Source organism: Ranitomeya variabilis, chromosome 5 (genome assembly GCF_051348905.1).
Source record: "Ranitomeya variabilis isolate aRanVar5 chromosome 5, aRanVar5.hap1, whole genome shotgun sequence".
In the NCBI taxonomy this organism is placed as follows: domain Eukaryota; kingdom Metazoa; phylum Chordata; class Amphibia; order Anura; family Dendrobatidae; genus Ranitomeya; species Ranitomeya variabilis.
The window spans coordinates 47,878,164-47,949,187 of NC_135236.1; the positions used below are offsets into that span (position 1 = coordinate 47,878,164).

Sequence of the window (71,024 nt, forward strand, 5' to 3'; positions counted from 1 at the left end):
AATAATGTTTGTAATTGGGTTTCATTATAAACTTTGCACCTATAGCCTCTGTTTCCCTGCACTGTTTTCCTCTGTGGCCACAAATGAACTGAAAGGAGCACAGAAAAGGTGAGTAACAAACTCTCTATCAGATTAGCTCACTGACAGATTCTCAGTTAAATCCCTCTGCAGCTGGCAGTAGGGTTGAGCGACCTTTACTTTTATAGGATCGGGTTTTTCAAAAGTCGGGTCGAGTGAAATCGGCCGATCCTATAAAAAAGTCGGGGTCGAGGTCGGCCGAAACTCGAAACCCAATGCAGTGCATTGGGTTTCCAATGGTTCCCAGGGTCTGAAGGAGCGGAAACTCTCCTTCAGGCCCTGGGATCCATATTTAAGTGTAAAATAAAGAATTAAAATAAAAAATATCGCTATACTTACCCTCCGACGGGCCCTGGTACTAACCGGGAACCTTCCTTCCTTAGAATCAGCCTTCCAGGACCTCGCGGTGACGTCGCGGCTTGTGATTGGTCGCGCGACCAATCACAAGCCGCGACGTCACCGTGACGTCACCGAAGGTCCTGGAAGGGCTGATTCTTAGGAAGGAAGGCTGCCGGAAAGAAGCAGGGCGTGTCCGAGGGTGAGTATATACCTAATAGGAATATACTCACCCTCGGCTTCGTTCCGGCAGCCTTCCTTCCTAAGAATCAGCCCTTCCAGGACCTTCGGTGACGTCGCGGCTTGTGATTGGTCGCGCGAGCGGTCACATGAGCGGCCGCGCGACCAATCACAAGCCGCGACGTCACAGCGACGTCACCGCAAGGTCCTGGAAGGCTGATTCTAAGGAAGAAAGTTTCCCGGTTAGTACCAGGGCCCGTCAGAGGGTAAGTATAGCGATATTTTTTATTTTAATTCTTTATTTTACACTTAAATCTGAATTCCGATACCAATTCCCGATATCTTAAACATATCGGGAATCGGTATCGGAATTCCGATTCCAGATTCAGAAGATCGCCGACTTCATGGCCGACCCCACACAGGGGTCGGGTCGGGTTTCATGAAACCCGACTTTGCCAAAAGTCGGCGACTTCTGAAAATTGCAGACCCGTTTCGCTCAACCCTAGCTGGCAGTATAGCAGCTATAGAATGTCAACAGTGTAAAAGTGATTTTAGCCCCAAATACACTGCTCAAAAAATAAAGGTAACGCTTAAACAACACAATGTAACTCCAAGTCAATCACACATCTGTGAAATCAACCTGTCCAGTTATGAAGCAACACTGATTGTGAATCAATTTCTCCTGGTGTTCTGCAAATGGAACAGACAACAGGTAGCAATGATCGGCAAATAGCAAGACAAGCCCTATAAAGGAGTGTTTCTGAAGGGGGTGACCACAGACCATTTCTCTGTGCTCATCCTTTTTGGCTGTTGTTTTGGTCACTTTTGGATTTTGTCATTGATCCCACTCTTATAGGTACAGTAGAATAAGGCGGTGTGTACAACCCACAGAGGTTGCTCAGGTAGTGCTCATCCAGGATGGCTCATCAATGTGAGCTGTGTAAGAAGGCTAGCTGTGTCTGTCAGCGTAGTGGCCAGAGCATGGAGCAGATACCAGAAAACATGGAGAGGGCTGTAGGAGGGCAACAACCCAGCAGCAGGATCATTACATCCTCCTTGGTGCAAGGAGGAGCACTGCCAGAGCCCTGCAAATTGACCTCCAGATATCCACTAACATCCATGTGTCTGCTGAAACTATGAGAAACAGACTCCATGAGTGCCCAACCTCCACAGAAGGGGGTTGTGCTCACAGCCCAACACCGTGCAGGACGCTTGGCATTTGCCACAGAACACCAGGATTGGCCAATTCACCACTGGCGCCCTGTGCTCTTCATAGATGAAAGCAGGTTCACACTGAGCACATGTGACAGACGTGACAGAGTCTGGAGACGCTGTGCAGAGTGATCTGCCTGCAACATCCTTCAGCATGACCGGTTTGGCAGTGGGTCAGTAATGGTGTGGGATGGCATTTCTTTGGAGGGCCGCACAGCCCTCCATGTGCTCGCCAGAGGTAGCCTGACTGCCATTAGGTACTGAGATGAGATCCCAGACCCCTTGTGAGACCATATGCTGGTGCGGTTGGCCCTGGGTTCCTCCTAATGCAGGACAATGCCAGACCTCATGTGGCTGGAGTGTGTCAGCAGTTCCTGCAAGATGAAGCCATTGAAGCCATGGACTGGCCCGCCCGTTCCCCAGACCTGATTCCAATCAAGCACATCTGGGACATCATGTCTCGCTCCATCCACCAACGTCACGTTGCACCACAGACTGTCCAGGAGTTGGCTGATGCTTTAGTCCAGGTCTGGGAGAAGATCCCTCAGGATAACATCCACCGTCTCATCAGGAGCATGCCCAGGCATTGTAGGGAGATCATACAGGCACGTGGAGGCCACACACTACTGAGCATCATTTCCTTGTCTTGAGGCATTTCCACTGAAGTTGGATCAGCCTGTAGCTTCATTTTCCACTTTGATTTTGAGCATCATTCCAACTCCAGACCTCCATGGGATATTAGTTGTGATTTACGTTGATCATTTTTAGGTTTTATTGTTCTCAACACATTCTATGAAATGAATAAAGATCTGCAGCCGGAATATTTAGCCACATGTAAACATTCCCTTAAATTGTGCGGTTTTTATGCCATTAGTGGACTCACAGCTGCAAGTGATTGGCCGCATGTAGGGCCGTTAGGCTATGTGCACACTTTGCGGGGTCCTCTGTGGGTTCTCCCGCAGCGGATTTGATAAATCTGCAGGGCAAAACCGCTGCGGTTATCCCTGCAGATTTATCGCGGTTTGTTTTGCGGTTTCCGCTGCGGGTTTACTCCTATACTATTGATGCTGCATATGCAGCATCAATAGTAATGTTAAAAATAATAAAAAATGGTTATATACTCACCCTCTGACGTCCCGATCTCCTCGGCGCTGCACGCGGCGGTCTGGTTCCAAAGATGCTGTGCGAGAAGGACCTTCGTGACGTCATGGTCATGTGACCGCGACGTCATCGCAGGCCCTGCTCGCACAGCAATCCTGAGACCGGACGGCCGCGTGCAGCGCTGAGAGGTGAGTATATCATTTTTTATTTTAATTCTCTTTTTTTACACAAATATGGTTCCCAGGGCCTGGAGGAGAGTCTCCTCTCCTCCACCCCGGGTACCATCTGCACATTATCCGCTTACTTCCTGCATCGTGGGCACAGCCCCATGCGGGAAGTAAGCGGTTCAATGATTCTGCACAAAGAAGTGACATGCTGCGGAATGTAAGGCCATGTTCACATTTTGCGGTTTTTATCGCAGAACCGCTGCGATTTTGATGCTGCGGGTCCGCAGCAGTTTCCATTGCGTTTACATTTACATGTAAACCCTATGGAAACCGCAAACCGCTGTGCACATGCTGCAGGAAAAACCGCGCAGAAACGCAGCGATTTACAACCCGCAGCATGTCACTTCTTTGTGCAGAATCGCTGCGATTCTGCACCCATAGGAATGCATTGAACCGCTTACTTCCCGCATGGGGCTGTGCCCACGTTGCGGGAAGTAAGCGGATAATGTGCGGGTGGTACCCGGGGTGGAGGAGAGGAGACTCTCCTCCAGGCCCTGGGAACCATATTTGTGTGTAAAAAAAAGAATTAAAATAAAAAATCATGTTATACTCACCTCTCAGCGCTGCACGCGGCCGGCCGGTCAGAGTTGCTGTGTGAGCAGGACCTGCGGTGACGTCGCGGTCACATGACTGTGATGACGCCCGGGTCACATGACCGTGACGTCACGAAGGGTCCTTCTCGCACATCATCTTTGGAACCGGAGCGCCGCGTGCAGCGCCGAGGAGATCGGGACGTCAGAGGGTGAGTATATAAACTTTTTTTTTATTTTAACATTACTATTGATGCTGCATATTGCTGCATATGCAGCATCAATAGTATAGGCGGAAACCCGCAGCGGAAACTGCGGAACAAACCGCGATAAATCTGCAGGGATAACCGCAGCGGTTTTGCCCTGCAGATTTATCAAATCCGCTGCGGGAGAACTCGCAGAGGTCACCCGCAAAGTGTGAACTGTTGTGAACTGTGTTTCTGGGCTCCCTCTGGTGGTCACTAACGGTATTGTGTTAGGCATGTCTTGTTGCAGGCCTGAGCTCCAGCTGTGTCGTTAAGCAGCGGGTGTTCCCTATTTAAGTCTCCTCTGGACTCAGTCTCTTGCCTGGCATCGTTGTATCCAGACCTATATGGTCTCCTCCGGATTCCTTTCAGTCTGTCTCATGCAAGAAAAGCTAAGTCTGTTTTGTACAATTTGGATCGTTTGCATTATTCAGTGTTTTTGTCCAGCTTGCTTTACATTTGATTTTCTGACTCGCTGGAAGCTCTAGGGGGCTGATATTCTCCCTTCACACCGTCAGTCGGTGTGGGGGTTCTTGAATGTTCAGCGTGGATGTTTTTGTAGGGTTTTCTGCTAACCGCATAGTCCACTATCTATTTTCTGCTATTTAGACTATTGGGCCTCACTTTGCTGAATCTAGTTCATCTCTACGTTTGTGCTTTCCTCTTGCCTCACCGTTATTATTTGTTGGGGGCTTTCTATATCTTTGGGGTTCAATTTCTCTAGAGGCAAGTGAGGTCTTATTTTTTCTCTCTAGGGGTAGTCAGTTCTCCGGCTGGCTCGAGACGTCTAGAACCAACGTAGGCACGTTCACCGGCTACTTTTAGTTGTTTGTGTAGGATCAGGTATGCGGTTAGCCCAGTTTCCACCTCCCTAGAGCAGTATTTATATTTTTGCTATCTTGCCGGAATATCAGAGATCCTCTGCCATTGGGATCATAATAGAATGCCAGGCCCAAAAGAAAATGTTTAATGCATCGCAGAAGCGGGATTAAAAAGAAGTTCTGAGTTTGTTTTTTTTGTTTTTGCTGCAGTTTGCCTAGCTTCTTCCATCCCCTTTTTCTCTGAGTGGCTGAAACTCTGCTGCAGATATGAATGTCCAGACTCTGACTTCTAGTGTGGAAGATTGTTATTTCCTTCTTGCGCGGCGACCCTCAGGATTGGGCCTTCTCTCTGGCGCCAGGAGATCCTGCATTGGTGAATGTTGATGCATTTTTTCTGGCACTTGGTTTGCTTTATGAGGAGCCTAATCTTGAAAATCAGGCTGAAAAAATGTTGCTGGCTATCTCTCAGGGTCAGGACGAAGCTGAGGTATATTGCCAAAAATTTCGGAAATGGTCCGTGCTTACTCACTGGAATGAGTGTGCACTGGCCGCAAATTTCAGAAATGGTCTTTCTGAAGCCATTAAAGATGTGATGGTGGGGTCTCCTATCCCTACAGGTCTGAATGATTCAATGGCTCTGGCCATTCAAATTGATCGACGTTTGCGGGAGCGCAAATCTGTTAATCCTTTGGCGGTGCTGTCTGAACGGTCACCTGATTCTATGCAATGTGACAGAATTTTGACCAGAGCCGAGCGACAAAATCATAGACGTCAAAATGGGTTGTGTTTCTACTGTGGTGATTCAACACATGTTATCTCAGCATGCTCTAAACGTTTAAAAAAAGAAGTTAATCCTGTCGCCATTGGTACTTTTCAGCCTAAGTTTATTTTGTCAGTGACTTTAATTTGTTCATTATCTTCTTACTCAGTTATGGCTTTTGTGGATTCTGGTGCTGCTTTAAGTCTGATGGATTTGTCGTTTGCCAAGCGCTGCGGTTTTGTCCTGGAGCCTTTGGAAAATCCTATTCCTCTTAGAGGAATTGATTCTACGCCATTGGCAGAGAATAAACCTCAGTATTGGACGCAAGTGACCATGTGCATGACTCCTGTACATCAGGAGGTGATTCGTTTTTTGGTACTGCATAAAATGCATGATGTTGTCGTTTTGGGTCTGCCATGGTTACAGGCCCATAATCCAGTTTTAGATTGGAAAGCTATGACTGTGTCTAGTTGGGGGTGTCAGGGGATTCATGGCGATTCTCCATTGGTGTCTATTGCTTCTTCTACTCCTTCTGAGATCCCTGAGTTTTTGTCAGACTTTCAGGATGTATTTAATGAGGCCAGGTCCAGTGCCCTTCCTCCTCATAGGGACTGTGATTGTGCTATAGATTTGATTCCTGGTAGTAAATTTCCTAAGGGACGACTCTTTAATTTATCTGTGCCAGAGCATGCCGCGATGCGGAGTTATATAAAGGAGTCTTTGGAGAAGGGACATATTCGCCCATCCTCGTCCCCTCTTGGTGCAGGATTCTTTTTTGTGGGCAAGAAAGACGGGTCTCTGAGACCTTGTATTGATTATCGTCTTCTGAATAAGATCACGGTTAAATTTCAGTATCCTTTGCCATTGTTGTCTGATTTGTTTGCTCGGATTAAGGGATCCAGTTGGTTCACCAAGATAGATCTTCGTGGTGCGTATAACCTTGTGCGCATAAAGCAGGGAAATGAATGGAAAACGGCATTTAATACGCCCGAGGGTCATTTTGAGTACCTGGTGATGCCTTTCGGATTATCTAATGCTCCTTCTGTGTTTCAGTCCTTCATGCATGACATCTTCCGGAAATATCTGGATAAATTTATGATTATTTATCTGGATGATATTTTGGTTTTTTCTGATGATTGGGAGTCCCATGTGAACCAGGTCAGGATGGTGTTTCAGGTTCTGCGGGAGAATGCTCTATTTGTGAAGGGCTCAAAATGTATCTTTGGGGTACAGAAGGTTTCTTTTTTGGGTTTTATTTTTTTCCCTTCTAATGTGGAGATGGACCCAGTCAAGGTCCGTGCCATTCATGACTGGACTCAGCCCACGTCTGTTAAGAGCCTGCAGAAGTTCTTGGGCTTTGCTAATTTTTACCGTCGTTTTATCGCTAATTTCTCCAGCGTGGTTAAACCTTTGACGGATATGACTAAGAAGGGTTCTGATGTTGCGAACTGGTCTCCTGCGGCCGTGGAGGCCTTTCGGGAGCTGAAGCGTCGGTTTACTTCAGCGCCAGTCTTGTGCCAGCCGGATGTCTCTCTTCCCTTCCAGGTCGAGGTTGATGCTTCTGAGATTGGTGCAGGGGCTGTTTTGTCGCAAAAAAGTTCTGATGGCTCCGTGATTAAGCCATGCGCCTTCTTTTCAAGGAAATTTTCGCCTGCTGAGCGGAACTACGATGTTGGTAATCGGGAGTTGTTGGCTATGAAGTGGGCATTTGAGGAGTGGCGACATTGGCTCGAGGGAGCTAGACATCGTGTGGTGGTCTTGACTGATCATAAAAATCTGATTTACCTCGAGTCTGCCAAGCGCCTGAATCCTAGACAGGCTCGTTGGTCGTTGTTTTTCTCCCGTTTTGACTTCGTGGTTTCGTACCTGCCTGGTTCGAAGAACGTGAAGGCTGATGCACTTTCTAGGAGTTTTGTGCCTGACTCTCCGAGAGTCTCGGAGCCGGCTGGTATTCTCAGAGAGGGAGTGATTTTGTCTGCCATTTCCCCAGATTTGCGACGAGGGCTGCAAAAATTTCAGGCTGATAGGCCTGATCGTTGTCCACCGGAGAGATTGTTTGTCCCTGATGGATGGACCAGCAGAGTCATTTCTGAGGTTCATTCTTCGGTGTTGGCGGGACATCCTGGGATTTTCGGTACCAGAGATTTGGTGGCTAGGTCCTTTTGGTGGCCTTCCTTGTCGCGAGATGTGCGTTCTTTTGTGCAGTCCTGTGGGATTTGTGCTCGGGCTAAGCCTTGCTGTTCTCGTGCCAGCGGGTTGCTTTTGCCCTTGCCTATCCCAAAGAGGCCTTGGACGCACATTTCCATGGATTTCATTTCGGATCTTCCGGTATCTCGGAAGATGTCTGTCATCTAGGTGGTGTGCGATCGTTTTTCTAAAATGGTCCATTTGGTGCCCTTGCCTAAGTGGCCTTCCTCCTCTGATTTGGTCCCTTTGTTCTTTCAGAATGTGGTTCGTTTGCATGGCATCCCTGAGAATATTGTATCTGACAGAGGATCCCAGTTTGTGTCCAGATTCTGGCGATCCTTTTGTGCTAAGATGGGTATTGATTTGTCTTTTTCGTCGGCTTTTCATCCTCAGACTAATGGCCAGACCGAGCGAACTAATCAGACGTTGGAGACTTACTTGAGATGTTTTGTTTCTGCTGATCAGGACGACTGGGTTACCTTTTTGCCACTGGCCGAGTTTGCCCTTAATAATCGGGCTAGTTCTGCCACCTTGGTTTCACCCTTTTTCTGCAACTCTGGTTTTCATCCTCGTTTCTCCTCGGGCCAGGTTGAACCTTCTGACTGTCCTGGGGTTGATTCTGTGGTGGATAGGTTGCAGCGGATTTGGAACCATGTGGTGGACAATTTGAAATTGTCACAAGACAAGGCCCAGCGTTTTGCCAACCGCCGCCGCGGTGTGGGTCCCCGACTTCGTGTTGGGGATTTGGTTTGGTTGTCTTCTCGGCATGTTCCTTTGAAAGTCTCCTCTCCTAAGTTCAAGCCTCGCTTTATCGGTCCTTATAAGATTTTGGAAATCCTTAACCCGGTGTCTTTTCGCTTGGACCTTCCAGCGTCATTTGCTATTCATAATGTGTTCCATAGGTCCTTGTTGCGGCGGTACGTGGTGCCTATGGTTCCTGCTGTTGAGCCTCCTGCCCCGGTTTTGGTTGAGGGCGAGTTGGAGTACGTGGTGGAGAAGATTCTGGATTCTCGTATCTCTAGACGGAAACTCCAATATTTAGTTAAATGGAAAGGCTATGGTCAGGAGGATAATTCCTGGGTTGTCGCCTCTGATGTTCATGCGGCTGATTTGGTTCATGCCTTTCACGCTGCTCATCCTGATCGCCCTGGGGGTCTTGGTGAGGGTTCGGTGACCCCTCCTCAAGGGGGGGGTACTGTTGTGAACTGTGTTTCTGGGCTCCCTCTGGTGGTCACTAACGGTATTGTGTTAGGCATGTCTTGTTGCAGGCCTGAGCTCCAGCTGTGTCGTTAAGCAGCGGGTGTTCCCTATTTAAGTCTCCTCTGGACTCAGTCTCTTGCCTGGCATCGTTGTATCCAGACCTATATGGTCTCCTCCGGATTCCTTTCAGTCTGCCTCATGCAAGAAAAGCTAAGTCTGTTTTGTACAATTTGGATCGTTTGCATTATTCAGTGTTTTTGTCCAGCTTGCTTTACATTTGATTTTCTGACTCGCTGGAAGCTCTAGGGGGCTGATATTCTCCCTCCACACCGTCAGTCGGTGTGGGGGTTCTTGAATGTTCAGCGTGGATGTTTTTGTAGGGTTTTCTGCTAACCGCATAGTCCACTATCTATTTTCTGCTATTTAGACTATTGGGCCTCACTTTGCTGAATCTAGTTCATCTCTACGTTTGTGCTTTCCTCTTGCCTCACCGTTATTATTTGTTGGGGGCTTTCTATATCTTTGGGGTTCAATTTCTCTAGAGGCAAGTGAGGTCTTATTTTTTCTCTCTAGGGGTAGTTAGTTCTCCGGCTGGCTCGAGACGTCTAGAACCAACGTAGGCACGTTCACCGGCTACTTTTAGTTGTTTGTGTAGGATCAGGTATGCGGTTAGCCCAGTTTCCACCTCCCTAGAGCAGTATTTATATTTTTGCTATCTTGCCGGAATATCAGAGATCCTCTGCCATTGGGATCATAATAGTGAACATGGCCTAAACCGCTGCGTTTCTGCGAAGCGCGCCGCGGCAAATTTTAGGCCACGCCTCTGACCACACCCATTCATAATTAGTCACACCCATATCCACGTCCCAACCACACCCATTTAGCACTGCCGATCACACTGTTTCATATACAATAGTTATAATTATAAACAAAAAAATATGGCCACACAGTGCTCCATACTGTATAATGAACACACATGACGCTCCATACTGTATAATGACCACATGCATACTGTATAATGGCCGCACATGATGCTCCATACTGTATAATGACCGCACATGATGCTCCATATTGTATAATGACCGCACATGATGCTCCATACTGTATACTGGCTGCACATGATGCTCCATATTGTATAATGAACGCACATGATGCTCCATACTGTATAATGACCGCACATGATGCTCCATACTGTATAATGGCCACACATGATGCTCCATACTGTATAATGACCGCACATGATGCTCCATACTGTATAATGACCGCACATGATGCTCCATACTGTATAATGACCGCACATGATGCTCCATACTGTATAATGACCGCACATGACGCTCCATACTGTATAATGAACACACATGACGCTCCATACTGTATAATGACCGCATGCATACTGTATAATGGCCGCACATGATGCTCCATACTGTATAATGACCGCACATGTTGCTCCATAGTGTATAATGAACGCACATGATGCTCCATACTGTATACTGGCCGCACATGATGCTCCATACTGTATAATGACCGCACATGATGCTTCATACTGTATAATGACTGCACATGATGCTCCATACTGTATAATGGCCGCACATGTTGCTCCATACTGTATAATGACTGCACATGATGCTTCATACTGTATAATGACCGCACATGATGCTCCATACTGTATAATGAACGCACATGATGCTCCATACTGTATACTGGCCGCACATGATGCTCCATACTGTATAATGACCGCACATGATGCTCCATACTGTATAATGACCGCACATGATGCTTCATACTGTATAATGACTGCACATGATGCTCCATACTGTATAATGGCCGCACATGATGCTCCATACTGTATAATGACCGCACATGATGCTCCATACTGTATAATGACCGCACATGATGCCCCATACTGTATAATGGCCACACATGACGCTCCATACTGTATAATAACCGCATGCATACTGTATAATGGCCGCACATGATGCTCCATCTATATATATAATTGTCTAAGGGTTTTTCCGTCTGTCTGTCTGTCCTGGAAATCCCACATCTCTGATTGGTTGAGGCCGCCAGGCCTCGACCAATCAGCGACGGGCACAGCATGGCGACGATGATGTCATAAAGGTTGCCTCGACCAATCAGCGACGGGCACAGTCTGCCACGAATTCGCCTCGACCAATCAGCGACGGGCACAGTATCGACGTAGATGTCATAATGGTTGCCATGGCGACGTTGATGTCATAAAGGTTGCCTCGACCAATCAGCGATGGGCACAGTCTGCCGCGAATTCTGGAATCATCATTGTCCATATACTACGGGGACATGCATATTCTAGAATACCCGATGCGTTAGAATCGGGCCACAATCTAGTACTGTATAATGACCGCATGCATACTGTATAATGACCGCACATGATGCTCCATACTGTATAATGGCCGCACATGATGCTCCATACTGTATAATGGCCGCACATGATGCTCCATACTGTATAATGACCGCACATGATGCTCCATACTGTATAATGACCGCATGCATACTGTATAATGGCCGCACATGATGCTCCATACTGTATAATGAACGCACATGATGCTCCATACTGTATAATGACCGCACATGATGCTCCATATTGTATAATGACCGCACATGATGCTCCATACTGTATACTGGCTGCACATGATGCTCCATATTGTATAATGAACGCACATGATGCTCCATACTGTATAATGGCCGCACATGATGCTCCATACTGTATAATGAACGCACATGATGCTCCATACTGTATAATGGCCGCACATGATGCTCCATACTGTATAATGACCGCACATGATGCTCCATACTGTATAATGACCGCACATGATGCTGCATACTGTATAATGACCACACATGATGCTCCATACTGTATAATGACCGCACATGATGCTGCATACTGTATAATGACCACACATGATGCTCCATACTGTATAATGACCGCACATGATGCTCCATACTGTATAATGACCGCACATGATGCTCCATACTGTATACTAGCTGCACATGATGCTTCATACTGTATAATGACTGCACATGATGCTCCATACTGTATAATGACCGCACATGATGCTCCATACTGTATAATGACCGCACATGATGCTCCATACTGTATAATGACCGCACATGATGCTCCATACTGTATAATGGCCACAGTTCTCCATACTGTATAATGACATACAGGCACGCAGCTCACACACACGCACACAGCTCACACACACGGCTCACACACGCACGCAGCTCACACACATGCAGCATCACACATACACACGCAGCATCACAAACGCAGCTCACAAACACATGCAGCTTTGACACAAATGCATCACACACGCAGCCATCACACACACACACACAGCCATCACACACACGCAGTCATCACACACACGCAGTCATCACACACGCAGCCATCACACACACACAGCCATCACACACACACGCAGCCATCACACACACGCAGCCATCAGACACACACACAGCCATCACACACACCAGATACCTCATACACACGACACACACACAAATGCAGCATCACACACACACAATGACACACACATGCAGCAACAGACACACACACACATCACACAATCTCCTCTGTGGTGCAGGGGCGGCTGATCTGTCCATGTGCAGCTCTTCAGTTTCTCCGGCTGCTCACAGCTCTGCACTGTCCCGGCACCTCCCCCGTCTCTCCTTCTCTGCCGGGATAGCAGCTAAGAGCAGGAGAAGCCGGAGCTCCGTGCACACACAGGAGGTAGTGAGTCGCTGACCTCTCATCTTGATCGCTGCTGGCTCTCTTCCTCAGCGTGGCAGCGCCGCACACACAGGGGGCGGGATCGGTCGGGAGGAGACCCAGCATGTATAAGAAAAAAAAAACAGCCACAAACCTAAGCTACTCAGGTGCCGCCCCCTGCATTGTCCCTGCCCTAGGCACGGGACATTAGTGTCCCGCCCGGGATCCCGGGGCTGACTGTCAAAATCAGGACAGTCCCGCGGGATCCGGGACGGTTGGGTTTTACATGTAACTGTAAACGCAATGGAAACTGCTGCGGACCCGCAGCTGCAGAAACGTGTGCACATAGCCATATTGTACTGGTAGTGTAGAGAGCCGCGGACAGCACAGCAGCCTGTCACCCACGACCTCCGCGACAACTGCACCTGCTCACTGCTCACTACAAAGCCTGTAATACTATTATACCAAGCCCCAGCATCACTGTGCAGGCCGAATCCTGATTGGCTCTTTAACACGTCAATCATAATCTCTGGAACCAATTCAGTGAATAAAATCCAAGCAATCCCCGCCCTTCTATTATAAACTCTTCGTGACTGGTTGGTTCTCCTGTCCGTTACTAAGCGTGTTCCTCACTCATTGGTCGAGCCGCCCTGCAATCATGTTAGTCCCTCCTATTTGTCTTTGTCCCTTTGCTCTCTCACCATTGGTTAGAGAACTTTGCCAATCACAAACTCCGTGTCCAACCCCTTATTGTTATTGGCCGGACGGAACGCCAATCTGAAAGGTGATTGGTTGGCTGAGATGTCCGTCAACGAGCTGCTTGTCTCCCCGTTTCCCAGTTTCCCCTGCGCGTTGCGGCCTTGTTCGCGCCTTCAGCCCGCGGAGGAGCTGCTGCCGCCGCCATGTCCGACTATCCCGGAGCCCAGACCGGGAACCGCAAGGACGCGTTTGCTGATGCTGTGCAGAGGGCTAGGCAGGTGAGGAGACCGGGAGGAGTGGGCCGGGGCTGTGAAGACCCCTGAGGGGCGGAGGAGGGGACACAGGCCGGCAGTGCATTGTGCATCCGGCCGGCGCTGGTGGTGAGCGGGGCGCCTGTGCGGGTGTGCTGTGTATTCTCGCTACGGGGCGGACGTATCATTCGTGGGACCTGGGCAGCTGCGCAGGGGCCCAGATGTAAAGGGTACACCACCGGCTCCAAAACAGGAAGAACACGGTGAGCTGCAGGGGCCCACGCTGCTCCTGTACAGGGGGCTTTTCTATCTGTCTTCCTCTAGTTCTCTCTACAGGGTGTGTGCCTGGATGGAGGGGCACCAAGCGTGCCTGTGTGCCCCCAGTGTACGTGTGGATGGAGGGGCACCAACCCCCCACGTGCCTGTGTCCCCCCAGTGTATGTGTGGATGGAGGGGCACTGACCCCCCCCCCCCCTCCAGCGTGCCTGTATCCCCCCAGTGTGTGTGTGGATGGAGGGGCACCAACCCCCCAGCGTGCCTGTGTCCCCCCAGTGTATGTGTGGATGGAGGGGCACTGACCCCCCCCCCCCTCCAGCGTGCCTGTATCCCCCCAGTGTGTGTGTGGATGGAGGGGCACCAACCCCCCAGCGTGCCTGTGTCCCCCCAGTGTATGTGTGGATGGAGGGGCACCAACCCCCCAGCGTGCCTGTGTTGTCCCAGTGTACGTGTGGATGGAGGGGCACCAAGCGTGCCTGTGTGCCCCCAGTGTACGTGTGGATGGAGGGGCACCAACCCCCCACGTGCCTGTGTCCCCCCAGTGTATGTGTGGATGGAGGGGCACTGACCCCCCCCCCCCCTCCAGCGTGCCTGTATCCCCCCAGTGTGTGTGTGGATGGAGGGGCACCAACCCCCCAGCGTGCCTGTGTCCCCCCAGTGTATGTGTGGATGGAGGGGCACTGACCCCCCCCCCCCCTCCAGCGTGCCTGTATCCCCCCAGTGTGTGTGTGGATGGAGGGGCACCAACCCCCCAGCGTGCCTGTGTCCCCCCAGTGTATGTGTGGATGGAGGGGCACCAACCCCCCAGCGTGCCTGTGTGCCCCCAGTGTACGTGTGGATGGAGGGGCACCAACCCCCCAGCGTGCCTGTGTTGTCCCAGTGTACGTGTGGATGGAGGGGCACTAACCCCCCAGCGTGCCTGTGTGCCCCCAGTGTGTGTGTGTGTGTGTGTGGATGGAGGGAGGGGTACTGACCCCACATGCCTGTGTCCCCCCAGTGTGTGGATGGAGGGGCACCGACCCCCCAGCGTGCCTGTGTGCCCCCAGTGTATGTGTGGATGGAGGGGCACCAACCCCTCAGCATGCCTGTGTTGTCTCAGTGTGTGTGTGGATGGAGGGGTACTGACCCCCACGTGCCTGTGTCCCCCCAGTGGATGTGTGGATGGAGGGGCACCGACCCCCCCCCAGCGTGCCTGTGTCTCCCCAGTGTGTGCCTGGATGGAGGTGCACCGACCCCCAGCGTGCCTCTGTCACCCCAGTGTGTGCCTGGATGGAGGGGCACCGACACCCCAGTGTGCCTGGATGGAGGGGCACCGACCCCCCCCCCGCGTGCCTGTGTCACCCCAGTGTGTGCCTGGATAGAGGGGCGCCCTCCCCCCCCCCCCCCCCCCCCCCCCCAGCGTGCCGGTGTCACCCCAGTGTGTGCCTGGATGGAGGGGCACCGACAAGCGTGGCTGTGTCACCCCAGTGTGGATGGAGGGGCACTGACCCCCACAGCGTGCCTGTGTCACCCCAGTGTGTGCCTGGATGGAGGTGCACCGACCCCCCAGCGTGCCTGTGTCACCCCAGTGTGTGCCTGGATGGAGGTGCACCGACCCCCCACCCCAGCGTGCCTGTGTCACCCCAGTGTGCCTGGATGGAGGTGCACCGACACCCCCCCCCCCCCCCCCAGCGTGCCTGTGTCACCCCAAGTGTGTGCCTGGATGGAGGGGCACCGACGACCCCCCCCCCCCCCCCCCAGCATGCCTGTCACCCCAGTGTGTGCTTGGATGGAGGGGCACCGGCCCTCCCCCCCCCCCCAGCGTGCCTGTGTCACCCCAGTGTGTGCCTGGATGGAGGGGCACCGAACCCCCCCCCCCCAGCGTGCCTGTGTCACCCCAGTGTGTGCCTGAATGGAGGGGCACCGACCCCCCCCAGCGTGCCTGTGTCACCCCAGTGTGTGCCTGAATGGAGGGGCACCGACCCCCCCAGCGTGCCTGTGTCACCCCAGTGTGTGCCTGTATGGAGGGGCACCGAACCTCCAACATGCCTGTGTCTCCCAGTGTGTGCCTGGATGGAGGGGCACCAACCCCCCAGTGTGTCTGTGTCGCCCCAGTGTGTGTGTGCCTGGATGGAGGGGCACCAACCCCCCAGCGTGCCTGTGTCACCCCAGTGTGTGCCTGGATGGAGGGGCACCGACCCCCCAGCGTGCCTGTGTCTCCCAGTGTGTGCCTGGATGGAGGGGCACCAACCCCCCAGTGTGTCTGTGTCGCCCCAGTGTGTGTGTGCCTGGATGGAGGGGCACCAACCCCCCAGCGTGCCTGTGTCACCCCAGTGTGTGCCTGGATGGAGGGGCACCGACCCCCCAGCGTGCCTGTGTCACCCCAGTGTGTGCCTGGATGGAGGGGCACCGACCCCCCCAGTGTGTGTGTGGATGGAGGGGCACCGACCCCCCCCCCCCCAACGCGCCTGTCACCCCAGTGTGTGTGTGTGTGGATGGAGGTGCACCGACCCCCCCCCAGCGTGCCTGTGTCACCCCAGTGTGTGCCTGGATGGAGGGGCAGATTCTCCCCCCCCCCCCCCCCCCCCCCCCCCCCCCCAGCGTGCTTGTGTCACCCCAGTGTGTGCCTGGATGGAGGGGCACCGACCCCCCAGCGTGCCTGTGTCACCCCAGTGTGCCTGGATGGAGGGGCACCGAACCCCCAGCGTGCCTGTGTCACCCCAGTGTGCCTGGATGGAGGGGCACCGACACCCCCCCCCAGCGTGCCTGTGTCACCCCAAGTGTGTGCCTGGATGGAGGGGCACCGACCCCCCCCAGCGTGCCTGTCACCCCAGTGTGTGCTTGGATGGAGGGGCACCGACCCCCCCCCCCCCCCCAGCGTGCCTGTGTCACCCCAGTGTGTGCCTGAATGGAGGGGCACCGACCCCCCCAGCGTGCCTGTGTCACCCCAGTGTGCCTGGATGGAGGTGCACCGACACCCCCCCCCCGCCCAGCGTGCCTGTGTCACCCCAGTGTGCCTGGATGGAGGGGCACGCACCGAGACCCCCCCCCCCAGCGTGCCTGTGTCACCCCAAGTGTGAGCCTGGATGGAGGGGCACCGATGACCCCCCCCCCAGCGTGCCTGTCACCCCAGTGTGTGCTTGGATGGAGTGGCACCGACCCCCCCCCCCCCCCCCCCCCCCCCCCAGCGTGCCTGTGTCACCCCAGTGTGTGCCTGGATGGAGGGGCACCGACCCCCCAGCGTGCCTATGTCACCCCAGTGTGCCTGGATGGAGGGGCACCGAAAACCCCCCCCCCCCCCCCAGCGTGCCTGTGTCACCCCAGTGTGTGCCTGAATGGAGGGGCACCGACCCCCCCCAGCGTGCCTGTGTCACCCCAGTGTGTGCCTGTATGGAGGGGCACCGAACCTCCAACATGCCTGTGTCTCCCAGTGTGTGCCTGGATGGAGGGGCACCAACCCCCCAGTGTGTCTGTGTCGCCCCAGTGTGTGTGCCTGGATGGAGGGGCACCGACCCCCCAGCGTGCCTGTGTCACCCCAGTGTGTGCCTGGATGGAGGGGCACCGACCCCCCAGTGTGTGTGTGTGGATGGAGGGGCACCGACCCCCCCCCCCAACGCGCCTGTCACCCCAGTGTGTGTGTGTGTGTGTGGATGGAGGTGCACCGACCCCCCCCAGCGTGCCTGTGTCACCCCAGTGTGTGCCTGGATGGAGGGGCAGATTCTCCCCCCCCCCCCCAGCGTGCCTGTGTCACCCCAGTGTGTGCCTGGATGGAGGGGCACCGACCTCCCAGCGTGCCTGTGTCACCCCAGTGTGTGCCTGGATGGAGGGGCACCGACCCCCCAGCGTGCCTGTGTCACCCCAGTGTGTGCCTGGATGGAGGGGCACCGACCCCCCAGTGTGTGTGTGGATGGAGGGGCACCGACCCCCAAAAACGCGCCTGTCACCCCAGTGTGTGCATGGATGGAGGGGCACCGACCCCCCCCCCCCAGCGTGCCTGTGTCACCCCAGTGTGCGCCTGGATGGAGGGGCACCGACCCCCCAGCGTGCCTGTGTCACCCCAGTGTGTGCCTGGTTGGAGGGGCACCGACCCCCCAGCGTGCCTGTGTCACCCCAGTGTGTGTGGATGGAGGGGCACCGACCCCCCCCCTCCCAGCATGCCTGTGTCACCCCAGTGTGTGCCTGGATGGAGGGGCACCGACCCCCCAGCGTGCCTGTCTCACCCCAGTGTGTGCCTGGATGGAGGGGCACCGACCCCCCCAGCGTGCCTGTGTCACCCCAGTGTGTGCCTGGATGGAGGGGCAGATTCTCTCAAACCCCCCCCCCCCCCAGCGTGCCTGTGTCACCCCAGTGTGTGCCTGGATGGAGGGGCACCGACCCCCCCCCCCTCCCCCAGCGTGCCTGTGTCACCCCAGTGTGTGTGGATGGAGGGGCACCGACCCCCCCCCCCCCCCCCTCCCCAGCGTGCCTGTGTCACCCCAGTGTGTGCCTGGATAGTGGGGCACACCCCCCTCGCTCTGCGTATGCATAGATAGAGGGGCACCCCTGTGAATCGGCGCAGCGTATTCCTGGATAAATGGCCCCCCCCCCCCCCCGCACGTCGGCGCTGCGTGTGCCTGGATGCAGGGGCACCTCCCCCTGTATCGTTGCAGCGTATGCATGGATAGTGGGGCACACCCCCCTCGCTCTGCGTATGCATGGATAGAGGGGCACCCCTGTGCGTTGGCGCACTTATGCATGGATACAGGGGCACCCCCAGTGATGACCATGGTTAGTGGGGCACCTCTCCCCTGTGTGGGTGCTTCGTATGCCTGGGTAGAAGGGCACCTCCCCATATGTCAGCGCCTCGTATGCCTGGATAGCGGGGCACACCCACCCACCCCCCCTCGCTCTGCGCATGCATAGAGGGTCACCACTGTGCGTTGGTGCATCATGTGCCTGGACAGAGGGGAACCCCCCACCTGCACGTCAGTGCAGCGTATGCTTGGATAGTGGGGCACCCCCCCTTTGCACGTCGGCGCTGCGTGTGCCTTGATAGAGCAGCACATCGGCGCTGCGTATGCCTGGATTGAGGGGCACACCTGTGCTTTGGCGCATTGTGTGCATGGATAGAGGGGCACACACACCAAACCCCCCCCATTGCTGTGCGCGTCAGTGCTGCATATGCATGCATAGAGTTGTAGCCGCCGTGCATCGGCATTACATTTGCTTGGATTGAGGATCAGACCTCCCAGCGATGGATAGAGGGGCACGCCCCTTGTATGCGTTTGCTTGGTTAGTGGGTCACACTCCCACCCCCCGCTCATCTGAGCTGCGCATGCCTGGATAGAGGGGCACCCCACAACACGTCGGTGCGGAGTATGCATGGAGGCACCTCTCGGTGTGTCACTTACTGGCGGTTTCCGGCTCGACCCTCTGGTTGCGTACACACCTCAGCCCCAGTCAGTGGTCTTGTGATTCAGTGCTGACATGGTGCAGGATCAGGGTGGTTGCTGTCGGGGGCGCTCCTGACCTCTGTAGACCCTTCCTATTATTATTACTACGCTATTTTGTTGTGGATTGTTACCTCTGAGCTCTGTCTGTCCGAATCCATCCCACTCTTCATATGTTGAGCTCTTTCCTGCAGGTCACCCACAATCTGCGGCTCAATCCCCCACTGTCCTCACCTTCCCTGGCGCTTCGGTGATAACACTTCTCTGGTCCCCCACAGATGTCTCTACACCCAGTCCACAGTGGTGATGTGATTGGCTGCAGTGGCCATTTATGACGATGGGCTGCATGTATAGGGACCAGAGAATCACTGGAGTATTGGGGGGGCAGCTGTGCCAGTTATTACCTAGCAGGGTCTACCTTGCTGCAGTCTTGTGATCTGTCGTGTGGCAGATCCTATTGATCATCTTGTACAGGCAGCGCCCGGGATGGTAAGAGCTTCTTACCTCTACTTCTCCCTATGGGAAGTAAGAGCATTAAAGGGAACCTGTCACGCCCAAAATCGAGAGTGAGCTAAGCCCACCAGCATCAGGGGCTTATCTACAGCATTCTGTAATGCTGTAGATAAGCCCCCGATGTATCCTGAAAGATGAGAAAAAGAGGTTAGATTACTCACCCAGGGGCGGTCCGGTCCGATGAGCGTCGCGGTCTGGGGCCTCCCATCTTCATAGGATGACTTCCTCTTCTTGTCTTCACGCTACAGCGCAGGCGTAGTTTGTCCTGTTGAGGGCAGAGCAAAGTACTGCAGTGCGCAGGATCTGGGCCTCTCTGACCTTTCCCAGCTCCAGCGCACTGCAGTACTTTGCTCTGCCCTCAACAGGACAAAGTACGCGTGCGCCGGAGCTGCAGTGTGAAGACAAGAAGAGGACGTCATCTGATGAAGATAGGAGGCGCCGGACCGCGACACCCATTGGACGGGACTGCCCTGGGTGAGTATAATCTAACCGCTTTTTCTCATCTTTCAGGATACATCTGGGGCTTATCTACAGCAATACAGAATGCTGTAGATAAGCCCCTGATGCCGGTGGGCTTAGCTCACCTTCGATTTTGGGGGTGACAGGTTCCCTTTAATGTCGGTCAGGTACACTGCTATCTGCGTGCTGCACTAGGCTGCTGCTTCCATGTGCATGGCCACGCCCCTGTGCACCTCCAGCCTGACTTGCATATGCCTTCTACTCTAGATTCCTCAAAACTGGCACATCGGATATCTGTTTTATTGGGGGACTTGCTCCTATGCAGCCGTATACCACCAATAGTCCATATATAAATACATGCAGGTTTCCTTTCATGTGATATAGCACAGCATACCAGGACCACCATAACTAGGGGCGCTGTACACTTTGTTAGTATCCAGGGGTGTTCTGAGTGGTTAGGGGGCGTCTGTTTCCAGCAGAGACCTGCTTGTGCAGTTGTGGCCCCCAGGAGCCCTGAGAGCCGCCTGCTTCCTGCGAGCATACGCTGCTCTTGGCCTTGTACACCGTTGCGCCAGGCCGACTAATCCATAGAGGAGCCAGGGATGCCGTCAGGGCTTGGTAGTCAGGGGCTCCGCTCCTCTTACACATTTTGGCACTTTGCAACGTATAGAATAAAATCCGCCCCTAAATAAGCATTTTACACTTTGCAGAACAGTCTGCGACACCAAATATCGTCCGGCTCCATGTCTGCACAACGGCTCAGTCCGATTATATATGTGAAGCCTAAAGCTGATCATAATCATCCACAATGATGGACGTTATTAACGATCGGCAGTTGTACCTCGCTATCGCCAGATGGTCCGGTGCCCCCCAGCTTACATCTCACGCCCATCAAAGGGTTTTCAGAGCCCCTAAAAAAGACATCTAAGCCGCTGAAGAGGTTAAGGCTGGTTTTACACTTTCCGTGTTTTTTCGGCCCCAATGCATTTCTATGGGGCCTCAAAAATTCGTAAGAGCGCCGTACACAAGTGAGGGCCGTATTTCTGGCCATGAAAAAATACCAAGCTTGCTCGATATATTTCACAGCTTATGGACACGGCCCCATCAAAAATCATTCGGGCAGCAAAAACAGCGGAAGGTTGTTTTTGCAGTGCACCGTAACTTCAAGGTTTTGCAGACCACCGGGTCTCTTTTCTAAATACTTTTGCCATAGTATTGGGAACCCGAGAAACGGCGATCAGCAAGTTTTTTTGCGGCAAATTATTGTGGCAAACCGTGAAAATTGCGGCAATATGGCCCGCGATAACGGGCCGCAAAAAACCCGGTATGTGTAAAAGAACCCTAAAAATGTCTCATCGTCCCGCCAGATCCTGCTGTCGTCATAATCCGATGACATGGCAGGAAATCATTGGCAGCAGTGGCGCTAATGTGACGGGTAATGGACGTGCCTTGTGATGCCCACGTGCTGCAGATTTCCCTGTTTGGACCCATTAGCCATCATGGCTGCTGGCACAGCTTCAGGCCCATACGTACGTTGGTCACATACGCGTTCTGTCCAGGAGCTTGTACCCATTGTAGCCTGGTAGGAAACACGTGCAGATGTTACCCTCCGACTCTGCACAGCAACAGTGCCGACCATTGAGCCGGCGCACTGACAATAATCTATGGACTATTGATGGACGTGGCGTCCGAGTGTCTCCATCTCTGCCCGTATACACACAGCGCCCGGTGGCCGCTGTCCATTAGTTATTAGCCCTCCATTCATGAGGTTGGCTTCATGTTACTTTTACCATCTGTCACTGTCTCTTCATGGCTGCTGGTGGTTTTGTAGATTATTTTAGTGATTTTTCTATGTAATGAACATGTTGTCTGGTCCAGCCCTTGTGATGGGTGCGGGGTCCGTCTCCTGCTCTCGGCTCTATTCACACTTGGCTTGTTCCTCTGTTCTGTTGGTATAAAATGTAGTTTTATAAATACCCCTTGTCCACTCACCGGAAGTGAAATGTTTGGGCTGATTTACATGCTGCACAGTGCCGGGGGCATTTTTAGGACTGTGCTCTCAGTGTAAGGCTACGTTCACATTTGCGTTGCGTCGGGCGCAGCCGCGGCGACACATGCGTCATGCGCCCCTATATTTAACATGGGGGGCGCATGGACATTGTTGCGTGTAACAAGTGTTGCGTTTTGTGACGCATGCGTTTTTTTGGCGCAAGCGTCAGGGCGCAGAGGACGCAGCATGTTGCATTTTTTTGCGCTAAAAAATGAACGCATGCGTCTCAACGCTGCGTTTTGCTTGCGTTGTGCGTTGCGTCGCCGACGCAACGCCCAACAACGCAAATGTGAACGTAGCCTAATGTGGGCAGCACACAGATCCCTGCCGGCTGCATTCAGATGTATGAGACAGACCGGACATTTCCGCAGCACACGAGCATCCCCTATATGTCTGTGTTCGCCCGTAGGTGTCCGTTTCACATTTTGGCAGCGAGGTTCCCTTGGTCACTTTCATTACTACCTCAGTCCTGCCTGTACAAACATGGGGAGCGCGTATATATTATATTATAAAATATATATATATCTATCTATCTATATCTGTATCTATATCTCTAATCATAATGACCCCACTATAACCTGGAGAAAGGCTAAAGACCCCCGTACAGATAAGACTCTCCAAATAAGAATTTCCAAAGGCTGATCCTTTTGTTCTCTGGCATATAAACGGATGCCATGAGAGACAGGTGGACATTGTTGAAGGGGGGGGGGGGGGGGCGGCCTGGCTGTCACTGAGCAAGGGGGCTAGGGGCGACTAGCTGTCATTAAGCAAGGCTGGGGGCAACTGGCGGTCACTAAGGAAGAAAGGGGGGAAACAGGTCACTGAGGAAGGAAGGGGGTGTGGGTGCCCGGAGGTCGCCGAGGGTGTGGGTGCCCGGAGGTCGCTGAGGAAGGATGGGGGTGTGGGTGCCCGGAGGTCGCTGAGGAAGGATGGGGGTGTGGGTGCCCGGAGGTCGCTGAGGAAGGATGGGGGTGTGGGTGCCCGGAGGTCGCTGAGGAAGGACGGGGGTGTGGCAGCCCGGAGGTCGCTGAGGAAGGAAGGGGGTGTGGGGGCCCGGAGGTCGCTGAGGAAGGGGTGTGGGGAGCCCGGAGGTCGCTCTGGAGGGGAGCGGGGCATGAGAGCACAGGGTGAGGAGTCTGGTGGGCACTGGATGGTGGAAGCCTGGAGGGTACGTTGGGGGGGAATCCTGGCAGCAGCTCTCATACCAAATGCAGGAGCTTATGGCCGACCCCTGTGCTCCTGTGTATGGGGCAGTCAGTGGGTATCGCTGTTAGCTGAGTGATTGTGGGCCCAACACTTACCTCGTGTTTGGTGACCTCCATGGTGGCAGTCTGGTAATAATTACTACGGGGGTAACTCTGGTATTGGATTCCTCCGAGGTTCCTGTGACTTGATGTTACCCGGCCTCGTGCAGACTTCTTGTGCTTGGGGCGGCTGTTTCTACCAGGTGTCATTACAGGTTTATGGCTCCTGATGAGTGGCGGCGCTCATTACAGGAGCCCGGGGCGGCTCGTCTGATCTCAGCATTTACTAGAGGATCAGTGTCATTTATTTATGAGCGGCTGCACGACTCCTCGCTGTGTAGATCACCGCTTATTAGCGATTACCTGATATGGTGGCGTACACGGGTGAGGGTGAGTGCTGGACATTTCTTACATCCGCCCTATAGCAGCCGTCATCTGCTCTGGAAACCTTCATGATTGGGGAAAACCCCTCGTGATCCATAGCGGCCGATTCCGGAGACTCACTAGGGCTCTGTCCACATGTATCCTGTGCTCCGCTGAGCACCTGTATCAGGGTGACAGCATTCTAGGAGGTTTCTGCCATGTGTCCGTAGTGACGTCTTTTCTCTCTCGTCTTCTACAGATTGCAGCGAAGATCGGCGGTGAAACTACCGGAGGAGTTAACAACACCCAAGAATTTAATTTTGGTAGTCAGAAAAGACAACTAGAAGACGGAGGTGAGAATCTGACGCCGTTATATGGTAAGGCCTGTGATACAACCCAGTAGGTGGCCTGGAGGGAGTAGTGCGCCTGGGATCATCTCTCGTTTAACTCTTGCCTTTCTTTTTACCCAGACCAACCAGAGTGCAAAAAATTGGCAACACAAAGCGAACGTAAGTAATCTTCATTATCGATGGCGAGTTTTGGATATAGGGTCTTTGGGTGTTTAATGTTTCTTTAACGATTTGTAAAAAAAGGACGGTACAAGGAACACTGCTGTCATGTTTTATGGAGTAGTACATGATTAATAGCATGGCCACTACTCCAGGTCTTGTGAATCGATTTGCACCATCTCTGTTGATGATTGTGTGATGTGTGGGGGTTATGGGACCCCCAGCGATTGTCAGAACATAGGCCTTTTGTGCCCTTTTCTCACCTGGCCATGAGACGGCAGCCATTAGGAGTGAATGTGGTGGCATCGTGGCCCTGTCTTTCCTTTTTCATCACTGACACTGATCAAGAAAACCAAGTTATCTTCATCGTTAAAGATAATGGCTGTGGCCAGAGGAGAAGCCACTCTGGCGATCAGTGGGGGTCTCAATGTTGAGACCCAAACCCATCTAATAGTTCTCGCCAGTGTACCCCTTTCATCCTTCATAAATCTGTGTCCTTTTTTACATTTTTCAGCGATCGCACCTCCGCTCACTCCAGTACATGTGCCTCGGTAAGTCTTCCACCTCTCTTCCTGCCCCTTTGCCCGCGCACTTTTTGTTTGTTTTTTTGTTTTTTTTCCCCCTGCCCCTTCATTCCCAGCGCATCATTGTTAATAGCTATTCTGTGGCTTTAGGTCAACAACGCTGACTGAAGAATATCGCGTCCCCGATGGCATGGTGGGACTAAGTGAGTGACTAGTGCCTGCGCTCTTTGTCGTGCATTATAATAATTGATGACTAGACTGATGATCCATCTTCACTTTCAGTCATTGGCCGAGGAGGAGAACAAATAAACAAGATCCAACAAGAGTCAGCCTGTAAAGTTCAGATTTCCCCAGGTGAGAAAATTGTGTGTCCCTATAACCCTCCTGTAGGGGAAACATCACTGGTATGGTGCCAAAGAGATCCGTCATATCGCCAGACTGATTACATGCCTTTAGGCCTCACCATCAATATATGATTGATTGCTGATCTCATCCATGGCGCTGTATAGTTTTTTTTTTTAGGAATGGTGCCCACCTGGCACCAGATGGCGAATTTAAGGCTGTTACTAATAGAGTACCCTCTCTATTACAGACAGTGGAGGACTCCCGGAGCGGGTGGTGTCACTAACCGGTTCTCCAGACTCTGTGCAGTAAGTAAACTCTACATGTGACACGCTGAAACCTGAGTCCGACACTTAAACATGAATGAGACCTTTTGACCAGCAGGATCTGAGCCTGCTCCATGTACAGTGGGTGCTGGCTGTGTTATACAGCCAGCATCTGCTGAGATCGCAGCTAGTGCTATTTGATGTCCCCAGTATCCTAATGGTGGAAGTTAAAAAAAAAAAAAGACAGTAAAAATGACCAGTCACCCTGGGAAAAACCTCCCAATTTCCACTGACCACAAAATCAGTTATTGGGCTCAGAAAATGGATATATATATATATATATATATATATATATATATATATATATATATATATATATATATATATATATATATATATATATATATATATATATTTTTTTTTGTCCTGATTCTTCACTTGTTTTCAGCTACTGAAATTTGACACAAACCCTAATGTACAATTAGCTCACATTACTGCACTGCAGTAATTATGGGCTGAATCTGCGCACAGGTGTGTGAGGTCACTCCTCTCCTCCCCTTCTTGGGCTAAGGGATAAGAGGATGACCTTTAGAATGGTCAGCGAGGATGGCAGGCAGCAAGGGTTCTGGTGGTGCTGATCGCTGTATCATGCTGGCGCTTACACTCAGCTCGACACCCTCATTCCTAAGCAGATAAGTAAACACTAACTTACGCACACATTGTCCCCAGCCTATGTAGGAGAGTTAACAGAATGAACGTACATAGGCTGTAAGCAGACTGCAACTGATAAATGTAAAGGAAAAATTGCGTGGGCTCCCGTGTTATTTTTAATAACCAGCAGAGGGAAAGCTGACGGTCGGTTGGGAGCAGATGTTTATAGCCTGGGAATGGGGTAATACTAATATTATCAGCTCCCAATTGTATACTTTTACTGGCTATTAAAATGGGGGATCCCCCCAAAAAATGTGTGGTTCCCCCTATTATTAACCAGCAAAGGCTATGCAGACAGCTGTGGGCTGATATTAATAGCCTAGGAAGGGGCCATGGATATTGGCATCCCCAGGCTAAAAACACCAGTTCTCAGCTGTCCCAGATAAGGTACATCTATAAGATACGCCAAATCTGGTGCTTAGCCTCACGCTTGCTGTGTAGCGGTGGCAGGTGGGGTTTATGTTTGTGGGGTTGATGCCATCTTTGTATTGTCAGGTGACATTAAGCCCACAGATTAGTAATGGAGAAGCATCTAGAAGACATCTATCCATTACTAATCTTGTAGTTAGATGGTAAATACACAGTCAGAATAAAGTCCTTTATTTGAAATAATCACAGACTCCTTTTAATAATCTTAATTAAACCGTACTTACTAAACGCCTAATCCAGACGCCCTCGTCTCCTGCAACAAAAATAAAATACTAAACCACAAATATGCGTCACCTGTCCACCGAGAAGATAATCCATAATGTCCCATGATGATCCTGATCACTTTGAGAGCAGTCACATCTCAGACAGCCAGTGATACACTGACAGGAGGTAATCACCAGAGTTCATCAGCTCCCGGTGATCTCCCTTATGGCACCACTGCTGCATGGGAAAGTTCTCACACAGCGGTGCTGCAAAGCAGCGGAGTTGATGTACTTCGGTGAACTCACACAGCGGCGCAGTGATAACACTGCGGGAGGGATTACCTGCGGGATGGATTACCTCCTGTCAGTGTATCCCCAGGTAGAGCGGTCACATCTCCCGATGTGATTGTTCTACACATGAGATCGCCGAGGGACACTGGTTATTAAATGGACTATGATGGACAGGGAGTATATGTTGGTTTATTTTACATTATTTCTAGGAGATGAGGGCGTCTGTAATGTGGTGTGAGTATGTTTATGTGAATGGGTCTTTAATTTAACTTTTTTTTTTTTTTTCTCTTTTAACTGTGAGCACAGGCACCGGCAGCTGATACTACTCTCCCATCAGACATAGCCCGATGGGAGCAGTAGTCTCATCAGCCCACGCCTGCTTTTTTACCACATGTCACAACTGCGGAATCACACTGACATCTGCCAGCATGATGCCGCAGCGCTGTGGCCGACAGTATCGGCGGTAGTGTTACCGCGGATGACAGTCGCAGCTGCGAGGTCACGCTGACATGTGACAGCATGACCCCGCAGCGGTCTTACCGGAAGCCCCTGTCAACGCACGCACTGAGCAGTGTGTGCAATGTCAGGGGAAAATAAAGCCCACTGCATACACTGCGGGCAACAACAAAATGGCTGCGATCTACTCCCACAGCCGTGACCTGGACAGCCCATGGTGTGCCCAGGTCACAGCTGAGAGACAGGAGGAGCTGTCCCAATGCAAGAGATAGTCGGAGTCTGATTGTAGGCTCTTATGCCCATAGCTGCTGTAAGTGAGGTGTGCAAGTGTCGTTTCCAGACACACACGACCCAACTAGTCAAAATGAAAGGAACGATAGTCAGAATGGCAGCCCACAGTGGCACACATAAATGTCAATAAATAAACTATTAAAGTAGTTTAATTTTTGTAGTATTATTTTTTTATATAGCACCATTGATTCTATGGTGCTGTACATGAGAAGAATGAGAATGAAAAATGATTATATAATCAACAATTATTAATACAAAATTAAAATCACTGTTCCTTTCTTTTAAACGGCTCGCTTGCTTCATGAATTTTGTGCAAAATCAATTTTGCAGTTAATCAGCAGGAAACATCTGCAAACCCCAAACCCTGCCGACAAAGACAAACCCCAAAAAAGCCGACAAACATATAAAATACTAAAAAAAACTATAAAAATGCCCCAAAAAAGCAATAACATTGTTTTTTTTTTCTTTGTAATCCGCGCAGTGGAAATATATATTTTTTTTCCCTTAGTACATTATATGGTCGCTCTGCCAAAGTCTTCATACAATTGTTAATTGACCAAAAAATTGGCTGAGTTTGAATCCCAAGTGAGATCGTCCAGTCCTCCAAGCATTTTGGCCTCTGACCACATTAGTCGTGCAGGCCCTGAAGATGGTGTCTGATGGGGCAGATGGTATCATGTTTTTTTTCTCTTGTTTTTCTTGTAGGAAAGCAAAAATGATGCTTGATGACATAGTAGCTCGGGGCCGTGGAGGAGGGCCCGGACAGTTTCATGATAACGCCAATGGGCAGAACGGCTCCTTACAGGAGATCATGATCCCTGCCGGCAAAGCCGGTCTCATTATTGGGAAGGGCGGAGAAACTATTAAACAGCTGCAGGTAAGTGGCGGGTGTCTGGGGCACAAAGAGCAGCATGTGGCTCTGTAGACTCCATATTTGCTTCTTTTCCTGTCCAGGAGCGTGCTGGGGTCAAGATGATTCTGATACAAGATGGCTCACAGGGCACAAATGTAGATAAGCCCCTGCGCATCGTGGGAGAGCCCTTCAAAGTTCAAGTAGGTGTCCGGAAACCGATGCCGTCGCTCTACCTTCGCACCACTATGCTAGCACTCATATTGTATTGATGTCCGGCACTCGCACTTCTCGGGACTTTTCTTTTGTTTTCTGAACAGCTTTGCTCACACAGCTGTTTCAGACAGATTATGCAACTTTTACCAAGTTTTCTTCCGCACAATTTGTCCATTTTTTGCTACTTTTCCAGCATCTTAGGTGCTTGATTCTGCAATTCATTAAATGTGCACCATTTTGAAGAATTTGTGATTTCAATAAATCACAAAGGATGAGTCTGGCCCTGTGTTTGTATCAGTCATTGTGGTGCGGTAGTGTTTTCTTTCTCTTTTAACAGTAGACTATTGTTTAGACAATCTGACTTTCCTCGTCATATTTCCGATGCATTTTTGCAAAAGGAAACCACTTCATAACCGCTTATTTTATTAAATCGGCCATCACAAAATGGGCAACAAAAAACATATCACAAATAGAAAGTTCCCCAACGAGGTGGGCTGGTTACTGACACAGAAGGGTGCTGCTGACATTCACCTAGCTGCGGATATCTGGTCTATAGGCTCCCTGCTCTCCCATTTATTTTGGGTGCACCCTCTTATGACGATTGGTATCACTTGTAAGATTTTAATAGGGCTAGCCTCACAAAGTACAAGAATGGTTATACTGATGCCGTGTGATCTAGAGCGAAGAGTACAATATGAACTGGGACGTGTGCCCATTCGAGGGTGATGTTTCATTCTGTCCGTATTGCATTTGAAAAAGGTTTAGATTTAGCCAAAACGCGTCATCAATGTTGCACGATCCTTTTTCTTCCTGGAATAAAACTACAAAGTCCTTTAAGTGCGAGTGCCGGTTATCGTTTCGTTATATTATTGCACCTTGGAACATCCAGGCATCGATGTGGATTTTCTCTTGCGACTCTGGAGCTATAGGTCACCAGCAGCCCCCCGTGCACCAGCAGCCCCCTGTGCATTATCCTTCTTCTTCCCACGGACTAAACTGCAGATTTTTCCAAGCTTTTATAATCTGTGCATTGACATTGCCTTTGTACTTTTCTCTGCAGCAAGCCTGTGAGATGGTGATGGATCTCTTACGAGAAAGAGATCAGGGAAACTTTGGTGAAAGGAATGAGTACGGCTCCCGGGGAGGAGGAGGTGGTGGAGGGGGAGGTGGTGGAGGCGGCATAGATGTGAGTAGCGGCTACATAGAAGTGAGTACCGGCCACTAGTAGTGATAAGTGCACGGTGGCAAGTTTCCGGCACTCATAAGTCTACATTGCAGGTACCGGTCCCTCGGCACTCAGTGGGGGTAGTAATAGGACGCAATGGAGAAATGATCAAGAAAATTCAGAATGACGCCGGGGTCAGGATACAGTTTAAACAAGGTGAGAGTCCGATCTGCTTCAGACTAATGTGCGTGAGCCCATGTGTAAGTTATACTGGAGGGCGGGTGGTGCACTGTGTATTTTATAGTAAGATTTTCAATATATTCCTGAGGATTTAACCTATAAAATCTCCTATACAGATGATGGGACTGGCCCTGATAAGATTGCACACATTATGGGGCCCCCGGACAGATGTGATCACGCAGCCAGGATAATCGGTGACTTATTGCAGAGCTTGCGAGTGAGTATGGCTACTTCTTGCAGTGAGAGTGGCTGACCAAACACGCAATATGTGACGTCAGCTCACTGTCTACCTTTCTGTCTGTAGAGCGGTCCACCGGGACCTCCAGGCCCTGGTATGCCGCCTGGTGGCAGAGGAAGAGGTCGAGGGCAAGGGCCATGGGGACCTCCTGGAGGAGAAATGACCTTTTCTATACCCTCTCATAAATGTGGCTTAGTTATCGGTCGAGGTGAGTGGACGGTTGGTGGCGGCTCTTTGATCTTCTTGCTCCTGTTGGGCTGCGTTCACGTGTTGTGCATTTGTTTTAAATCACATTAAAACCGCAGTTCTTACGGTTTCCTATCTCTGCAGGTGGAGAGAATGTAAAGGCAATTAACCAACAGACGGGGGCGTTTGTGGAGATCTCACGGCAGCCGCCACCCAATGGCGACCCTAACTTCAAAATGTTCATTATCCGCGGCTCACCACAACAGATCGACCATGCCAAACAGCTCATCGAGGAGAAGATTGAGGTGAGACGCGGTGCACTCCAGCAGTCGCTGCAGGAAAACTACCCATGGGGTCTCCGAGCTGGCTCCCTGCCGGAGAAGCATTTCGCGTTCTTCTCTGCGGTGTGACCGCACTTTCCTTGCTGCTCACTGACTATTTCATCATTGATAAATCAAGCATTACAAAACTTACATTTCGCATTCAGAGTTTAACAAAATCATTCTATGAATCCAGTTGTGATAAAGTATGACGTGTTCTGTTTTCCTCCTAGGGTCCCTTGTGCCCGATCGGTCCTGGCCCCCCTGGTCCTGGCCCAGCTGGCCCCATGGGTCCATTTAACCCAGGTCCTTACCCACCCGGACCCCCAGGAGCTCCACCACAGTATGTGCTTCTGTCTAGTTTCATTCTGTATTTCCTCATAATAAGACGCGCTCCCACAAGCCGATTTATTCCAAGTGTAGTAATATGCTGGTCGCCCCCATTTTCCAGCGGTGATCGGCTCCTCTTCTGGGTCATACGACTACAATTCCTACTCTCCGGATCCTGTCGCTTTATCCATGTAAATCTATGGAGCATTGTAGACGTCTGGCTCACACACAGACCCCAGGGTGATCCGGACAGTGGGAATTGCAGTGGCCCAAAATCAGGTGTAGTATCTTCTCTGTAAGGGGTTTTTCTCTGCTAATGGACGTTGCATACACTGTGGGGGAATGTACACAGGGGGTGACTTACAGATCCAGCTGCAAGTGACCCTGACCTCCTGGATGGAAGCCATGTGGCCGGATAGTTTGATGGCTGCAGCTGCTGAGGTGACCCCTCTGGTGCCTGCACTTGCAGAGTATGGGACCCCACTAGAGACTTTAGTTCTTGTCTATTTGGGACCTTCTGGTTTGGTAAAGAAATGTTTTCTTTCCCGTTTACCTTATTTTTTTTGAATATGTGCTTGTTACAAGGACGTCTCAGGATTCGGTGCCCATAGGGGTTCCCACCTGATCGGTCTTATGGGAGACGAGCATAGTATCCAAGCTGCAAAGGTTTTTCTAATACGTATTTTCCTTCTGCTCTCCTCTTTGTGTTGCAGTCCGGGCCCACCGCCTCCTCCACCCCCTCACCAGTACCCCCAACAGGGATGGGGCAGCACGTATCCCCAGTGGGGGCAGCCACCAGCCCCTCACGACCCCAGTAAGTTGTGGCCCGTGTGCGCCATGATGAGGTATGCATAGTAAGGTATACACAAAATGTTCTGTTGTTTTCACAGCAAAACCTCCTGCCCCCACAGATCCAAGTGCTGCCTGGGCCGCTTACTACTCGCACTACTACCAACAGCCGCCCGCTCCTGTCCCCGGGCAGCCGCCTGCCGTCCCTGTCCCTCCTCCTCAAGGAGAGCCCCCACAGCAGCAGCAGCAGCCGCCCCCCACCAGCCAGCCCGACTACACCAAGGCATGGGAGGAGTACTACAAGAAGATGGGTGAGTGCTCATGTCTGCGCTCAGACTCCACATGGCCGTACCGCAAGCCCTGGGCGATGTAGGACTCTTCCCAAATCTCTATCTCTCCCTGTCACAGGCCAGCAGACGACTCAGCCCTCAGGACAGCCGGATTACACAAAGGCTTGGGAAGAATATTACAAGAAACAAGGTGCGGAGCCCGGACCCATCACCTCGTCCTCCATGTAACTTCTCGCATATATTGACGAACATTTCTCTATTTTTGCAGCCCAAGCAGCAGCCGCTCCTGGCGCCCCTGTGGCAGCCCAAGCAGCAGCTGCGACAGCAGTGGCAGCGGCATCCAGTGCTCCGCCCGCGGCACAACCGGACTACACCGCGGCATGGGCAGAATATTACAGACAGCAGGCGGCATACTATGGCCAGGCACCGGGAGCGCCACCCGCACAGCCCCCTCCGACACAGCCAGGACCACAGGTAAGTCCCTTGCCTATTTCGGCATGTGCGCCCCCTGCTGGTGGGGTTTTTGCTACTGTGCCTCACCGTGTGTCCTCTGTTCCAGGACGCCCATGGCCTGCTCGGCTGACGCCCTGCTCTCCTCTCTTCTTCCAGGCCCAGTGAATGTCACTTGTCGTCACTCATTACCAGTCTGGAGATGGGAGCCTCTGTTGCTGACCTCAGTGAGGGGAGAAGCTATTTGACGAGTCCCCTAGTTGTATTATTTTATTTTTTAGGACATTTTCTTGTTTTGTCCTTCATCCTTTCCCGGTTTTTCATCTTAAAAACAAGACAAATGGTGGCCCCCGCGGAAGGGCAGGTTCTAGACATTAGGACTAATCTGAGCGCCTCCCGTCCTCTCACCTCCCAACAATTACCAAACACGGTTTTATTCACTGGAGCTGCCCGTGAGTAATAAAATATATGATTTTTTTATTATTATTTTTTAACGTAAAAAGTTTATTGCCCCCACCCATCCCCCAATGTCCCTGTGCTTTTAGTTGGTTGAACATTCCCTGGTGACATCCCCATGCTGTCTGCTGGTCCCATGTCCGCAGCTGGGGTCTTGTGAAGTGCTCCGGTCCCTCCCGCCATTGGGGGGTCGTGATGTGTTTTGTCTGTTCAGAGACATTGGAAACTGTACGCTGAGTTTTTACTTTTTATTGCCTGTTTTTAACTTCACAATAAACAATGACAAAACTCTCCCGACTTCGCTCTGCTCTGTTCTTCTATCTTCTGTTTTTGTCATCCAGATGGATTTTTTTTTTACGTTCCTGTTGTTGTTCCTTGTGATAATTTCTATGCTGTGATTTTGGAACGGTATAGGGAGTCACAATAAATCTGTGAAAGAAAATGGTCTTGGTCGTGTCTCCATGGTTCACAACCCCACTATCTCGTCGTGCACAAAGGAAGGTAACATGGCGGCCTGAGCCGTGTCTGGGTACATAGATCACTGCTGCCCAAAGCTGGGACAGGAGCGACCTACAGGGATTCCTCTGTGCCCAGTGTCGCCTTCATCTTCCCTACATTCAGATGAAGCCCCCATTACAGCAACCATGAGGATAGTCGCCCAGGTCTGAGACAGAATAAGTCTCTCATCTCCAGAGTAGCTGAGAAGAGACTGCCGGATCGCTGTGTGGGAAAAGATTCAGCCCAATATCTGCTTATTTATTGAAAATCTTTTTTGGGACTTTCAGTCCAGTATGTGATTCCTACTCAGACACAGACAGCCTGTCCTGAGAGTGCGCACATAAAGAGCTGTCACTCCACTATTGGTACTGCCCATGGGACCGAACACCGAATGGATTATACTGAATTAATATCACGTGCTCTATAGGAAGTCAGACAAAGCAACAAGTTCTATTGAAGGGCTATAGTTTTCAGAATGTATTATTCAAGTAAGACATTACTGATCCTGAGTTACATCCTGTATTATACCCCAGAGCTGCACTCACTATTCTGCTGGTGCAGTCACTGTGTACATACAATACACCAGCAGAATAGTAAGTGCAGCTCTGGAGTATAATACAGGATGTAACTCAGGATCAGTAATGTATGTACACAGTGACTGCACCAGCAGAATAGTGAGTGCAGCTCTGGAGTATAATTCAGGATGTAACTCAGGATCAGTAATGTATGTACACAGTGACTGCACCAGCAGAATAGTGAGTGCAGCTCTGAAGTATAATACAGGATGTAACTTGGGGATATTCGGGAGAAGTCTTGGAGGCGATTGGGTGAGGAGCGAATAAGCGTGGAGGAGAGCAGGAGGTCTTGGGAGGACCGGAGATTACGTGAGGGGAGATATTGGGAGATTAGTTTGGAAATATACGGAGGAGAAAGGTTATGGATGGCTTTGTAGGTCAGTGTTAGTTTAAACTGGATACGCTGGGAAATTGGGAGCCAGTGAAGGGATTTGCAAAGAGGGGAAGCAGGAGTGTAGCGAGGAGAGAGATTAGTCGGGCAGCAGAGTTAAAGATGGACTGGAGGGGTGAGCGAGTGTTAGAAGGTAGGCCACAGAGGAGGATGTTGCAGTAGTCGAGGCGGGAGATGATTAGGGCATGCACAAGCATTTTGGTAGAGTAAGGGTTGAGGAAAAGACAGATTCTGGAAATATTTTTGAGCTGGAGGCGAGAGCTTGGATGTGCAGTTTAAAGGACAGGGCAGAGTCAAGGGTTACTCCGACACAGCAGATTTTGGGGACGGAAAGTGAATTCATTTATTGTGATAGATCAGGTAGGGAAAATATGCGAGATGGAGGAAAGATAATTAATTCGGTTTTGTCCACATTGAGCTTGAGGAAGCGAGAGGAGAAGGAGGATATGGCTGATAGACACTCTGGGATTCTGGACAGCAGAGAGGTTATGTATGGGGCCAGAGAGGTAGATCTGAGTGTCATCAGCATATAGTTGGTACTGGAAGCCATGGGAACTTATGAGTTGTCCCAGGCCGAGTGTATAGATTGAGAAGAGTAAGGGCCCAAGGACAGAGCCTTAAGGGACACCCAACAGAGAGGGCGAGATGAAGAGGTAGTATGGGAGAAGGAAACGCTAAATGTGCGGTTGGTAAGGAATGAGGAGATCCAAGATACGGCGAGGTCTTTGACACCAAACGAAGAGAGGATCTGTAGTAGGAGGCAGTGGTCAACTGTGTCGAAGGCAGAGGACAGGTCTAGGAGGAGGATGGAGAACTGTGTTGGCTGTAAGTAGGTCGTTTGTAAGTTTGGTCAGGGTTCTCAGTGGAATGATGGTGACGGAAGCCGGATTGTAGGCTGTCGAAGAGAGTTAAGATGCAAGGTGAGAGGGAAGTTCAGTGTGGACGTGCTGCTCAAGGAGTTTGAAAGAAAATTGGAGCAAAGACATGGTTTATACTTTAGTCAAGATGTATCTTCTGCTCTAAACAGTGTCTGACTCGGGTGCTAAGGGCCCACCAGTAACATTGACTGTGGGGGCCTGCTTTTCACCTGCGTACAAATACTACACTTGCCTCATTCACAAATTTACCTATATCTCTATATGATAATAAACTGGGTAGTCTGGTTAATGAATGATGAGATGCTGGTTTTTTGTTTTTTTTAAATGGATAGTGAATTATGCCAAAAAATGCCAGTATAGTGGGGTTGGGGGCCCAGATCTGCATCGGGGCCCACCAGGGGATTCCCCCGTTACCCTATGGGCCAGTCCGAGCCTGGCTCTAAACGTTAAAGGGAATCTGTCACCCCAAAATTCGCCTATAAGTGAAGGCCACTGGCATTAGGGGCTTATCTACAACATTCTGGAATGTATCCTGAAAGATAAGAAAAACAGGTTAGAGTATACTCACCCAGGGGCGGTCCCGGTTCGGGTCTGATGGGCGTCGCGGTCTGGGTCCGACACCTCCCATCTTCATGTGATCACGTCCTCTTTGTCTTCCTGCTCCAGCGCAGTCGTACTTTGCCCTGTTGAGGGCAGAGCAAAGTACTGCAGTGCGCAGGTGCCGGGAAAGGTCAGAGTCCCAGATCCTGTGCACTGCAGTACTTTGCTCTGCCCTCAACAGGGCAGCTAAAGTACGCCTGCGCTGGAAGAAAAGAGGACGTCATCGTAAGAAGATAGGAGGCCCCCCCCCCCCAGGTGAGTATAATCTAACTTGTTGTTTTTATCCTGCATGTGACATGGGGGGGGGGGGGGGGTATTTACAGCATGACAGAATGCATTACAGAATGCTGTAGATAAGCCCTGATGGCGGCGGCCGCAGCTTATAGGTGAAGTTTAGGGTGACAGATTCCCTTTCACATCCTGCCCCAATATTGGCAGCATCGTCCGACCATCCCGTGTGTTTGGGGGCAGTGTGTGACATCCCATATCTTGACTATTGGGGGACGGGGGCACAATCCTACCAGTGAGTCTGTGGAGATTTGCTGCCATCTGCGTCCACTCACCCATCCGGTACCACTGTAGTGGGTGCATGGGTTGCCCAAACGTTACATTAGGCCCCACATGGGACGAGCCATGGTTGTTGGGGGCCACACGTCTCGTATAATGCCTGGGGGGGTGTCTCGGCTGTCCACAGTCCATGCTCTCCATCACAGGGGGGCATAGCTCCCAACCATCCCTCATTGTGCGGGACTGTCCCGGTTTTGAGCCTTTGCCCCGCTGTCCAACACGGGACGCTCTGCTTCCCGCAGACAGCAGGAGAAGCAGCTGACACGCCCCCTTGTGTTAAGCCTTGTCCCGGGCCCTTACCCTTCTGTATGGCTGCCTGCTTTCTGCGCACAGGACCTGTGATGAGGTCACAGGAGGGTAGGAGTCAGGGGTCACATGATCGGGACTTCCGTGGATTGCAGTACTCAGCTGTGCTGGTTGCCAACTCGCCACATGGTGCTGCAGGATGAGGTAAGTAATGCCTTGTGTGGGGTCAGAAGGTGTAAAGTGTGGATGTAGCGGAGCCGTGTGTGCGAGGTGTATGGAGCGGAGCCGTGTGTGCGAGGTGTATGGAGCGGAGCCGTGTGTGCGAGGTGTATGGAGCGGAGCCGTGTGTGCGAGGTGTATGGAGCGGAGCCGTGTGTGCGAGGTGTATGGAGCGGAGCCGTGTGTGCGAGGTGTATGGAGCGGAGCCGTGTGTGCGAGGTGTATGAGGTGTATGGAGTGGAGCTGTGTGTGTATGAGGTGCTATGTGGGGCCATTATCCGGTATGGAGCATCACGTGGGGCCATAATTTTTTGTTTATAATTATTGTATATGAAACAATGTGATCAGCAGCGCTAAATGGGTGTGGTTGGGACGTGGATATGGGTGTGACTAATTATGAATGGGTGTGGTCAGAGGCGTGGCCTAAAATGTGCCGCGTTGTGCGCCGCAAACTTTGTGATTGTCCTCTTTTCCCATCTTCAAAAGTTGTGAGGTATGCGGGGGGCACGGAGCAGTGAGTGCAGCGCCGACCCCGAGCTCAGTGTGACAGCGCTGTGCTCAGTATAGAGGGACAGTAAATAAAGTGAGAAAAAAAAAACACCAAATTACGACTTTACCGTAAAGAAACCGCCCAGAGAGTCTAAAAGTTAACGCCCTAATTCAAAGACACGTGGTTGAAGCCCCGCCCCCGGAAGCAGCGTGTTAGCCATGTCGCTGGAGTCAGTGCGGTATAGCCGGGGCTCTCTTCTAGTGCTGAACCAGCTGCTGCTACCGCACACCAGTCAGTATGAGCCGGTGACCGGGGTGCGGGGGGGAGCGGACGCCATTCGGACCATGAAGGTGAGTGACGGCGTCATGGGGGAGGGGCCATGTCTGTTGGCGCGTGTAAGGGGAGGAGACTAGTTCCACACCGAGCACGTGATTGGTGACTAGAAGATGATTGGCTAGTTATCACGTGACTGTGTTGCCTCCGATAGCCTATCAGCATGGCTTTCAGCTGTAGAAAAATGCAGTTTAGTTGGTAAGGGCAACACTAAAGAGTGGCGTTTACATGAGTTGTGCTTAGCAACAGTTACCAGAGGCGACCACTCTGGACCCCAGACGTTATTGGTGATTGGTCAACTACTTGTATTGGTGAACAGCTTTCACTGACACATTGTAACGAGATGATCAGCACTGTGATCAAATGTGGTCCCTATGGCCCCTCCTAATCCAGGACTGTTCCTAGTGGCCGTTCCTGACTCATGGACTGGTTCCCATGCTTGCTCCTGATCCATGGACCGATCCCTGTGGTCTTTTCTGATCCATGGACCGATCCCTGTGGTCGCTCCTGATCCATGGACCGATCCCTGTGGTCGCTCCTGATCCATAGACCGGTCCCCGTGGTCACTTCTGATATATGGACCGATCCCCGTGGTTGCTCATGACAAGTGGACTGGTCCTCGTAGTCGCTCCTGATCCATGGACCGATCCCCGTGGTCGCTAGTGATCCATGGACCGATCCCCATGGTCCATGTCCCTGATCCATGGACTGGTCCTCGTAGTCGCCCCTGGCCCATTGACTAGTCTCCGTGGCCGCTCCTGATCCATGGACTGGTCCCCATGGTCGCTTCTGATCCATGGACCGGTCCCTGTGGTCGCTCCTTATCCATGGACCAGTCCCTGTGGTCGCTCCTGATCCATGGACCGATCCCCGTGGTCGCTACTGATCCATGGACCGGTCCCTGTGGTTGCTCATGACAAGTGGACTGGTCCCCCTGGTCGCTCCTGATCCATGGACCGGTCCCCGTGGTCGCTCCTGATCCATGGACCAATCCCCGTGGCCGCTCCTGATCCATGGACCGGTCCCCGTGGTCGCTCCTGATCCATGGACCGGTCCCCTTGGTCGCTCCTGATCCATGGACCCGTCCCCGTGGTCACTCCTGATCCATGGACCGGTCCTCGTAGTCGCTCCTGGCCCATGGACTGGTCCCCGTTGTCGCTTCTGATCCATGGACTGGTCCCCGTGGTCGCTCCTGATCCATGAACCGGTCCCCGTGGTCGCTCCTGATCCATGGACTGGTCCCCATGGTCGCTTCTGATCCATGGACCAGTCCCTGTGGTCGCTCCTGATCCATGGACCGGTCCTCGTAGTCGCTCCTGGCCCATGGACTGGTCCCCGTTGTCGCTTCTGATCCATGGACTGGTCCCCGTGGTCGCTCCTGATCCATGAACCGGTCCCCGTGGTCGCTTCTGATCCATGGACCGGTCCCCGTGGTCGCTCCTTATCCATGGACCAGTCCCTGTGGTCGCTCCTGATCCATGGACCGATCCCCGTGGTCGCTACTGATCCATGGACCGGTCCCTGTGGTTGCTCATGACAAGTGGACTGGTCCCCCTGGTCGCTCCTGATCCATGGACCGGTCCCCGTGGTCGCTCCTGATCCATGGACCAATCCCCGTGGCCGCTCCTGATCCATGGACCGGTCCCCGTGGTCGCTCCTGATCCATGGACCGGTCCCCTTGGTCGCTCCTGATCCATGGACCCGTCCCCGTGGTCACTCCTGATCCATGGACCGGTCCTCGTAGTCGCTCCTGGCCCATGGACTGGTCCCCGTTGTCGCTTCTGATCCATGGACTGGTCCCCGTGGTCGCTCCTGATCCATGAACCGGTCCCCGTGGTCGCTCCTGATCCATGGACTGGTCCCCATGGTCGCTTCTGATCCATGGACCAGTCCCTGTGGTCGCTCCTGATCCATGGACCGGTCCTCGTAGTCGCTCCTGGCCCATGGACTGGTCCCCGTTGTCGCTTCTGATCCATGGACTGGTCCCCGTGGTCGCTCCTGATCCATGAACCGGTCCCCGTGGTCGCTTCTGATCCATGGACCGGTCCCCGTGGTCGCTCCTTATCCATGGACCAGTCCCTGTGGTCGCTCCTGATCCATGGACCGATCCCCGTGGTCGCTACTGATCCATGGACCGGTCCCTGTGGTTGCTTATGACAAGTGGACTGGTCGCCCTGGTCGCTCCTGATCCATGGACCGGTCCCCGTGGTCGCTCCTGATCCATGGACCAATCCCCGTGGTCGCTCCTGATCCATGGACCGGTCCCCGTGGTCGCTCCTGATCCATGGACCAATCCCCGTGGTCGCTCCTTCTCCATGGACCGGTCCCCGTGGCCGCTCCTGATCCATGGACCAATCCCCGTGGTCGCTCCTGATCCGTGGACCGGTCCCCGTGGTCGCTCCTTCTCCATGGACCGGTCCCCGTGGCCAATCCTGACTTGTGATCCTGACCCGTGGTCGCTCCTGACAGGTGGACCAGTAATTAGACATCTAGACTTGGAATACCCTTTTACATAAACAATACACACTCGCTTGTTTTCCCTAGGTCCGTGGTGCTCCGGCCATCGCCATTGTGGGCTCCCTCAGTTTGGCGGTGGAGCTGACCGCTGACCCCCCACAGCAGACGTCCGACCTCCTGGCCTTTGTCCGTGAGTCCATGGAGTTGTTGGTGGGCGCTCGGCCCACTGCAGTGAACATGAAGAAGGCGGCAGATGAGCTCAACTCCTTCCTGGTGCAGGAGGCGGAGAAGCCGGGGGCCACTGTCCAGAGGCTAACGGATAGGTACTTGCAGTGCCGGCCATGGTGGTCCCAAGCCCCCCGTGTGCTCTATCTCACCCCTGTCCTCCTGTCATTACCAGCGTAGTCCTGTGGGCAGAGACCCTCCTGGAGAAGGACGTCCGGGACAATCGCATGATCGGGGACCTGGGGGCGCAGCACATCCTGGACCGCACTAATGGCCGCGCCGGGGTGGTGATCATGACTCACTGCAACACCGGCTCCCTGGCCACGGCCGGCTACGGCACTGCGCTGGGTAAGACCCCGGTGTGACCTCCAGCCATAAACGTCTAACGGACTGAGCATGCTCGGTGTATACAGAGATCGTTATTATCTAGTGGTTACAAAAATGTTTACAGAATTCCGAAAATGGCAAAAAGTTTGTTATTATCCATCTCGTGGAGCTTTCTGAGAGGCGATGTCTTCATTGATCCTGCTGTCACTCTGCTGGGGGAAGAGACCAAAAATAATAAATCCCACTTCTGGCGTTACCACTTTTTTTTCTTCTTTTACGACATTTAATGAGAGTTAATTTTATACTTTTATTTATCAGATTATTACGGTTGTGGCAGTATTAAATATATGTGCGTTTTTATTTATTCCCCCCCCCCCCCCCCCCCTAATATTTGGCGGGATTTTAAATATTTATATTTTTTTAATACCTTTTTTTGCTCATGTGTTCTATATCTGGTGTCAGGCAAAAAAAAAGTCCTGCATTTGCCCCAGAAATGTTCCTCCTGTCTCAATAAAGATGCTTCTCTGTCCGCCATGCTTTTCCCTGAAGCTCTGCTTGGTCAGATAGACAGCTGTGTGCATGGAGAGCTGATTTTCTTGGTGGAAAGGACGGAATGGTAAGAAGCCATCCGCCACATTGAGGGCTGGATCTGTGGCGGTTTGTCAGGCCCTTGTTCCCCACCTAACCACAGATGTCTCCCCGACAGGCGTGGTGCGATCCCTACAAGCAATGGGGCGTTTGTCTCACGTCTTCTGTACCGAGACCCGACCCTATAACCAGGGCTCCAGGCTGACGGCATACGAGCTGGTGTATGAGAAGACGCCGGCCACTCTCATCACAGACAGCATGGCGGCAGTGACCATGAGGGACCGTCAGGTCAGCGGTGAGTGCGGTTACATTAATGAGAGACCACAAGACAGTCAGAGATCAGGGCGCTTGCTGCCGCCACTAGGGGGAGCTCCCTGCTTGTGAATGAATACAGTGCTCTAATGGATCCTTATGCTGTGAGCTCCCCCTAGTGGTGAGAGCACTAAACTGCACAGTTTTAATTTTCTGCCCAAGACCCCATCAGATCCTAGGATTAAGTTTGGTCGTTTGTGTTGTAACTCGCCCTATTCCATCCAATGAAGCCTATTCACAATACCAGACACGACCTATGGACTGGTGTGGTGCTATTGAATAAAGCTGCCATGTTTTCCAAACCCCAGGCTACTTGTTTACCAACCATAACTCCAGGGATAATACATGATCATTGCAGGCATCAGTGCTGCTTTTGCCCCCTCCTATGTAATTGATTTTACAAGTCCTCTTCCCATTTTACCTTCTCGCCCTAGCGGTGGTGGTGGGAGCCGACCGCGTGGTCGCTAACGGCGATACCGCAAACAAGGTAGGAACGTACCAGCTGGCCGTCCTCGCCAAGCACCATGGGATACCGTTCTACGTGGCGGCCCCCAGCACTTCCTGTGACCTCGGCTTACCAACAGGTGGCAGTATTGTCATAGAGGAGCGACCCAGCCGGGAGCTGACCGATATCAATGGCGTCCGTGTGGCGGCTCCAGGTGAGTGATTTGTGGAAATGACCGATCCTGATTATTCACCTCGTCACTATGTATAATTTCCTCGTCTCCTCCTCGCAGGTATCGGGGTGTGGAACCCCGCGTTTGACGTCACCCCAAATGGACTGATTACGGCAATAATCACAGAACGCGGCGTCTTCAAACCGGAGGAGCTGAAGGACGGACTGAGCCGAGGGCTGTAATACTGCGTGCTGCGCGGCCCTGCTGACCATACATGACCCACACAACCCTCCTCTGCCTCCTGCAATCTCCACCGTCTCTGGGGACAACAAACCTTTTTATAATAAAATCCTCTAACCCTTCTTCCTCCGGGGCTGGTGTACCTCTATGGGGTATCGGACTGTGGGGTCTCAGATTTCCCATTAGGACGCATTAGAGGAGAATTACTGGTGATTAAGGTTTGTCATAGGGACCATCTGTGGATCCAATATACCATTCCCACCAATATCCCCACACGGGTCATTGATGAGAATGGTGGTATGAACCAACATATAGTGTCCCTAAGGCAAGAAGTGTTGTCATAGGGACACAAGGCGTCAGTGTAGACAATAGCAGATGACGGGAAGAGATATTCATCCCGACTGACCCATTAGCCGCCATTAATTACTGCCAGCACCACCAAAAACGACCACACTTATCTGCCGCAAAAAACTTGATGAATCTGCCCCTTATATACAGGTGCTTCTCATAAAATTAGAATATCATCAAAAAGTTAATTTAGTGAAACTCATATATTCTATAGAGTCATTACAGAGTGATCTATTTCACGTGTTTATTTCTGTTAATAATAATAATCTTTATATAGCGCTAAGATATTCCGCAGCGCTGACTTTGGTCTTGATAAAACCCAGTGGACCTACACCAGCAGATGACATGGCTCCCCAAACCATCACTGATGGTGGAGACTTCACACCAGACCTCCAGCAGCTTGGCTTGTGGCCTCTCCACTCTTCCTCCAGACTCTGGGTCCTGGTTTTCCAAGGTCTAGTGTGAAGTAGAGCCGCTTATTGAATAATTTATGAATAATCTACGTAGATTAATGACTAGATTTTGAAGGCATAACTCCCGATTGATCAGGATGAATTATTGGGGTGATGACCTTGCTTGGACGTGATGCAAGGATTTTAGCCAGTATATTTACATCTGAGGTCAACATTGAGATGGGCCTGTCTGGAGGTTGCACCATAATATACAAGAAAGGGTTACTCTAGAACACTGAAACTGCATTGCTGCCATAGGAACTAGGAAAAAATGGACATGTGCACTCCCGTTAGCCACAGGTGATTTTAAGCAGGGTCCTTTCCTGCCCCATAAATTGTAGGGTTTTCTTGCCCAAGAGAGGTGACATATCAGGACAGGGACCCAATTATGAAGGACACCTTGACGTGGCAATTGAGCTCACATATATTGGACAATCTATGTGCGAAGTACCTTCCTTTTTTAATAGCAATTTTTGCAGATAAATATTTCATGTGTACATTATATAGCACTTTTTTACTATATGGCAGCAATGCAGTTTCGGTGTTCTAGAGCAGGGATAGGGAATCTTTTCTACCGAGGCCCATTTGGATGTTTATACCATCCTTCGGGGGCCGTACAACCTCCGCCCACAAAGTACAGCCTGACTGGCACTGGTGTCAGGACGTGATCTTTCATTGCATGCCCTTCAGTGTTCAGCAGTGAGCACTGCGTGTGTGTGCTAACAGAGCAAGAAGAAATTAATGAGCTGGTTGTAATAAAAATACAGCTCCGTGCCCAAGAATGCGGTCCCTGAGACTCTGCTCGGGGGCCTTATAAAAGGTCATCGAGGGCCGTAAATGGCCCTGGGGCCTGAGGTTCCCCACCCCTGTTCTAGAGTAACCCTTTCTTGTATATTATGGTTAAACCTTACTATTTGTTATTTATATGCTTTTTTGGGTTCTCGGCTGTTCACCCTAAAAATGTATCCAATGTCCATTTAAGGTTTGTTGCCCACCTTCAAATAATTATAATAAACAAAATCCCTTGTAAATATCCCTGGGATAGAGAGGCATAACCAGTAGAGTGGTCTAATTAAAATACTCTGCTCAAAAAAAATAAAGGGAACACTAAAATCCAACATCCTAGATATCACTGAATGAAATATTCCAGTTGTAAATCTTTATTCATTACATAGTGGAATGTGTTAAAAACAATAAAACCTAAAAATGATCAATGTAAATCACAGCTAATATCCCATGGAGGTCTGGAGATGGAATGATGCTCAAAATCAAAGTGGAAAATCAACATGCTGATCCAACTTCAGTGGAAATGCCTCAAGACAAGGAAATGATGCTCAGTAGTGTGTGTGGCCTCCACGTGCCTGTATGACCTCCCTACAACAGCTGGGCATGCTCCTGATGAGGCGGCGGATGGTCTCCTGAGGGATCTCCTCCCAGACCTGGACTAAAGCATCCGCCAACTCCTGGACAGTCTGTGGTGCAACGTGACATTGGTGGATGGTGCGAGACATGATGTCCCAGATGTGCTCAATCAGATTCAGGTCTGGGGAGAGGGCGGGCCAGTCCATAGCTTCAATGCCTTCATCTTGCAGGAACTGCTGACACACTCCAGCCACATGAGGTCTGGCATTGTCCTGCATTAGGAGGAACCCAGGGCCAACCGCACCAGCATATGGTCTCACAAGGGGTCTGTGTCATGTTCTCAATGGCAAGAGAACATAGCATCAGCATATATAGGAACTAGCTCTTGGAAGATGGAAACTGAGCTGACCATGAACTAAACCTAACGCACAACTAGCAGTGGCCGGGTAGCATGCCTACGTTGATTCTAGATGCCCAGCACCAGCCGGAGGACTAAATAATGCTAGCAGAGGAAAATATTAGTCCTAGCTCACCTCTAGAGAAATACCCCGAAAGGAGACAGAGGCCCCCCACATGTATTGGCGGTGAATTAAGATGAAATTACAAACGTAGTATGAAAATAGGTTTAGCAAATTTGAGGTCCACTTACTACATAGCAGAAGACAGAAAGGACACTTTCATGGTCAGCTGAAAACCCTATCAAAACACCATCCAGGAATTACTTTAAAACTCTGGCATTAACTCATAACACCAGAGTGGCAATTCCTGTTCACAAGAGCTTTCCAGACACAGTAACGAAACTTCAGCTGTGAACTGGAACAAAAATGCAAAAACAAACATGGACAAGAGTCCAACTTATCTAGTAGTTGTCTAGGAGCAGGAACAAGCACAGAGAGGCTTCTGATAACATTGTTGACCGGCAAGCAACTATCAGAGCAGCAAGGTTATATAGCGACTCCCACATCTTGATGGGAACAGGTGAACAGAGAAGATGACAACACCAGTTCAATTCCACCAGTAGCCAACGGGGGAGCCCAGAATCCAAATTCACAACAGTACCCCCCCCTCAAGGAGGGGGCACCGAACCCTCACCAGAACCACCAGGGCGATCAGGATGGGCCCTATGAAAGGCACGAACCAGATCAGAGGCATGAACATCAGATGCATTCACCCAAGAATTATCCTCCTGGCCGTATCCCTTCCACTTGACCAGATACTGGAGTCTCCGTCTGGAAACACGAGAGTCTAAGATTTTCTCCACAACGTACTCCAACTCACCCTCAACCAACACCGGAGCAGGAGGCTCAACGGAAGGCACAACCGGTACCTCATACCTGCGCAATAATGACCAATGAAAAACGTTATGAATAGAAAAGGATGCAGGGAGGTCCAAACGGAAGGAAACAGGGTTAAGAATCTCCAATATCTTATACGGGCCGATGAACCGAGGCTTAAACTTAGGAGAAGAGACCCTCATAGGGACAAAACGAGAAGACAACCACACCAAATCCCCAACACAAAGCCGAGGACCAACACGACGGTGGCGGTTGGCAAAAAGCTGAGTCTTCTCCTGGGACAACCTCAAATTGTCCACCACCTGTCCCCAGATCTGATGCAATCTCTCCACCACAGCATCCACTCCAGGACAATCCGAAGTTTCCACCTGACCAGAGGAAAATCGAGGATGAAACCCCGAATTACAGAAAAACGGGGACACCAAAGTGGCAGAGCTGGCCCGATTATTGAGAGCGAACTCCGCCAATGGCAAAAAAGCAACCCAATCATCCTGGTCAGCAGACACAAAACACCTCAGATATGTCTCCAGGGTCTGATTAGTCCGCTCGGTCTGGCCATTCGTCTGAGGATGGAAAGCGGACGAAAAAGACAATTCTATGCCCATCCTAGCACAGAATGCCCGCCAAAATCTAGACACGAATTGGGTCCCTCTGTCAGAAATGATATTCTCAGGAATACCATGCAAACGAACAACATTTTGAAAAAACAGAGGAACCAACTCGGAAGAAGAAGGCAACTTGGGCAGAGGAACCAAATGGACCATCTTAGAGAAACGGTCACACACCACCCAGATGACAGACATCTTCTGAGAAACAGGCAGATCTGAAATAAAATCCATCGAGATGTGAGATGTGCGTCCAAGGCCTCTTAGGAATAGGCAAGGGCAACAATAATCCACTAGCCCGAGAGCAACAAGGCTTGGCCCGAGCACAAACGTCACAAGACTGCACAAAGCCTCGCACATCTCGTGACAGGGAAGGCCACCAGAAGGACCTTGCCACCAAATCCCTGGTTCCAAAAATGCCAGGATGACCTGCCAACGCAGAAGAATGAACCTCAGAGATGACTCTACTGGTCCAATCATCAGGAACAAACAGTTTATCAGGTGGGCAACGATCCGGTCTATCCGCCTGAAACTCCTGCAAGGCCTGCCGCAGGTCTGGAGAAACGGCTGACAATACCACTCCATCCTTAAGGATACCTGTGGGCTCAGAGTTACCAGGCGAGTCAGGCTCAAAACTCCTAGAAAGGGCATCCGCCTTAACATTCTTAGAACCCGGTAGGTATGACACCACAAAATTAAACCGAGAGAAAAATAATGACCAGCGCGCCTGTCTAGGATTCAGGCGCCTGGCGGTCTCAAGATAAATCAAGTTTTTGTGGTCAGTCAATACCACCACCTGATGTCTGGCCCCCTCAAGCCAATGGCGCCACTCCTCAAAAGCCCACTTCATGGCCAAAAGCTCCCGATTCCCAACATCATAATTCCGCTCAGCGGGCGAAAATTTACGGGAAAAGAAGGCACAAGGCCTCATCACGGAGCAGTCAGAACTTTTCTGCGACAACACTGCCCCAGCTCCGATCTCAGAAGCGTCGACCTCAACCTGAAAAGGTAGAGCAACATCAGGCTGACGCAACACAGGGGCAGAGGAAAAACGGCGCTTAAGCTCCCGAAAGGCCTCCACAGCGTCAGGGGACCAATCAGCAACATCAGCACCCTTCTTAGTCAAATCGGTCAATGGTTTAGCAATATCCGAAAAACCAGCAATAAATCGACGATAAAAGTTAGCAAAGCCCAAAAATTTCTGAAGACTCTTAAGAGAAGAGGGCTGCGTCCAATCACAAATAGCTTGAACCTTGACAGGATCCATTTCAATGGAAGAGGGAGAAAAAATATATCCCAAAAAGGAAATCCTCTGTACCCCAAAAACACACTTAGAACCCTTCACACACAAAGAATTAGACCGCAAAACCTGAAAAACCCTCCTGACTTGCTGGACATGAGAGTCCCAGTCATCCGAAAAAATCAGAATATCATCCAGATACACAATCATAAATTTATCCAAATAATCGCGAAAAATATCATGCATAAAGGACTGGAAAACTGACGGAGCATTTGAAAGACCAAAAGGCATCACTAAATACTCAAAGTGGCCCTCGGGCGTATTAAATGCGGTTTTCCACTCATCCCCCTGCCTGATACGCACCAAATTATACGCCCCACGAAGGTCAATCTTAGAGAACCACTTGGCCCCCTTTATGCGAGCAAACAAATCAGTCAGCAACGGCAATGGGTATTGATATTTTACAGTGATTTTATTCAAAAGCCGATAATCGATACATGGTCTCAAAGAGCCGTCTTTTTTTGACACAAAGAAAAAACCGGCTCCTAAGGGAGATGACGATGGACGAATATGTCCCTTTTCCAAGGACTCCTTTATATATTCTCGCATAGCAGCGTGTTCAGGCACAGACAGATTAAATAAACGACCCTTTGGGTATTTACTACCCGGGATTAAATCTATGGCACAATCGCACTCTCGGTGCGGAGGTAATGAACCAAGCTTGGATTCTTCAAAGACGTCACGATAGTCAGACAGGAACTCAGGAATTTCAGAGGGAATAGATGATGAAATGGAAACCACAGGTACATCCCCATGAGCCCCCTTACATCCCCAACTCAACACAGACATAGCTCTCCAGTCGAGGACTGGGTTGTGAGATTGCAGCCAAGGCAATCCTAGCACCAAATCATCATGTAGATTATACAGCACCAGAAAGCGAATAATCTCCTGGTGATCCGGATTAATACGCATAGTTACTTGGGTCCAGTATTGTGGTTTATTATTAGCCAATGGGGTGGAGTCAATCCCCTTCAGAGGAATAGGAGTCTCCAAAGGCTCTAAATCATACCCACAGCGTTTAGCAAAGGACCAATCCATAAGACTCAAAGCGGCGCCAGAGTCGACATAGGCGTCCGTAGTAATAGATGACAAAGAGCAAATCAGGGTCACAGATAGAATAAACTTAGACGGTAAGGTGCAAATGGAAACAGATTTATCAAGCTTTTTAGTGCGCTTAGAGCATGCTGATATAACATGAGTAGAATCACCACAATAGAAACACAACCCATTTTTCCGTCTAAAATTCTGCCGCTCGCTTCGGGACAGAATTCTATCACACTGCATACTCTCTGGCGACTTCTCAGTGGACACCGCCAGATGGTGCACTGGTTTGCGCTCCCGCAAACGCCTATCGATCTGAATAGCCATTGTCATGGACTCATTCAGACCCGCAGGCACAGGGAACCCCACCATAACATCCTTAATGGCATCAGAGAGACCCTCTCTGAAAGTCGCCGCCAGGGCGCACTCATTCCACTGAGTAAGCACAGACCATTTACGGAATCTTTGACAGTAAATTTCCGCTTCATCTTGCCCCTGAGATAGGGACATCAAAGTTTTTTCTGCCTGAAGCTCCAAATGAGGTTCGTCATAAAGCAACCCCAAGGCCAGAAAAAACGCATCCACATTGAGCAACGCAGGATCCCCTGGTGTCAATGAAAAAGCCCAGTCTTGAGGGTCGCCCCGGAGCAAGGAAATCACAATCCTGACCTGCTGTGCAGGGTCTCCGGCAGAGCGAAATTTCAGGGACAAAAATAATTTGCAATTATTTCGAAAATTCTGAAACCCAGATCTATTCCCCGAGAAAAATTCCGGCAAAGGAATTCTCGGCTCAGATACAGGTGCATGACAAACAAAGTCTTGCAAATTTTGTACCTTCGTGGCGAGATTATTCAAACCTGCAGTCACACTCTGAAGATCCATTACAAACAGGTGGACACAGAGCCATTCAAAGATTAGAAGGAGAAAAAAAAAAAAAAAAATTCTCAGCAGACTTCTTATTTCTCTCCTTTCTTAGCCAAGGATTTTAACCCTTTAGTGGGCCGGTCAAACTGTCATGTTCTCAATGGCAAGAGAACATAGCATCAGCATATATAGGAACTAGCTCTTGGAAGATGGAAACTGAGCTGACCATGAACTAAACCTAACGCACAACTAGCAGTGGCCGGGTAGCATGCCTACGTTGATTCTAGATGCCCAGCACCAGCCGGAGGACTAAATAATGCTAGCAGAGGAAAATATTAGTCCTAGCTCACCTCTAGAGAAATACCCCGAAAGGAGACAGAGGCCCCCCACATGTATTGGCGGTGAATTAAGATGAAATTACAAACGTAGTATGAAAATAGGTTTAGCAAATTTGAGGTCCACTTACTACATAGCAGAAGACAGAAAGGACACTTTCATGGTCAGCTGAAAACCCTATCAAAACACCATCCAGGAATTACTTTAAAACTCTGGCATTAACTCATAACACCAGAGTGGCAATTCCTGTTCACAAGAGCTTTCCAGACACAGTAACGAAACTTCAGCTGTGAACTGGAACAAAAATGCAAAAACAAACATGGACAAGAGTCCAACTTATCTAGTAGTTGTCTAGGAGCAGGAACAAGCACAGAGAGGCTTCTGATAACATTGTTGACCGGCAAGCAACTATCAGAGCAGCAAGGTTATATAGCGACTCCCACATCTTGATGGGAACAGGTGAACAGAGAAGATGACAACACCAGTTCAATTCCACCAGTAGCCAACGGGGGAGCCCAGAATCCAAATTCACAACAGGTCTGAGGATCTCATCTCGGTACCTAATGGCAGTCAGGCCACCTCTGGTGAGCACATGGAGGTCTGTGCAGCCCTCCAAAGAAATGCCACCCCACACCATTACTGACCCACTATCAAACTGGTCATCCTGAAGGATGTAGTAGGCAGCAGTCACGTGTGCTCAGTGTGAACCTGCTTTCATCTGTGAAGAGCACAGGGCGCCAGTGGTGAATTTACCAATCCTGGTGTTCTGTGCCAAGTGTCCTGCACGGTGTTGGGCTGTGAGCACAACCCCCATCTGTGGACGTCGAGCCCTCAGACCATCCTCATGGAGTCGGTTTCTAACCGTTTGTGCAGACACATGCACATTTGTGGTCTGCTGGAGGTCATTTTGCAGGGCTCTGGCAGTGCTCCTCCTGTTCCTCCTTGCACAAAGGCTGAGGTAGCGGTCCTGCTGCTGGGTTGTTGCACTCCTGTGGCCCCCTCCACGTCTCCTGGTGTACTGTCCTGTCTCCTGGTAGCGCCTCCAGCCTCTGTACACTACGCTGACAGACACAGCAAACCTTCTTGCCACATCTCGCATTGATGTGCCATCCTGGATGAGCTGCACTACCTGAACCACTTGTGTGGGTTGTAGAGTCCGTCTCATGCTACCACGAGTGTGAAAGCACAACCAACATTCAAAAGTGACCAAAACATCAGCCAGAAAGCATTGGTACTGAGATGTGGTCTGTGATCCCCACCTGCAGAACCACTCCTTTATTGAGGGTGTCTTGATAATTACCAATAATTTCCATCTGTTGTCTATTCCATTTGCACAGCAGCATGTGAAATTGATTGTCAAACAGTGTTGCTTCCTAAGTGGATAGTTTGATTTCACAGGAGTTTGATTTACTTGGAGTTATATTCTGTTGTTTAAGTGTTCCCTTTATTTTTTTGAGCAGTGTATGTCATTTATTGCAACATGAGTAAAAAACGGTGAGTAAAAATACAACAAGGGAATTTCTCTAAATACATACAGCTGAGAGCAGCAGCAAAGGCCAGGGATAGTGATGCAGAAGGCAGCAAAACTAAAGCCTTGTACACAGATGCATAATAGGACCATGCAAAGTAAGAAACCGCTTAGGACAATGTTCACCTGTCGTATAAAGCACAGTGCTAATCTGAAGTGAAGCCTACTATTGTGCAGTAATACAGTGTGGCCCGGGACCTAGCAAACTGTGAGAGAACAGATGAACATTTTAAGGTGCAAATGTGCTTTATAATAACAAGCTGCCAAAAACATGAAAAAGTACAACTTAATGATATTGCTCCTGGCCAAAGGCGCTCCTCAGCTCCGTTTCACCTGACTGGCTTCCTCAGTAGAGGGCATAGGAAAATCATACACAAAATGTGTAAGATGGACCCCCATTTTCACATTGTAGTCCAAAATTAGCCTACCAGAGAGGCGGTGGTGGCAGTGTAGCGGGGTCACGGGAGGCGGGGTGACCACTGCAGGGAGCCAGTAGCCAGCGGCAGCAGGAGTTGAGCGATGCTGCGGGCTCTGTACTGGGAGGATGGGGTATCCCGTTGGTGCAAGGCAGGAGCCACTGATATCCTGGCGGTGGGCTTCAGGAAAATGGTGCCGGTGGCAGGATAGGAGTTCCCGCTCTACATTTATATCCTGACGTTGGGCTTCAAAAAAATGCCGTGTGTGAGACATGAGCTACAGAAAAATGGCCCAGGAGGCAGCACATGTGCAGATTGAGATCTTGGCTTGTCATTGAGCCGAGGTCTAAATGTGAGCATTCGCCAAAGGTGGCGCCATTTTCCTGTAGCCCACCACTGGGAGATCAATGCTCAGAGTGGGGTCTCCGCTCCTGCCTCACACCACCGGGACACCCCCTCCTCCCAGCCCAGGGCCACACCATCGCCCTCACACCACCGAGACACCCCCTCCCAACCCGGGGCCACACCATCGCCCTCACACTACTGGGACACCCCCTCCTCCCATCCCAGGGCCACACCATCGCCCTCACACCGTCGGCACACCCCCTCCTCCCAGCCCAGGGCCACACCATCGCCCTCACACTACTGGGACACCCCCTCCTCCCAGCCCAGGGCCACACCATCGCCCTCACACCGCTGAGACACCCCCTCCTCCCAACCCTGGGCCACACCATCGCCCTCACACTACTGGGACACCCCCTCCTCCCAGCCCAGGGCCACACCATCGCCCTCACACCGCCGAGACACCCCCTCCTCCCAACCCGGGGCCACACCATCGCCCTCACACTACTGGGACACCCCCTCCTCCCATCCCAGGGCCACACCATCGCCCTCACACCGTCGGCACACCCCCTCCTCCCAGCCCGGGGCCACACCATCGCCCTCACACTGCTGGGACACCCACTCCTCCCAGCCCAGGGCCACACCATCGCCCTCACACTGCCGAGACACCCCCTCCCAGCCCAGGGCCACACCATCGCCCTCACACCGCCGAGACACCCCCTCCTCCCAGCCCAGGGCCACACCATCGCCCTCACACTGCCGGGAGAACCCCTCCTCCCAGCCTGGGGCCACACCGTCACCCTCACACCACCTGGACACTCCCTCCACAGCCCAGAGCCACACCGTCGCCCTCACATCGCTGGGACACCCCCTCCTCCCAGCCTGGGGCCACACCGTCGCTCTCGCACCACCTGGACACCCCCTCCTCCCAGCCCAGGGCCACACCGTCGCCCTCACATCGCTGGGACACCCCCTCCCAGCCCATGGCCACACCATCTACCTGTAGCTGCCAGCTTCCTGGAGTGGTGGCCCTGCCTCCTGTGACCCACCGCCCCAACCTTTTCCCTAGTAAGCTACATTTGGACTAGAAGGTGCACCCCCATTTTCCTCCCAAATTTAGGGGAGAAAAAAATGTGTATTATAGTCTGAAAAATAGGGTAAGTTTCCACCCCTACGATTGTCTAGTCTGCCCATGGTCCACCCAAACCTTATGCGAGAGGCGTGATGTGAACGAGACCTAGCGGAGATTTCAATGTCCTATGTACTGGGCCATAAGGGAGTCATCAGTCCATGAGAGGGAAGCGGACGAGGCACATGAGGAAATCTGGAGATTAGGAGATCTTTCCCTCCAGAGGTCAAATAAACCTAGCGGAAGAAAGTGAATCATTCCCAGCCGGACACTTATCCATAAAGGGATTACAGATATTATTAAAGTCCCCCATAACTAAGAGGGGGATATCGGGTCACTGCGAGTTTCACTAGAATCTTCTTTAGGATGTACATAAAACACAACTAGAATACTTTCTAAATGGTTTAATGTGCACCGAAGTCCCACAAACCTGCCCTCATCATCCCAAAAATAAATCTATACACTTAGAGGGGATATTCTTATGTACTAAAAGGCTGACTCCTCTGGCATAAGTCGGGTATACCGAACCCACCACCTATCAAATAACCTGACAGATTCCCCCGACCAGTGCGTCTCCTGCAGTCCAGTCTGAACAGTCTCTGAGGCCACAGCTATTCCAGAACCAAAAATAACTCAGGATTCCCATGAGTATATAGAAAACCAGCGATATTATTCTTTCCATATGCGGAGTTTTACTATCAGTGTAAACCAAGTCCCATAACTCCCACCCACGCCCCTCTAACCATCCTATACCTACCCTCAACCATCAGGGCTGGGGTCCGTATCCACAAAGAACCATTTTTTATGCTGTATTTGACTCGGGGACTGTGATGGACAAGGGAGAATCCATTTTGGATTTTAAGTTCAGGATATCTTCCACTCCTGAAATGTGCCTGCACCCTTAGGATTCCTCAGGCTCATTGTTTTCTTTTAATTAAAAGAGCTAATACAAGCTCTTTTGAATCTGTTAACAACATTGCAACCTGAACCTCTTTGTGTGACCAAGCACATGGCACAGCAAGGCTTTGAGGTATGAAATCTGGAATATGACCTATAATAACGGAATGCAATATCTCTAAGATGAGCCGAGCACATATTCCGAATCGGCATTCCTTTCCCCACGTGCCTATATGATTTAGCCACCTGTAGCACTCTGGATTATAGAGTTATAAGCATAGCTGGCAGTAATTACATACGGTAGTCATATTTAGTCTCTTTGTGCAGCGGAAACCAGTGGTGGTACAACCAATCCATTCAGAGCTTTGGGCGCAAAGTTATGGACCAGCCACAGTTCTAGGCAGAAAATCCTATTCTCAAACATGGGAAGAGAGAGGCTGCACCACCCAGGGGTAGGAGCAGATGTGTGAGGTAGCAGCCTAGGAGATATAAGGCAGCCCCTCATTTTGGACTGAGTTTTCTGATGACCGGAGGTTACGTTTGCTGATGCAGCCCGGAAAGCCTGTAACTAAGTTTTGGACCTTTGATCCATCAGCGCCTCCCTGTGGTCACATGCTACATAACACGGTAATTGCAACCTATCTATACCTTACCCTTGTACTACACTCCTGACTGTATATATTTGCTCTTGTATGTATAGCTGTATTTTCTAGTGCGCCTCCTCGGCGATTAAATATAAAATTAATCTTGGGCTGCTCTTTTATCTCGATCTACGAATCCCCACATCCGCACGCTCCGTTGGTTATATTATACGCTACCGCAGGGTTGGTTCCTGACCCGATATAAGCCTGCTGTCGGACGGGCTTATTTTAAATGAGGAACTGGTGGCAGAATACCGTACTGTTTTAGTGAGGAACTCTGGCAGTGACGGCAGGGAGGTTTAGATATATATCCCCAGGCTGGACTGGTGATATATATCCCCCCTCACTGGGAGCACCTCACTAACTCGTACGTATAAGGGAAGCCTTTCCAGCGACTATTTGCCCTTGGTGCAGTTCCCTGACTGACCTGAGGCAAGTGGTGGCGCCAGAGAGCCGATCCCTGCCGGGTCCTTTTCTCCCCTCCCCCGAGGTGAGCGAAGTCGACGCCACCCTTTCCCTGTGAGATCCCTTACAGAAACCATGCCCGCTCACTGATATAGAAATAACAGAAACCTGCATGAACAAAGAAAAAGAGGTCCACAGAACGAACACGTACGAGCTCGGGACGTCGAGAGAGCCCTGTTATTAGGCCGACGGTCACCATATACCACGTACCCCACGACTTGGGTACTTAAGGTTCCTTCTTCCACTCGACTGCCCTAGGTCAATATCCACTAGCTCTTCCCTCCGGTTCGGTCTGACAGCCGCTTTTATTTTCAGAATTTTTTTCCACTGTTCCATCTATAGATTTCTCTATAATGCTTTGCTCCGCTCTATAATGCAATTTTTACCCTATAGAATGGTCTTTTTCTGTTCCATGGGTGTAAGTCGTTGTTCATAAAGACTGACGCTATCTCCTGTGACCTGCAGTACACCATCTGTGCCACAGGGGGGTGCACGAGACAATACTAATCGGCTGATCACTACTGATCTTGGGGGGGGAGCGTGGACCCTGTGGATTTTGTCACACGTGGATTGCTTTTGATTATATCATCTGGCTGTAACATTTCTAACCCAAAATACATAAAATAACTCTACTCAATGCTGTGTGTGATGTCAGCCTTATAGCAAATTTGCATATTTTGGAAACATTCTTTTTAATGAAAAGGCTTTACTAATACTTGTGCTTTTTTTCAAAATGCATGTCATCTATTGCGCCTTTTTATACAAAAGAGTGACTGAGCCGTAAATGCAGTATGCTGCAATATGCCCCCTGACGAAGGTTGTGTTTTCCGAAACGTGCGTTGGGGCGGAGGTGCGTCCCAGGAGTCACTGCCTGCACTGCGGTGGATAAATAGCGGCATTATTTCTGATTACTTATGCTATTGTGATCGCTATGACGGTGCTGTTTAGTGGCTGCTGGTTTCAGCAACTTGGTGATATGCTCATTATGGTGTACGTCCGTCACCCCACTCTCCAGTGACCAATCAGTTAATTATTTATGTCCTGTTACAATTTCTAGAATTAGGTCATTCAGTGGGAATCAGTGCAATAATTATAATCTTTATTAAAAAAATGTCTTGGGTAGTTCAGTGATATCAATCTCCTAGTCACACGCCTCCTGCCATTTTTTTACAGTATCTCTCTAGATGCCACTTTATATGTCACCTTGATTCACCTGTTGTCTTATGTTTTTTAACAATAAAGTTGTCTATTACATTATATGTACCATGCAGAAACGCCATATAAGTTGCTATTTAATATCCACTAGGTGGCGAAGATGAGCTTCTTAAAAATGGTCCTCCGTGGCCACTCACAAAGATGGCCATACACTGGATCTTATCTTTACCAGCTTCGGTTCCCTTACTAATCAAACTAACTCACCCCTTCCCCGTCTGACCACAACCTACTGACATTCTATTCCCGCTCCTCTCCTAGTGCGCAACCCCCACTCCACAAACTCACCCACTCCTTTCTCTGTCTTACAGACATAGATTCCCTTCATGACACAGATTCTGCTGCCACTTTTTATAACACCACAATAACAGCAACACGCAATTCGACCGCCCCGCTGATGCATAGCAAAACTTGTACAATCAACAGGCAGCCCTGGCCGACCAGCCTGACCAAAGAACTGAGACGGGCTTCCAGGGTCGCTGAGCGGAGATAGAAGAGATCACACTCTGCCGAGCACTTCATTGCATACAAGCAGTCCCTCGCCAGCTTCAAGTCCACGCTCACTACCGCAAAACAAACTTCTCATATCCTCCCTGTCTCACAACCCTAAACAGTTTTTCAACACTTTAATTTCTCTACTCCATCCCCGAGCACCTCCTCCCTCTCCTCTCATTTCTGCTGAAGACTTTGCCTCCTTCTTTAAGCAGAAGATCGATACAATCAGAGAAAGCTTTGGCCCGAAGCCCCCAATGCCCCTCTTAGCTGCTCAACCCTGTTCCTCCAAAACCAGCTTCTCCACCATGACTGAAGATCAGCTCTCCACCCTCCTGTCTAGATCACATCTCACCACCCTCCCTCGACCCATCCTTTGTGTCTAGCTATCGCCCGATATCTCTTCTCCCTTATTCCTCAAAACTACTGGACCAACATGTCCATCTTGAACTGTCCTCCCACCTTCTACTTCCTCTTTGACCAGTTACAATCTGGCTTCCGACCCCGTCACTCAACTGAAATTGCCCTAACTAAGGTCACCAATGACTTACCGCCAAGAGCAAGCGACGCTACTCTGTCCTCCTCCTCCTGGATCTGTCGGCTGCCTTTGATACTGTGGACCATTCCCTATTATTACAGACCCTCTCATCCCTTGGCATCACAGACTTGGCCCTTTCCTGGATCTCGTCATACCTAACAGACTGAACATTCAGTGTCTCCCTCCCCAACACCACCTCCTCACCTCGCCCCCGTCTGTCGGTATTCCCCAAGGCACAGTTCTAGGACCCCTACTCTTCTCCATCTACACCTTCGGCCTGGGACAGCTCATAGATTCCCACAGTTTACAATATCATCTCTACGCCGATGACAGATCTACCTATCCAGACCTGACCTCACCTCCTTACTCACCAAAACCCCACACTGTCTGTCTGCTATCTCGGCCTCCTTTTCTGCTCACTTTCTAAAACTGAACATGGACAAAACAGAATTCATCATCTTTCCCCCATTTCACTCTACCCCTCCAGCAGACCTATCTATCAATGTCAATGGCTGCTCACTTTCCCCAGTCCCTCATGCTCGGGGTGATCCTCGACTCTGCCCTCTCTTTCAAGCCACATATCCAAGCCCTTACCTCCTCCTGCCATCTCAAACTCAAAAATATATTCCGGATCTGCGCATTCCTTGACCAAGAAACCACAAAAACGCTAGTGCACGCCCTTATCATCTCCCGCCTCGACTACTGCAACCTCCTGCTCTGTGGCCTCCCCTCTAGCACTCTGGCACCACTCCAATCCATCCTACACTCTGCTGCCCGACTAATCTACCTGTCTCCCCGCTATTCCCCGGCCTCTCCCCTATGCCAAGCCCTTCACTGGCTTCCTATCGGCCAGAGACTCCAGTTCAAAACCCTTACTATGACATACAAAGCCATCCACAACCTGTCTCCTCCATACATCTCTGACATGGTCTCCCGGTACTTACCTACACGCAACCTCCGATCCTCACAAGACCTCCTTCTCTACTCCCCTCTTATCTCTTCTTCCCACAACCGCATCCAAGACTTCTCCCGTGCCTCCCCCATACTCTGGAACTCTCTACCCCAACAGATCAGACTCTCTCCTACCATAGAAACCTTCAAAAAGAACCTGAAGACTCACCTCTTCCGACAAGCCTACAGCCTGCAGTGATCCTCAACCTCCACACAACCAGCTCTACCCTCTCCTAGTGTATCCTCACCCATCCCCTGCAGACTGTGAGCCCTCGCGGGCAGGGTCCTCCCTCCTTCTGTACCTGTGTGCCTTGTTTTTTGCTCATGTTTATTGTACTTGTCTATATTTGCCCCTTTCACGTGTAAAGCGCCATGGAATAAATGGCGCTATAAAAATGTATAATAAATGCAGTATGCTATAATATCCACTAGGTGGCAGAGATGAGCCTCTTATAAATGCAGTATGCTGCAATATCCACTAGGTGGCAGAGATGAGCTTCTTTTAAATGCAGTGTGCTACAATATCCACTAGGTGGCAGAGATGAGCTTCTAATAAATGCAGTATGCTATAATATCCACTAGGTGGCAGAGATGAGCTTCTAATAAATGCAGTATGCTACAATATCCACTAGGTGGCAGAGATGAGCTTCTAATAAATGCAGTATTCTACAATATCCACTAGGTGGCAGAGATGAGCTTCTTATAAATGCAGTATGCTACAATATCCACTAGGTGGCAGAGATGAGCTTCTTATAAATGCAGTATTCTACAATATCCACTAGGTGGCAGAGATGAGCTTCTAATAAATGCAGTATTCTACAATATCCACTAGGTGGCAGAGATGAGCTTTTTATAAATGCAGTATGCTACAATATCCACTAGGTGGCAGAGATGAGCTTATTATAAATGCAGTATGCTATAATATCCACTAGGTGGCAGAGATGAGCTTCTTATAAATGCAGTATTCTACAATATCCACTAGGTGGCAGAGATGAGCTTATTATAAATGCAGTATTCTACAATATCCACTAGGAGGCAGAGATGAACCTCTTATAAATGCAGTATGCTACAATATCCACTAGGTGGCAGAGATGAGCTTCTTATAAATGCAGTATTCTACAATATCCACTAGGTGGCAGAGATGAGCTTCTTATAAATGCAGTATTCTACAATATCCACTAGGTGGCAGAGCTGAGCTTCTTATAAATGCAGTATGCTATAATATCCACTAGGTGGCAGAGATGAGCTTCTTATAAATGCAGTATTCTACAATATCCACTAGGTGGCAGAGATGAGCTTATTATAAATGCAGTATTCTACAATATCCACTAGGTGGCAGAGATGAGCTTCTAATAAATGCAGTGTGCTATAATGTCCACTAGGTGGCAGAGATGAGCCTCTTATAAATGCAGTATGCTACAATATCCACTAGGTGGCAGAGATGAGCCTCTTATAAATGCAGTGTGCTACAATATCCACTAGGTGGCAGAGATGAACCTCTTATAAATGCAGTATGCTACAATATCCACTAGGTGGCAGAGATGAGCTTCTTATAAATGCAGTATTCTACAATATCCACTAGGTGGCAGAGATGAGCTTCTTATAAATGCAGTATTCTACAATATCCACTAGGTGGCAGAGCTGAGCTTCTTATAAATGCAGTATGCTATAATATCCACTAGGTGGCAGAGATGAGCTTCATGCAATCTTTTTTTTGTCCATCAGGTGTTATCAGGTTGTGCTTTAGTGGTTCTGGACTTTGACCCCTTCAGTGCCAGTATGGGCTCTTGGAGAGGCCGCCCCTGTACCCTCAGCGTGGCCCCCTTTTTGTAATAATACAGTAGAACACTAGGCCACTCTTAACCCTTTCTTGAAATGTGGACTTTCCCTTTTTTTTTCATTTTTCCCTTTTCTTCTTCCCACCGTGTAGTCTGTACAGCACTATGAGGTTTCTATGGGGACGAGCGGAGCCTCTGACGCCTCGTTGTGTCCCGACATGTTCTGCAAAGCGGGAAAGAAATTCCACGTGTGACAAAAGAGAACAGTCGCAATTACGCCATTTTTTATTTGCAATTTTTATTATTATGAATGAGCGGACAGTGCGAGTCTCCAGTCTCTGGTAACGAGCAGGAGGTTATAGACAGCGGAGCCGCAGGAGAACCAGTGTGACAGCAGAGGGGTCCTCAGAACCCCCGACTCACACAGCGGCCCATCAGCGGCCACATTAGTCCCTACAAAGCGCCCAAAGGCCCAGAGATACAGAGAACGTGGGCCACACCGCCTCACAGGGCCACACCGCCAGATAGTGCCACACCGCCTCACAGGGCCACACCGCCAGATAGTGTCACACCGCCTCACAGGGCCACACCGCCAGATAGTGCCACACCGCCTGATGGGGCCACACCGCCAGATAGTGCCACACCGCCAGATAGTGCCACACCGCCTCACAGGGCCACACCGCCAGATAGTGTCACACCGCCTCACAGGGCCACACCGCCAGATAGTGCCACACCGCCTGATGGGGCCACACCGCCAGATAGTGCCACACCGCCAGATAGTGCCACACCGCCTCACAGGGCCACACCGCCAGATAGTGCCACACCGCCTCACAGGGCCACACCGCCTGATGGGGCCACACCGCCAGATAGGGCCACACCGCCAGATAGGGCCACACCGCCAGATAGGGCCACACCGCCTCACAGGGCCACACCGCCAGATAGTGCCACACCGCCTCACAGGGCCACACCGCCAGATAGGGCCACACCGCCTCACAGGGCCACACCGCCAGATAGTGCCACACCGCCAGATAGGGCCACACCGCCTCACAGGGCCACACCGCCAGATAGTGCCACACCACCTCACAGGGCCACACCGCCTGATGGGGCCACACTGCCAGATAGGGCCACACCGCCAGATAGGGCCACACCGCCTCACAGGGCCACACCGCCAGATAGTGCCACACCGCCTCACAGGGCCACACCGCCAGATAGGGCCACACCGCCTCACAGGGCCACACCGCCAGATAGTGCCACACCGCCAGATAGGGCCACACCGCCTCACAGGGCCACACCGCCAGATAGTGCCACACCACCTCACAGGGCCACACCGCCTGATGGGGCCACACCGCCAGATAGGGCCACACCGCCAGATAGGGCCACACCGTCAGATAGGGCCACACCGCCTCACAGGGCCACACCGCCAGATAGTGCCACACTGCCTCACAGGGCCACACCGCCAGATAGGGCCACACCGCCTCACAGGGCCACACCGCCAGATAGTGCCACACCGCCAGATAGGGCCACACCGCCTCACAGGGCCACACCGCCAGATAGTGCCACACCGCCTCACAGGGCCACACCGCCAGATAGGGCCACACCGCCTCACAGGGCCACACCGCCAGATAGTGCCACACCGCCTGATGGGGCCACACTGCCAGATAGTGTCACACCGCCTCACAGGGCCACACCGCCTCACAGGGCCACACCGCCAGATAGTGCCACACCGCCTCACAGGGACACATTGCCTGACACAGGAACTTTCTCCACTGAAACAAAAGCGCAAAAAGAAAAATGCCCAGATATAAAGGGGTTACAGTGAAATCCAGTTTTGTCTTATTTCCTTTCAGGCTGCCGTCACACTATCAGTATTTTACCTCAGTATTTGTAGCCAAAACCAGGAGTGGGACAAATAGAGGAAAAGTATAACAGAAACATCTGCACCACGTCTGTATTTATCACCCACTCCTGGTTTTGGCTACAAATACTGAGGTAAAATACTGACCAAACACTGACAGTGCAGCCATAAGGGGAAGGACGATGTTCACCTTCCCTTACATTTCTGCTGTCGTCACCAGTGCCTGGCTCCGCCCACCCTGATCACATGGTCACGATGTCATCAAAGTTCCTTTAACCCCCGCTCTGCCGCACTGTGAGGATCTTGTATCGGTTGATTATGGCGCAGGGGTCACTGAAGCTGAAGGCGAAGCCGAAGAAGAGCACGGCCAAGAAACCTGCAGGACTGAGGAAGGGAGGTGAGAGAGGGAGCACCCGGGGACTACACCTCCCAGCATGCCCTGCTGCACGCTGATTGGTTATTGCTTGCGGCCATGTGTTACATATAAAGTAGCCCCTCTGCAGGATCAGGGCCGCTGTCCGGAGGAGGCTGGAGCCGGCTGCGCTCGGTATGCGGGGCACATGGCGGCCATGGAAGACTCATGTGCGGATCGGATAAGGAAAAGCAAGAGACCTTCACCGAGAAGAACATCCAGGGGCGAAGCCAGCAGCGGAGTGTGGTTCAGAAACGGCGGTTGCAGACATGAAACCAGGGGCAGCGGTGGTGGTCGGGGCAGCGGTGGTGGTCGGGGCTGCGGTGGTGGTGGTCGGGGCTGCGGTGGTGGTGGTCGGGGCAGCGGTGGTGGTCGGGGCTGCGGTGGTGGTGGTCGGGGCTGCGGTGGTGGTGGTTGGGGCGCTGCGGTGGTGGTTGGGGCGCTGCGGTGGTGGTTGGGGCAGCGGTGGTGGTTGGGGCGCTGCAGTGGTGGGGGTGGTTGGGGCGCTGCAGTGGTGGTTGGGGCGCTGCGGTGGGGGTGGTTGGGGCAGTGGTGGTTGGGGTGTGGTGGTGGTGGTTGGGGCGGTGGTGGTGGTTGGGGCGGTGGTGGTGGTTGGGGCGCGGTGGTGGTCGGGGCAGCGGTGGTCGGGGCGCTGCAGTGGTGGTTGGGGCAGCGGTGGTGGTGGTCGGGGCAGCGGTGGTCGGGGCGACTCAAGTCCTAGATGAAATTCAGCAGCGGATTCCAGGTCAATAATGATCTGTCTCAGCAGTTGGTGTCCGGCGATCACGTGTCAGCGAGCGCTGAATAGCGGAACAGCTGAGGAAGCCAAGTGCAGCGAAACGCAGACGCTGCCAGACCTGGCTACTGCATAGGAATGTAACAAACCCTCAGCTGTGAGCACGGACAGACTCTGGATGTAACTGACAGCAAGCAGAGACATTGCCAGTTAGTGACACAGTATGTGGTAGACAATTGGAACTTTTTTAAAGGGGTTGTCCCGCTGTGACCGCAGACTCCTGAATCTTGACCACGTGTGAGCGAGCAGCGCGGTTTCCCGGTATTGCTGGTGCAGTTTACATGCGTGCGGCCACCTGCAGACTAGTCATGTCTTTCTCTCAATTCACTTTTTTGAGAGATGAGATCAGACTAGTCGGCATGTGTCCGCGTGTAGTCATGTGACCGCTCACAGCTACAGCACTGCCCGCTGTCAGGGTTCATGGAGGGACTGCAGACTCTGCTCTCGGATCTGGACATCCCCTTTAAGCCCTTTGTTACACCTTAGAAGCAGGATGACCATTATAAGGGGGCGGTGAGTAGTGTCCTCCCTTATTACATACCTGGTCTATGTGTGCACTTATTAGAAGGGTAGTCGCTGTTTCTACTGAGCCCCCCCAGGTAATGACTTGGGGGCAATATGGCCGCCTCTGCTGTTTCCATTTGGTGTTCATTATGTAAATGTCTTCACAGCTCGAATCATCGCACCCAAGAAATGCCGAATTATCCACCAGCAGAAACTGAAGAAGGTGAGTGACCACATGATGGCAGAAAGTTGTTCTAGTGAGTCGGCGGCAGCAGCGCCTGTGCAGAACGTGTGCGCGGAGTCTCCTGTGCGTGTCCTTGCTCACTATGTGGGAGGCCTAATAATCGGCACGCCGCACTCACACCTGAGGCTGAACTCATAAAGGGCCGATTTGTCATCAGTTCCCCTGATGAACAGTTTGCAGTGCGATGGAAGCTTCTGACTCTTCTCTTGTGGGAGCGTCCCTCCCAGTAATACAGGCTGGGCGTGAGGGCACATCTGTCTTCAGCACAGCTTCTAGCCTGCACTGATTTCCTCATCATGTGCGTTAAAAATATTTGGAGTCGTGTTGCCATGTGCTGGGACCCGTAATATTTATTATTTTTATTTTTCAACCGATGGAGCTGTATGATGGCTTATTCTTTGCGGAGCGAGACAATTATTTTATTACTACCATTTTGGGATTGATGTGGGGTTTTTTGTTTTTTTTTTTTGGTCACTTCTTACAGCATTTTTTTTGGGTGAAATTGTGGCAACCAAAAAAAAAATGTTTGGCATTGTGGAAATTTTTTTCGGCTTACGGTGTTTACCAATTAGGTTAATTGGTTTTACAATTTGATTGGAGTTTTCTGAACACGACAATACCAAATATGGGTATTTTTCATTTTTTGCAATTTTTCTTTTTTCAATGGGGGACGGGAGGGTTGATTTTTTTTTTTTTTTTTTTCTCCCCCCTTCACAACATGCACCGTACATGTACTGCACTTGTCATGTCTCCCCCCTTTGAACAGCTGACATGTGCCCGGAACAGCTGTGGGTGGAATCATCACAACCCCCCCCCCCCCCGTTAACCCATTAAATGCCACTATCAAACTGACAGCGGCATTTAACAAGCGCTTCCAGCAGTCACCAGTCACGCTGGAAATCCGCCCATCCGTGACCCCTGCACGTGATTGCAGGTCACTGGTGCGTTGGCATGCTGACCAGTGGTCTCCTGCAGACCTCTATGGCTGTCACTGCCAGATTACTATGAGCGGCACCCGGTGGTTGCCACTCATAGCAAGTCAGCAATTCTTCTACATACAGGTGATCTGATCAACGCCTCTATGTAGCAGAGCCGATCAGGTTATGGCAGCTTCTAGTCTCCCATGGACACTATTGAAGCATGCCAAAAATTTTTTTTTTAAAATATATAAAAGTTCAAATCGCCCCCCTTAGCCCCATTTAAAATAAAACAATAAAAAAATCAAACATACACATACTTGGTATCGCTGCGATCAGAATCGCCCGATCTATCAATAAAAAAACAAAAAAATCGCTAAACGGTGTAACAAGAAGTCAAAACGCCAGAACTACGTTTTTGTTTTTTTTTGTTTTTTTTTTGATCACTACAACATTGCATTACAGGGAACCTGTCACCCCCAAAATCGATGGTGAGGTAAGCTCACCGGCATTCTGTAATGCTGTAGATAAGCCCCCGATGTTACCTGAAAGAGGTTATATTATACTCACCCAGGGGCGGTCCCGCTGCGGTCTGGTCAAATGGGCATCTCCGGTCCGCTCCGGCGCCTCCTATCTTCATTCCATGACGTCCTCTTCTGGTCTTCACACCGTGGCTATGGCACAGGCGTACTTTATCTGTCCTGTTGAGGGCAGAGCAAAGTACTGCAGTGCGCAGGATCTGGGCCTCTCTGACCTTTCCGGCGCCTGCGCACTGCAGTACTTTGCTCTGCCCTCAACAGGACAGAAAGTACGCCTGCGCCGTAGCCGAGGCGTGAAGACCAGAAGAGGACGTCATGGAATGAAGATAGGAGGCGCCGGAGCGGACCTGAGACGCCCATCGGACCCGGACCGCAGCGGGACCGCCCTGGGTGAGTATAATCTAATGTCTTTTTCTCCTCTTTTAGGTAACATCAATAAAACATCAAAATTATTATTATTATATTAACATCGGGGGGCTTATCTACAGCATTACAGAATGCTGTAGATAAGCCCCTGATGCTGGTGAGCTTAACCTCACCATCGATTTTGGGGGTGACAGGTTCCCTTTAAAATGCAATAAAGGGCAATTTAAAAGAACGTATCCGCACCCGACCCCAGATCACCAAAAATGGAGACTCTACGGGTATCGGAAAATGCCAATTTTTTTTTGTTTTTGTTGTTTTTACAAACTTTGGATTCTTTTCTTTCACCACTTTAAAAAAGAACCTAGACATGTTTGGTGTCTGTGAATACACCTACCGGGTATGGGGCAGGCTCTCTGCATGAGCCCGCTCCATACACCCTGTTCTGACTTGTGCCATATATATACGGCACGTGTCATGGTAGGGTTAAGGGTGTGTGTGCATGCAATGTCTTTTTCAGGCAGACTCCATCTGGAAAAAGTGCTAAATAAATGTAAAAATAGCAAGCGTGTGCAGTAATGTGAAAACCACATGTGTAAATCTTCTGTCCTATTAGAATTTATTTCAACCACTTGGCCCGATTCTAACGCATCGGGTATTCTAGAATATGTATGTAGTTTATTTATGAAGTTTTCAGAATAATTCAATTTATACACAGGATTCGGCCGGCCGCGACCAATTAGCGAAGCGTGGTTCAAATCCTGCCCTAATTTGTGGCCGGACTGCGACTGTCGCTGATTGGTCATGCCCGGCCGCGAACAATCAGTGAAGCCAGGGCCGGCTCCAGGTTTTTGAGGGCCCCGGGCGAAAGAGTCTCAGTGGGCCCCCCTCTTTAACACATACCACGATTCATGATGCACAGATATAGCAGAGAAATATAGCACAGCCAAGTAGCATATAACACAGCCCACGTAGTATATAGCAGAGCCCACGTAATATATAGCACTGTGAGCACCATATCTGTTAAAAAATAAAAAATTAAAATAGTTATATACTCACCTTCCGGATCCAGCCGAGGCGTTTACCGATGCTCCTCGCAACGCTCCGGTCCCAAGAGTGCATTGCAGTCTCGTGAAATGACGTAGCGGTCTCGCGAGACCGATACGTCATCATCTCGCGAGACCGCAATGCATGGACCGGTCGCGAAGAGCATCGGTAAACTCCTCTGCTGGATCCGGAAGGTGAGTGTATAAATTTTTTTTATTTTTAACATTAGATCCCGCGCCAATGTCGCTGATTGGTCATGCCGGCTGGGGGGTAAGCAATCGGCGAAGCGGAATTTAAATCCCGCGACAATGTCGCTGATTGCTCGCGCCCAGCTGGCGTGACCAATCGGCATTTAAATCCCGTGGCAATGTCGCTGATTGGTCGCGCCGGCTGGCTGCAACCAAATCAGCGAAGCGGTGGGGCCGGAGCATCGCGAGCTGCAGGAATAGCTGCTGCGGAGGCGACGGAAGGTGAGAATATCACGATTTTTAATTATTTTTAACATTATATCTTTTTACTATTGATGCTGCATAGGCAGCATCAATAGTAAAAAGTTGGTCACACAGGGTTAATAGCAGCGGTAACAGAGTGCGTTACACCGTGGCATAACGCGGTCTGTTAACGCTGCCATTAACCCTGTGTGAGCGCTGACTGCAGGGGAACATGGAGCGGGCACTGACAGCGGGGAGTAAGGAGCCGCCATTTTGCCGCCGGACTGTGCCCGTCGCTGACTGGTCGTGGCTGTTTTGCTGTGACCAATCAGCGACTTGGGATTTCCGTTATATCTATCTATCTCCCCCCCCCCCTTAACGTGTCACAGAACATCCACTAATGAGAATACGGGGGTCCGGCGGTGCCAGTGCCCCCCTCTCACTCTCCCGCAATGCAGTGCGCCCCCCCCTCTGACCCTTATTTATTTCTTTCTTCTCCAGGACCTGGAAGTACAGATCCGAAGTAAGATTGAGCACGACGTCACCATGAAAGCCGCTGCCAACATGCCGAAGAAACTTTCCCTACTAAAGACCCCGCAAACGGACAAACAGGAGAAGGGCGCCCCCGCTGGTGGAAGTAAGGCCTGAACCTCTGGGCCGAGGCCTGCCTGCTCTGCGACCACCGATCTCCTGGCTCTTGTATATATTGTGTATTGCGTCATTCATAAATAAATGTTTATGGCCCTTCTTCGTGCGTCCGCCTCCTAGAGTACACGTCACACCACGATGTTCTCAGTCTGAATAGAGTGCAAGCTCCTAGGAACAAAAAGCCTTTGTGTAACAAAAAAAATACAATAATGGCGGCACTGTGGCGCTGCGTTCATGGTGTCGCCCTGTGACCAGAGGCACAGACGCCTCTTATCTTGTGTATAATATAAGGTTGTGACTGAATATGTATAAATGACACCAGTCATGAACGCTCATCAATTGTCCCGTAAACTACGGAGTATCTGGATGTGGCTGCAGCCATTTTGTGAGTTTTCAAACTCCGGGAACATGGTGGTTTGTTGCCCCGAGCAGCAGTCTCCAATTTTCTAAGTGCAGGTACAATGATGAATGCCGCACTCTGGTTGCTGTGGGCTACAGGGCCGGTGTATTTATGAGAACACTATGGCGCCATTGTTTCCCTTCTGACACCTCCTAATGTGTGAAGTAGATGGGTCTTTTAGGGGACAATAAGATGCCGAATGGCTCCATTTAACGTTATAATGACCTGAATATTCATAATTTTGGAAAAGGCTCATTTGCATATTAAATCTCTCATTAGTACAATTTTTTTTCAGTATATTAGTTATTCACTTTTTTTTATTTTTCTAATTAAGATTTACAATTTTTAATGTACATAACTTAAAAAAAAAGTTATCCATCACTTTACAGCTGAAATGATTGTTGGCTGATTGACATGTGACTCTTATGAGAAAGTAACACTAGGTGCAGGGAGTCACACCCATTAATATGGGGCCCTCTATGGTCAGGACAGCACAACTAGCCCTTGTGTGGAACTACAAATAACAGCATGTCCTCTACTGGAAATGTAGTTCTACAACTGGAGAAGAAGCCGATGTCCTTATTCCCCTGTACACAATCGCAACAATCATGCACAATAGCACATCGCACCAAGGTGTAATGAAAAGATGACCCCCTCAATGACCTTTTCTCATTCCCAATTTAGGTCTGCACCATTTTGCCCAAGCCCTGAATCCCCAACATATCTGCGGTGCCATCCTGCCCAGCAACCTGCAAACAAGGTTCAATGTCAGAAAAGTTCAATCCTGTACTAACAGTCCTGGGGGATCACCCGATCTCTCCATGATTAGTGTGGGGTCTGTCACTCTCTAATTGCCCACCACGTGTAGTGCGGGGTCTGTCAGTCTACCTGCCCTCCACGTGTAGTGCGGGGTCTGTCAGTCTACCTGCCCTCCACGTGTAGTGCGGGGTCTGTCAGTCTACCTGCCCTCCACGTGTAGTGCGGGGTCTGTCAGTCTACCTGCCCTCCACGTGTAGTGCGGGGTCTGTCAGTCTACCTGCCCTCCACGTGTAGTGCGGGGTCTGTCAGTCTACCTGCCCTCCACGTGTAGTGCGGGGTCTGTCAGTCTACCTGCCCTCCACGTGTAGTGTGGGATATGTCGTTCTCTACCTGCCCTCCACGTGTAGTGTTGGGTCACACATGCTTGACTTTTTTTTTTTCCCGGTGACATTATTTTACCATACTGTGACCGCCTCTCTTCTACAGCAGACATCATTGAATATTAATGTAATATCGTGTACATTACTAGACGTCTCTGGCGACCATGTTTTTCTTGGGAGGGGGTAGGTGGGGGTTACACACATTCTTTAATTTTAATCCCCATGTCTCTCATGTTCCAAAGCTCTACAAGCAGAAGTGACACAATGTCAGTCTGTTGTCATAAGGATTAATGGCATGTTCACCATAACCTCCTCTCTGTATTGTCTCTCGCTGGGCCTGACATATGGGGAATCACTGCTCGAGGGGAGGAAATGACAATCTGCACACTGCAAATTAAAAAATAATAACGCCCCCACAATCCCATCCCAAAAACGTATTCAATCTCTCCAATAATTTCATGGTCTTTCGTGACTACATCTTCATTGTCGGAGTTTCTGAAGAATCGGGCCTGAGAAATGGCCGCTGTCACTGTGCCGCCATGGATTAGCTCGGCGGATGGTATCACACTCTGTATATCTGCTGAGATAGCGTATATAAGCCTACAATCAGCACAATTTTCTTACATAATTGCATACTAAGCTTAGATACATCAGATCAGCAGACAATATTAGTAGTAGTAGTAGGCCGACCGCACTTCTATGTGCACAGAACGATCGTTCATTGTGGCAGCTCT

The 71,024-nt window shown here is 50.8% G+C and overlaps 3 protein-coding genes across 10 annotated transcripts; all 3 read left to right on the top strand.

Annotated features, from left to right (window-relative positions):
- Window positions 1-13,399: 13,399 nt before the first annotated feature.
- On the top strand, window positions 13,400-33,737 carry KHSRP (KH-type splicing regulatory protein). 8 transcript variants are annotated; one of them, XM_077261804.1, is made up of 20 exons: window positions 13,400-13,602; window positions 24,148-24,265; window positions 24,359-24,397; window positions 24,912-24,948; window positions 25,072-25,124; window positions 25,204-25,275; window positions 25,514-25,571; window positions 28,616-28,787; window positions 28,865-28,963; window positions 30,037-30,183; window positions 30,255-30,357; window positions 30,498-30,598; window positions 30,686-30,827; window positions 30,950-31,110; window positions 31,359-31,468; window positions 32,169-32,269; window positions 32,346-32,555; window positions 32,653-32,724; window positions 32,803-33,008; window positions 33,094-33,737. In XM_077261804.1, exons 1-20 carry the CDS (start codon window positions 13,528-13,530, stop codon window positions 33,115-33,117), a joined length of 2,100 nt encoding a protein of 699 aa, XP_077117919.1. In that variant the 5' UTR covers window positions 13,400-13,527; the 3' UTR covers window positions 33,118-33,737. The 8 variants fall into 8 exon arrangements, with proteins under 8 accessions (XP_077117919.1, XP_077117923.1, XP_077117926.1 ...); XM_077261808.1 differs by having other exon boundaries at window positions 13,405-13,602; window positions 32,367-32,555; window positions 33,144-33,737; XM_077261811.1 differs by having other exon boundaries at window positions 13,410-13,602; window positions 24,148-24,241; window positions 30,037-30,162; window positions 32,367-32,555; window positions 33,144-33,737.
- Window positions 33,738-38,074: 4,337 nt separating this feature from the next.
- On the top strand, window positions 38,075-43,125 carry MRI1 (methylthioribose-1-phosphate isomerase 1). The gene is made up of 6 exons (XM_077261812.1): window positions 38,075-38,254; window positions 40,782-41,017; window positions 41,095-41,267; window positions 41,953-42,129; window positions 42,581-42,805; window positions 42,884-43,125. The coding sequence occupies exons 1-6, from the start codon at window positions 38,123-38,125 to the stop codon at window positions 43,003-43,005; spliced, it is 1,065 nt and encodes a 354-aa protein (XP_077117927.1). The 5' UTR covers window positions 38,075-38,122; the 3' UTR covers window positions 43,006-43,125.
- A 19,956-nt stretch (window positions 43,126-63,081) lies between these two features.
- On the top strand, window positions 63,082-68,851 carry C5H19orf53 (chromosome 5 C19orf53 homolog). The gene is made up of 3 exons (XM_077261813.1): window positions 63,082-63,247; window positions 64,730-64,785; window positions 68,605-68,851. Exons 1-3 carry the CDS (start codon window positions 63,169-63,171, stop codon window positions 68,749-68,751), a joined length of 282 nt encoding a protein of 93 aa, XP_077117928.1. The 5' UTR covers window positions 63,082-63,168; the 3' UTR covers window positions 68,752-68,851.
- The last annotated feature ends 2,173 nt before the right edge of the window (window positions 68,852-71,024 follow it).

Coding starts and splice junctions, on each gene's coding strand:
- KHSRP (XM_077261804.1), top strand. CDS start 13,528: ATGTCCGACTATCCCGGAGCCCAGACCGGGAACCGCAAGGACGCGTTT. Junction 28,788..28,864: donor AAACTATTAAACAGCTGCAG/GTAAGTGGCGGG, acceptor TTTCCTGTCCAG/GAGCGTGCTGGGGTCAAGAT. Junction 33,009..33,093: donor CGACACAGCCAGGACCACAG/GTAAGTCCCTTG, acceptor CCTCTGTTCCAG/GACGCCCATGGCCTGCTCGG.
- MRI1 (XM_077261812.1), top strand. CDS start 38,123: ATGTCGCTGGAGTCAGTGCGGTATAGCCGGGGCTCTCTTCTAGTGCTG. Junction 38,255..40,781: donor ACGCCATTCGGACCATGAAG/GTGAGTGACGGC, acceptor TGTTTTCCCTAG/GTCCGTGGTGCTCCGGCCAT. Junction 41,268..41,952: donor CGGCTACGGCACTGCGCTGG/GTAAGACCCCGG, acceptor TCTCCCCGACAG/GCGTGGTGCGATCCCTACAA.
- C5H19orf53 (XM_077261813.1), top strand. CDS start 63,169: ATGGCGCAGGGGTCACTGAAGCTGAAGGCGAAGCCGAAGAAGAGCACG. Junction 63,248..64,729: donor TGCAGGACTGAGGAAGGGAG/GTGAGAGAGGGA, acceptor ATGTCTTCACAG/CTCGAATCATCGCACCCAAG. Junction 64,786..68,604: donor ACCAGCAGAAACTGAAGAAG/GTGAGTGACCAC, acceptor TTTCTTCTCCAG/GACCTGGAAGTACAGATCCG.